Raw genomic sequence first — 71,478 nt, 5'->3', positions numbered from 1 at the left:
TGTATGCCAAAAAAAAGAAGAAGTATTGTCTACTCAGACTGGCAGCAGCTCTCCAGGGTCTCAGGCAGAGGTCTTTCACATCACCTACCTGTCTGGTCCCTTTAACTGGAGATGCCGGGAACTGAACCTGGGACCTTCTGCATGCCAAGCGGAGGTTCTACCACTGAGCCCGGCCCCTCTCCTCATTATGGGAGAAGAGATCACCAGGTGGAATGGATCAACAGGAGGGATGTGTGGCATTCATGCATTTAATAGGTGGCCGTGTAGGCAGGTGAGGGATCGGATCCCCTTATTGCCTTAATGTAAGCGTTACAGATACCTGCGCATTATAACTGTGCAGAGGGGAACACGTAAGTACCAAAAGGAGCCACTGGCGGAGAAACACAAAGCGCCCTCTGCAAGAACCTCATAATTACTTTAGTTAGATTACATGTCTCTCAGCCCACTGGAAAATTCAAGTACAAAGTTCTGTCAAATAAGAAAGTGCCGGCTCTGCCAGCGAGTCATTAGTTATCTCTGGTTCGACGCTACATAAATTATTGGTGGCAGGCCTCTGCTTTTAAGAATAATGATAAAATAGCCTGTCAGTTAGAATAAGCCTGAAATGGTGTCGGGAGGATGAGGAATGTGAAAATGCATTCCTTAAGCAAGCTTGGCAGGCCGGATTAGAGTGGCGGCTGTTGGAATACAGTGCAAAAGTGTGCGATTTATCAAAGGAAAAGCAATTTCCCCACCCCACCCGAGTCAAGCTATAGCAGTGAGCAGGGAATTACGTTGCTGGAACAGGATCCAACGAACTCCTTAGGGCCAAACTGACCAGTACGGAGGAGATTCAGGAAGAGATTTCTCATTCTTTTCCTTAAATGCAGCCAAAGGGGCTGTTTGGATTGAGGGCCTGGTGCTGGAGGACAGGTGATTTGGGGAGGGGCTGTGGCTCAGTGGTAGAGTCTCTGCTTGGCATGCAGAAGTTCAATCCTCGGTATCTCCAGTTAAAGGGACTAGGCAAGTAGGTGATGTGAAAGACCCTGGAGAACTGTCTGAGACCCTGGAGAACTGCTGCCGGTCTGAGTAGACAATATTGACTTTGATGGACCAAGGGTCTGATTCAGTATAAGGCAGCTTCATGTGTTCAACCCCTTGTTCCCGGGCCATTTCCCTGATCAAAACACTCTAGTCCCAGAGTTGCTAGGAAGAAGAAGAAGAGTTGGTTTTTATATGCTGACTTTCTCTACCACTTAAGAAAGAATCAAACTGGCTTACAATCACCTTCCCTTCCCCTCCCCACAACAGACACCCTGTGAGGTAGGTGAGGCTTAGAGGGTGTGAGTAGCCCAAGGTCACCCAGCTGGCCTCATGTGCAGGAATGGGGAAACAAATCCAGTTCACCAGATTAAGCCTCAGCTGGTCACCTGGAGGAGTGGGGAATCAAACCCTGTTCTCCAGATCAGAGTCCGCCGCTCCAAACCACCGCTCTTAACCACTACACCACGCTGGCTCCGGGATCCGCAGCAGGCAGTGAAGAGAAAATACAAGGACGATACAAACAGATGTCTTTTTTTCTCTCTATCGCATTTTGCAGCCCCACAGTTTAAACGCGGAAGCCCCACTTGCGTTTTCGTTTGAGACGGCAAGGGAGTGCACTTGGGATATCCTTGACTGAACCTCAGCGCTGGCGGAGTGGGGGGGGGGGCGGTCAACTTTCCAACCCTAGGGCTGCCAGCTCCTGGTCAGGAAACCTCTGGAGATTTGGGGGGTGGAGCCTGGGGAAGATAGTGGGAGGGACCTTAGTGGGGCTTTAATGCTATAGAGTCCACCCACCAAATCACCTGTTTTCTCCTGGCAAACATTCGTTCAGGGTCACAGTTGTCATCTGATGTTGACAGATTGACCTGTTTGTTGTCAGAGAAGGAGCCGTATATTTCCCAAGGAATGGCACTGTGTGGCCTGGCAGCCAAGAAAATCTGGGCAAAGGAAACCATGAAAGGTGGCAAAGCTGGTTAGAGCCAAATGGGCGTATTTCAATTTTTTTAAATTAATTTTAATTTTTGTATTCTTTTAATAATTCTGGTTTTGTATATTTTAACCTGTTACGATACAGTTTTAGATTGTAATGGCCTATGGAATACAATAAGCTTGACTAACTGACTGACCTGTTTTCTCCAGGGGGACTGATCTCTTGAACACATGAACACATGAAGCTGCCTTATACTGAATCAGACCCTTGGTCCATCCAAGTCAGTATTGTCTACTCTGACCGGCAGCGGCTCTCCAGGGTCTCAGGTGGAGGTCTTTCCCATCACCTACTTGCCTGGTCCCTTGAACTGGAGGTGCCGGGGATTGAACCTCGGACCTTCTGCATGCCAAGCAGAGGCTCTCCCACTGAGCCGCAGACCCTCCCCCAAACAAATGAAGTTGCCTTATACTGACTCAGACCCTTGGTCTATCAAGGTCAGTACTGTCTACTCAGACTGGCAGCGGCTCTCCAGGGTCTCAGGTAGAGGTCTTTCACATCACCTACTTGCCTGGTCCCTTGAACTGGAGATGCCGGGGATTGAACCTGGGACCTTCTGCATGCCAAGCAGAGGCTCTACCACTGAGCCACAGCCCCTCTCTGTCATCTGAACATTTAAGACGTTAGCCTAATGGACGAGAACAACAAAGTCAATTAACTGGAACCCAAAGCTCCCGCAAAACACAAGTCGCTTCACGCATCTTACAAGAGGCGGAAAGGGGGGGGTGCCATCTGAACTCTCACTGGCAGCCCGTGCCATCACTCTGGGGCCAAGACTGGGCCGGCACAGTCCCCACCTTCCTAGACGAAGGAAGAGAAAAGACGGAACTGACAAAAATGGTAATTGGTCTGTAGAAAGGCTCCTATAGGGGAAGAGGCAGACACCACCCCCCTACCGCGGTATGGTCCCAATCGAAGGCAGGCCTTCCGCTTGGCTTCTCTGAGCATTTAAAAACTCCGGTGGGATGTGATTGTGGAAAACGTCCTCTGTTTTGACCTTTATTGATACATATTGACAATTTTTTTGTTTGATTGATAAGTTCATTTATTGATGCTGTCAGGATATTTTACCATTGCCATCCTTAGCCACCTTGGGCGTTTTTGTGTGTGTGTTTTTTTAACCACAGAAAGGCAAGATGTATGTTTCCCCTCCCCATGCAAAACATATATTAAAACTAAGGGTTTTAATGGCAAATTGTGCTGTGCTGGTCTATGACTGTTTTTAATAAAGGTTGATTGATTGATTGAGGTCTGTCAAACATTTGCCAGCCGGTGATAAGTGGCTTCTGCACAGCTGGGAAAACATCCAAGGGGCACCGTGGGTTAAATGGATTCATGTTCCATCTCACATGGGGGCAAAAGCTTTGTGATGTGGCGGCTGAGCTTCTCGGCCCCCCTCCCGCATACCAGGCCGTAAGCCTGCTCCGTCACACAGCATGACAAGGCGCATTATAGTTGCGATGGGATGCTTTTTATGGAGCTGTCAATCACTGGTCTCTGTGAGAAATGGAACAAATCAACTTGGCTGGATCCTTCCCTGTAAGCGGTTATGCAAGAGATGTGAAAGCGCACGTTGCCAGAGGCTAGCTGAACAGGTTCTTTCCCCAAGAACAGTCCATAGTCTCTTTTCCCCTTTAAGAGCACTGGCGACCAAGATCAAATTAATTCATGCCATCGTATTCCCTATTACTATGTTTGGAGCCAGTGTGGTATAGTGGTTAAGAGCGGTGGTTTGGAGAGGTGGAGTCTGATCTGGAGAACACGGTTTGATTCCCCACTTCCCCACATGACCGGTGAAGGCTAATCTGGTGAACTGGATTTGTTTCCCTGCTCCTCCACACGAAGCCAGCTGGGTGACCTTGGGATAGTCACAGCTCTGTTAGAGCTCTCTCAGTCCCACCCACCTCCCAGGGTGTCTGTTGTGGGGAGGGGAAGGGAAGGCGATTGTAAGCCGGTTTGAGTCTCCCTTAAGCGGTAGCGAAAGTTGGCATATAAAAACCAACTCTTCTTCTTCTTCTATGGATGTGAAAGTTGGACAATGAAGAAAGCAGATTCCGTTGAAATGTGGTGTCAGAGGAGAGTGTTACGGATTCCGTGGACTGCCAAAAAACAAATCAGTGGGTTATAGATCAAATCAAGCCTGAACTGACCTCAGAATCTAAAATGACTACACTGAGGCTATTGTATTTTGGTCACATTATGAAAAGACAAGAGTCACTGCCAAAGACAATCATGCTAGGAAAAGTGGAAGGCAGCAGGAAAAGAGCAAGACCCAACAAGAGATGGATTGACGCGATAAAGAAAGCCACGGCCCTCAGTCTGCAAGACTTGAGCAAGGCTGTCAAAGATAGGACGTTTTGGAGGACATTGATTCATAGGGTGGCCGTGAGTCGGAAGCAACTTGGCGGCACTTAACATGCACACAGAATTCTTTGCTACCCCCTGACATGTCTGCTGGCCGAGGCCTGCATTCCAAACAAGCTCAGAGGCTAACACCTCGCTTGAAGTTCAGCCGTGGAAGTCCACGGCGCTGTAATTTTCAGACACACTCAATCCGCAATGTTGGAGAGGTGGTGAAAGGCCCACGGCAGCCATTAGGAGTTAAATATTGAACTATTTGTTAAAAGGCCTGTGCCCAAAGACAGACAGTCATAAGGAAGTGCATTTTCCCTTATTTCTGATTCACAGGCACAGGGGCGGGGAGGGGGAAGCATATTTATTTCACTTGGCTGTCGGGTCAAAATCCCGGCATGCTGCTTAAAAGATGAAACCAATTTGCAGGTACATGTAATAGCAAAGGAGTCACTCTCAAGCTTTTTCTCTTCCACCCCCCCCTTTTTTTGATCTTCTACAACTTCCAGCTATTCGACAAAGATTGAAGAGCACACTGAGGTTGCCCCAAAATGCCTCAGGCAGAGAGAGCAGCTTTCAGGCCAGCAGACATTATAATTTCCAGAGGCAAGCGCCAGTAAATCGAGACAGCCGCAGATGAAGCATGCATTTTCCAAAGAGGTGCCCATTGCCTGACAGTCCCCCACACTTGAGCTATCTAACCAGCGGGAGGGCGACGGCTCCGAATCTCTGATCTTGGCTGCTTGGGCGCAAAAGCCAGATCTGCTATCTTCCTCATGTGAATCGAAGCTGTGATTCTGTTTCCTCCCGCCCCCGACAGGAGTGATTTCGGTATGGTTCAGGGAAAGGCGTCTTAATTTCTTCATGTTTCCTAAGTGGCTGGTGGGTACCAACTAACAAGGGAAGACTTTGAGTCCCAGACAATCCCCAATAATCCCTGAGCGAATAATATTAGCAGTATTCTATCATGATACAAAGTTAAGTAGGAGAACTAGAGCGAGAAAACAAACCCTCAAAGCTCTCCCACCTCCCACCTCCAAGTCAACAAAGAGCCTGAGAAAATACAGTTTTCATCCAGCACCTATGAATAGGGCTGCCAAGTGCCAGCTGGCGGCGGGCAAACCCCCGCCAATCCATCTGGCTCCCCGCCGACCAGCTGAGGGTTGACGGGCAAAGTGTGCCTGCCTGCGGCAACACGTCACTTCCGGTTTATACCCGGAAGAGCCACATTGCAAGGGGCCATTTACCACTCCAACGCCCAGTTTGAGTGGTAAAGGTCCCTTGCGAAGCGGCGCTTTCGGATGCAAACCGGAAGAGACGCAATCGCGTTGGTGTTGCTGCGTGACCGCGATCTCACCCCGCCACAACTCCAAAAACCTCCCTCCGGAGGAGAGGGGGGACCTGGTAAGCCTACCTACGACAATTTCAGCACCCGGCGAGCTGCTGTGAGTTATGGCACTGAGGTGCCATAACAGAAAAGGCCCTGCTTGTGGTGTTCGTTCGCCTGACTTCTGCAGATGGGGCCCACAGAGGGGAACTTAACGGATGGTCAGGCTCGCAGGGGGGAGAAGAGCCCAAAACACCCAGTGGCCTGCATCCATGGGTCACCAGCCTTTCCAGATCAACGATCATTGATTTCCCCCACTGATTACTGAAAGCATCCCAGAAGAATTTAAGAGACTATTTTAATAAAATCCACCTTTGGTCCCTTGCTTTTGACCACATCCTACCCCACCGCTTCTCACAGCCCTTCTGCCTCTCATCTCTTGCGGCTGGACCCTTTTAAAAAAAAGAGAGCGCGGGTCAGAGAGTCAGAGATGGAAGCTACCCATCAATCACTGCGCACGTTTCTAATTGCTCAGTAACTTGATATTTTGTTTTCTCCTTCACTGGGGGGGGGGCGCAACAGATCAGATTGAAGTTTTCTGTTTCAAAATATAATTATTCCGCCCGTCTCATTCCCCATGTGTCACACGTGAGCCATCAGGCAGAGCTGACATTTCATCCGCCCACTTTGAGCGGCAGCTGCCCAAGTGAACAAGCGGCTTACCTAAAACGCCCCGGGATTTAACGGAGGGCTCCTCAACAGGGGCAGTCCGCAGGAGCCTGGTGGACGCTCCGCTGTCCTCCGCTGCCTCTTTTCTCCCACAGGTTAACAGAGGGTAAATCTGAATTGCATTGTGGGCAGGAGTGGACTGGGAAGCGGAAATGGCAAACCAAGATGAGCGGCCCTCCAGTGCCAGAAAGCCACTCAGCTCTGTGGTCCCAGCCATGGGCATCAGCTCATCCACTGGATCAACTGGAAGCAGAGCAGGAAAAGACCATTGGGGAGCTGACATGGAGGAGAGGGGTATTCATTAAGTGGTAGCATGGCTGAGTGGTCTAAGGCACTGGATGTAGGCTCCAGTCATTTCGATGGTGTGGGTTCAAATCCCACCACTGCCAGAATGTGTTTTGGGGAAAGGCTGTGGCTCAGAGGTAGAGCATCTGCTTGACTTGCAGAAGGTCCCTGGTTCAATCCCCAGCATCTCCAGTTAAAGGGACTAGGAGAGGAGGGGATGGGAAAGGCCTCTGCCTGAGACCCTGGAGAGCCGCTGCTGGTCTGAGTAGACAATACTGACTTCGATGGACCAAGGGTCTGATTCAGTAGAAGGCAGCTTCATGTGTTCATGGCTCCTAGTAAAAATGGATACTAGTTATGATGCATACCTATTCTCTCCAGGATCAAAGGAGCATGCCTATTACATTAGGTGCCGTGGAACACAGGCAGGATGGTGCTGCTGCAGTTGTCTTGTTTGGGGGCTTCCTAGAAGCCCCTGGCTGGCCATTGTGTGAACAGACTGCTGGACCTGATGAGCCTCGGTCTGATCCAGCAGGGCTGTTCTTATCTTCCTTCCTTCTCTCCAGGATCAGAGGAGACTGCCTGTTATATTAGGTGGAGCACAGGCAGGACAATGCAGATGCAGCCGTCTTGCTTGTGGGCTTCCTAGAGGCACCCGGCTGGCCACGGTGTGAACAGACTGCTGTACTTGATGGACCTTGGTGTGATCCAGCAGGGCTGTTCTTATCTTCCTTCCTTTCTTCCTTCCTTCTCTCCAGGATCAGAGGAGCATGCCTATTATCTTAGGTGCTGTGGAACACAGGCTGGATAAATGCTGCTGCAGTCATCTTGCTTGTGGGCTTCCTAGAAGCACCCAGCTGGCCACGGTGTGAACAGACTGCTGGACTTGAGGGGCCTGGGTCTGATCCACCAGGGCTTTTCTTATGTTCTAATGACATCAACCGTCACTGCTGACGACAGCTCTCAGCCAAGCAGCCTCTGAGGCTCAGGTAGAGTTGCTGGGTTTTAACTCTGTTCCCCACCTGGCCACCAGCAGCCCTCTAGGGCTGTACATTAGGTGTACATTAAGTGGCCAATCCACCCCGGTTGTGGGCAAATCTTGCGTCTAATACAGAGAAATAGACCAGAAGTGGACTTCTAACATAGGCTGGCATCCCCCCACAGGAGATGCGGGCACTAGGTGGAGCCTGTTACCAGCAACGTGGCCAGAATGAACTGCTGGGCAGAGACTAGGGGCAGCGGCCAAGGCTCTTTACCTCTCAAAGGGTCCAAAGTGGGATGGCGCTTGTGGGTCAGCGAGGCATTCTGCAGCAGTCCCCGTTGGCGGAGCATCCTGCTGTGCTGCGTGTCACATTAAGGAGCCTATCTGGCACCTACTGAGAAGCCAGCGTGGTGTAGTGGTTAAGAGCAGTGGTTTGGAGCGGTGGACTCTGATCTGGAGAACCGGGTTTCATTCCCCGCTCCTCCACATGAGCGGCGGACGCTAATCTGGTGAACTGGATTTGTTCCCCCCACTCCTACACATGAAGCCTGCTGGGTGACCTTGGGCTAGTCACAGCTCTCTCTGAACTCTCTCAGCCCCACCTACAGGGCATCTGTTGTGGGGAAAGGAAGGGAGGGAGATTGTCAGCCGGTTTGATTCTTCCTTAAGTGGTAGAGAAAGTCGGCATACAAAAAGCAACTCTTCTTCTTCTTCTTCTTCTTCTTCTTCTTCTTCTTCTTCTCAAAGACTCACAAATTTACGTTGACATAAGATCTTGCAGAAGAGAGCTGACAAAAGGGGCTCTAGCTTGTGAAGGTTTATGTGCCAATAAATCTGTTAAGACTTTATTTGTCTCCCTCTAACGAAGGCACAGAATAGAAAGCTCTTCCAGCAGTTCCCAACAGACAGTCCTTCAGTACTCTGGACAGATCCCATCATGGCCATTCCAGAGTAACCGGCTAAGTTTGCGCAAAGTTAAACAAAAGTCCAGGGGAACCTTAAAGACCAACAACATTTATGAGCTCATGTTGAAGTAAATGTTGCTCGTCTTGAAGAAGCCCCTGGGATTTTGTTTTATTGTGAAGATCCGCTCAGAGCATCTGAAGAAACGGGCTCTAATCCATGAAAATGTACACTGGGATAAAACCACGTTAGTCTTTAAGGTAGGAGCCTCGTGGCGCAGAATGGTAAGCTGCAGTACTGCAGTCCAAAGCTCTGCTCACAACCTGAGTTTGTTCCCAACGGAAGTCAGTTTCAGGTAGCCGGCTCAAGGTTGACTCAGCCTTCCATCCTTCCGAGGTCGGTCAAATGAGGACCCAGCTTGCCGGGGGTAAAGGGAAGATGACTGGGGAAGGCACTGGCAAACCACCCCATAAACACAGTCTGTCTTGGAAACATCAGGATGTGACATCACCCCATGGGTCAGGAATGACCCGGTGCTTGCACAGGGGACCTTTACCTTTTTTAGTCTTTAAGGTGCCGCAAGACTTTTGTTTCTTTTTGCTGCAGCCGATGAATACAGCAACCTCCCGGGAATTATTCTCTTGTAAGGTGAGCTGTATTAATCTCTTCCACCTATTCCCTGGTTCACGTGACTGGAACCTCATCTCCGCCACTTGTCTATCGAATTTGCATGCACCGCAACCACCTGCTCTCGACAGATTTAAATGCCAAGAAAGGAATTGTGTTCATGCTTAAAGATATATCAGGGGAAAGACTCCCATAAAAATGCCTTGTAAGAGGCTTTCAAAAATTCAAATACACCGCAGCTGCCACAGGGCATGAAATGTGCACTGCATAATAGTTAATGTTCACTGGAGCGCATGTATGCGCCTCCACATGCATGAGAGGCGAGATGCATCCTCCCACCTGAACGTTTACCTTGGAGAGACGCTGGAGAAAGGGATATACCCTTGAAGAACGACAACCCGAGTACCTTGCGCTGACAAAATGTTAACAAAAAGTGGGGACAGTTGAAGCATGGAATGTAGGAAGAATTTTCTAACAGAGCGGTTCCTCCGTGGAACAGGCTTCTTCGGGAGGTGGTGAGCTCTCCTTCCCTGGAGGTTTTTAAGCTGAGGCGAGATGGCCATCTGTCAGCCATGCTGATTCTATGACCTTAGGCAGATCATGAGAGGGAGGGCACCTTGGCCATCTTCTGGGCAAGGAGTAGGGGTCACTGTGTGTGTGTGGGGAAGGTAGTTGTGAATTTCCTGCCTTGTGCAGGGGGTTGGACTAGATGACCCTGGTGGTCCCTTCCAATTCTATGATTCTAGGAGTGGCATGGTGTCCCCCCCAAAAAACTACAGCGATAAGGCCCCAATGCCCCTGATGGCAGGCTGGGCATCTGGCCCTTTGCAGCTTCCCCAGCTGGAGTTTTGCTGCCCATATTATTGCCAGCCTTTGGCTGGTGCTTCTCTTGGCGTTTTCCAGGGGGGCTAATGTGTCGTTGCTAAGCAGTGGCACGGCTGCATGAGTCGGCTTGTGATTTGTGCCGACGAGGCCTTTGAAAGCGAGGCTCCCGAGCAGGACGGGTCGGAGGGTCCTCTCTCCCCCAACCCCGTGAGGCTTGTTTGAACTGAGTGAGGCAGCTGGGAAGGGGGCAGGCTCTGACCTGCTGTGCACCTGGCGCAACTCCTTGGAGACCAACCTGCTGAGAAGGGATGAGCTGAGCTGCACCTGGCGGCATGCAAGGCCTTCTGGGATATGCGGCCCAGTCTCTGTTCCCCTTTGCACCAGGGAGTTGTGAAGGGACTGAGGGCCCCCCCCCCAGCTCAGCAGGGGCCGTGGCTCAGCGGTAGAACATCTGCTTGGCATGCAGAAGGTCCCAGGTTCAATCCCTGGCATCTCCAGTTAAAGGGACCAGGAAAGTAGATGATGTGAAAGACCTCTGCCTGAGACCCTGGGGAGCCGCTGCTGGTCTGAGCAGACAATACTGACTTTGATGGACCAAGGGTCTGATTCAGTATCAGACAGCTTCATGTGTTCATGTGTTCACCACCACTACGAATCCGAAACTTTGTTGGGACAGGCAAGGTATATGCAACGAATTCCTCCCCCCCCCCCACAACACTAAACAGGTTCCATTTTGACCCTCCCTTTCCTACAAGGAGCTCAGGGAGGCGCACGTTGGTCTCCTTTCTCCACTTTAGCCTCACAACAACCTAGTGAGGTGGGCTAGGAAGGCTGAGAAAAAGTGAACGCACGAACACACGAAGCTGCCTTATATTGGTCCTGGTTAGTATTTGGATGGGAGACCACCAAGGAATTTCAGGGTTGCTGCACAGAGTCAGTGTGGTGTAATGGTGAAGTGTTTGGAGCGGTGGACTCTGATCTGGAGAGCCGGGTTTGATTCCCCACTCCTCCACATGAGCGGCGGAGGCTAATCTGGGAACTGGATCTGTTTCCCCACTCCTCCACACGAAGCCAGCTGGGCGACTTTGGGCCAGTCACACTCTCTCAGCCCCACCTACCTCCCAGGGTGTCTGTTGTAGGGAGGGGAAGTGAAGGTGATTGTAACCGGTTTGATTCTCTCTTAAGTGGTAGAGAAATCCGGCATATAAAAACCAACTCTTCTTCTTCTTCTTATCCAGCCCGCATGCCAGCCAAAGCAATCCAGCCAAAGCAAAACACAAACACACACACCCCACTCTCGATCTGGGCTGGCGAGGCCCAGCCCGACCAAATGCCATTTAAGTTATATCCGGCCCTCGCAACCACTGAGTTCGACACCCCTGTTCTAGAATTTAGTTTGTCGACTTAGGGATGTGGTTGTGGCTGCCTTGTCATCAGCCACCTGGGAGAACCAACCGAGGTGGACAGGCGAGGCGGAAACACCTTTGGAAGTCGAGTCAGCAAATGAAATTCCGCCCACGGCACTCTCCGGGTTCAGCCGAGGACAACGCTCGGCTCTCTTTCCTCCCCCTTGTCCAGCCCTTTTCTTTGAAAGGAGCTGCGTCTTCTCCGAAGCATTCTGGCACTTCAGCGCACCTCAGGGGTACAGCCTTCCCCGAAACTGTGCCTGAAGAGAGTCATTTCTCAAACGTCATTTCTCAAACTGCCCTGGCAAGCTGAGCTTTCGGTGAGTGAGCCGAGGATTAAAGTGGGTGGCCAGGCCAAAAACCGAGGAGCGGGAGCAATAAGCTGTACCGAAGAGGCTCCCATTTGGTGCCATTTTGATTTCATATGTCATCATCAGCTTTGGGTAGCCTCATTATCATTGCAGGGTTTTTTTTTGGGGGGGGGACCATTTTTACACCACACATCATGCCATCATTATATGTGCCACTTATACGCCTGGGCTTCTTTTTTTAATTGAAAACTGTGTTTGTTTTAAGCAGAAGAATTTAGCCACAAGGAAACAAAAGACTTTGGGGTCTGTTCCACGCCAGGGAGAAGAAAAAGAAGAGTTGGTTTTTGTATGCTGACTTTCTCTACCACTTAAAGGAGACTCAAACGGGATTACAATCGCCTTCCCTCCCCACAACAGACACCCTATGAGGTAGGTGGGGCTGAGAGAGTGTGACTGGCCCGAGGTCACCCAGCTGGCTTCGTGTGAAGGGGTGGAGAAACCAACCCAGTTCACCAGATTAGCATCCGCTGCTCATGTGGAGGAGGGGGGGAATCAAAACCGGTTCTCCAGATTAAAGTCCACCGCTCCAAACCACCGCTCTTAACCACTACACCCCGCTGGCTCTCAAGGGAGACATGGAATCAAAATCTGGATAATCCTCAACATGTTGCCCATGGGCATATGGTGCCCAACAACACCTTTCCTGGTGCCCTTCACATGTTTTTAGGAAATGGGTGGGGCTTTTGCCCAGCAAGTTATAAGATTGGCCACTGGAGATCTGATCGGCTGCGGAGATTTTAAAAAACATTGTTTCAGCAGATGCTGCCACAGCGGAAGGATCTCCGCTGAGTTATTAAAGCTCAGTGTGTATGCCCGCCACCATTGTAATCCTCACAACAATCCCAAGAGGTAGGTTAGGCCAAGGGAGCAAGGTCACCCAGTGATTTAAATCGCCAAAATCGGGATTTCAACCCTGGCCTTCCAGATCCCGATCTGACAGCCTTAGCCACTCTCTCCGTAACAAACTCACTATAAAGTTGGTGTGAAGGTAAAATTGAGTGTTCAAACTATCCAGGGTGGGATAAAATGTTTTAAGGAGCCTGTTCCCAGTTACCGTTCTTCACTACAGCCATAAAGCGATGACTCAGCAGCTTAGTCACAGCAGCAGAGCGAAGCTGCTTCCTACCCTCCCTCGCATTCAGCGTGAAAATGCTGGGAAATGCTTGGCGACTGAAAACGATCATCTCTAAACTTTCCCGGTGGCCAATCTCTGCTGCCCTTTTCCTTATTTTGCGCATCACCTGTTGCCTTTCAGAAGGGTTATTCTGGCAGCACCCGATGAAAAGAATATAAAAACAGTGACTTTTAAAACACAGGATCAAAACGCGTGTTAGTTTTGTGGGTGGTTGCACCCTCTGCATGCACACCTAGGATGCTGTTCTGCGGCAGCACACCTTACCTGTTCTCAGCATTTCAAAGTGCGCAAAGGCAGCTGTGGCCCTTCAAGTACAAGAAGACAGGTCCCCCGCACTATGAGAAATGGGGCTCAGAGAGTGTGACTAGCCCAAGGTCACCCATCTGGCTTCATGTGTAGGAGCGGGGAATCAAACCCGGTTCTCCAGATCAGACTCCACCGTTCCAAACCACCACTCTTAACCACTACACCATAACTACGCTACACCACGGGGAGACTTGGAAGAGGTCTACAAAATTATGCATGGTATGGAGAGAGTGGACAGGGAGAAGCCTTTCTCCCTCTCTCATAACACCAGAATGCGGGGTCATCTGCTGAAGCTGGAGGGTAAGCGATTCAAAACAGATAAAAAGAATGTATTTCTTCACACATCGCATAGTTAAATTGTGGAACTCCCTGCCCCAGGATGTGGTGATGGCTGCCAACTTGGAAGGCTTTAAGAGAGGAGTGGACATGTTCATGGAGGAGAGGGCTATTCATGTCTACTAGTCAAAATGGATACTAGTCATGATGAATACCTATTCTCTCCAGGATGAGAGGAGCATGCCTGTCACATTAGGTGCTTTGGAACACAGGCAGGACAATGCTGCTGCAGTCATCTTGTTTGGGGGCTTCCTAGAGGCACCTGGTTGGCCGCTGTGTGAACAACAAACTGCTGGACTTGATGGACCTTGGTCTGATCCAGCAGGGCCTTTCTTATGTTCTTATATCTGGCTTGCGTTAAGGCTGCGTCAACTGAGAGTGAGTGATTTCCAAAGTCTGGGTTTTTTTCTCCCTTCTTTTAATTGAAGAATTTAAATCAATTTTTGCCATTTCAGCAAATTTTCTCAGTTTTGTGCAGCCATTGTTCAGCTGATGGTATAGCCAGTTTGCGTCAGGGAGGCAATTAGAATCTTTGCCGCAGCGATTATGTTCCATGATAATGTCTGGCGCAATTCTCTTAACAGAACTGTCTTGGTATCCCAACAGAATGTTAATTTGGGCTAAAGGAAATATCGTAGCCGGTCATTAGTTTGATTATATATGCAAACCTATCCCAACAGACCCAGATTTTAGGACGGGGTGGGGGGGGGGAAAGCCAGGATGGGGCTACATCGAGGAGGAAAATCGGGTGAGTGGTTCCTCCTCCCTCTTGGAACAGTGAAAAAGGAGGTGGAATCCAGCCCTGTAGGTTTGTGAAGCTCAGTCATCCAAAAATATTTGTGATGGCATTCTGATCACCCGAGGGAAAGATCTGCTAGAATTTTGTTAAAAGTTGGCATCTCAGGTTAAAGGCTCTCTAGCGGCAACCTTGATCTGCTTGGGGCTCTGGAAAGCTGCGGTCCAGCAGAGATGGGGGCATACAGAGTTAGATGGAGAATAGGCAGGAGGGATAGAAATGTGCTAAACACAGGGCCATTTCCCCCTGTTGGCACACAAGGCAGTCCAGGGGGACATTTTTATCAGGGAAATGGCACAGAAGGAAGAGTTAACATCCGCTCCCCATTTCACCAGTATCTCAGTCTGAACCAGATCACCACCACCACACCCACCTCCGCCCTGGCGGCTTTTTATGGAGGAATGACACGTTGGGAGTTTCAGACCCCAGAACTCAGATATGTTCTGGCTCTTTAAAAAACAAAATAAAATCCTTGTTTCAGAGAGTATTTGGGGCAACTGATTTTGGGAGCGCTCTTAAGCAGGTCTACTCAGAAGTAGGCCCAATTTTATTCAGCGGAGCTTATTCCCAGGAAAAGGTCTTCCTCAGATTGCAGCCTTTGCGTTCTTGCTAACTTTCAGTGCAATCCTATGCAGAGTTAGACCAGTCTAAACCTGTTGAAATGAATGGGCTTAGACTGGAGTAATTCCCTTTAGGATTGCACTGTTTTCTTTCAGCAAATTACTTGTTGTTCCAGGTCTGTCAGTTTCGCTAATTTGGTTGGAATCAGCTATGGTTTGATTATGCTTTTATGGTGCTGCTATTAAATCAACCTTCTCCCCTTTTTATTGCTAGTCTGCTTTGCGGGCTCAATAGACCAAAAGAAGTAGAACAGAAATATCTTAAATCAGGGGTCAGGAACATCAGGCCCGGGGGCCATTTAAGGCCCGTGAAATAATTTGGTCTGGCCTTTCGTGGGGTTTGGCAGATCTCTAGCTCAGAAGGATCTAAGACTGGTGATCTGTCCTCTCCCGTGGACAGGAATAGCCTCTATTCAAGGCAGATGTGGATTTGTTTTGCTGAGAAAAGGAACCTTTTCCCCCCCTTGCAGAAAAGTAGTTAGCTATGGAGCTGCTAGGACTGCCCAAGAAACTGTGTTAACCCTTTCCCACTTGGGCTGTGGAGAAACGTATTCCCTCTGTACTTCAAGAGGGCTGGGGGCAGAAGTGGCGACAATGGAGGGGTTGTGCCCGCGGGGGGGGGGGCAGTTCTTAGCCAGTGTGTCCTCATTTCATCCCTGCGGGTGGAAGTAGCAGGAGCCGGCTGTAGAATCCAGCCCTGACCGTGTGGAGCAGGAGCAACTCCGATATGCGGCTGGACGGCTACACCCAGCTGGTGCAACAGACCATCCTGTGCCACCAGGTGGGTGAGTGCACCACTGGTTGGATGCCTGCCTGCTTGCCCGCACCGGGGGTGTGTGTGTCATCTGGGGCAGCTGCCTGCTTGGGGCTTGGTCAGCTAATTTTTAAGTTGATAATTTTGCATGGCCTGCGAATGATGTTATAAATATCCAAATGGCCCTTGGCGGAAAAAAGGTTCCCCACCCCTGTCTTAAATAATACATTGACCCTGAAGAAAGATCACAGTTTTAATGGGGATCTTTTTTGTCGTCCTTAAAAGCTGGAGAAGACTTTGGGGCCGCATCGGCTGCTTGGAGACAACTCTTGGCCCTGGCGATCCTCCCCCCCTCATCCCCTGGTCGGTTCTCCCTGTACCCAAAACAGCTCTGACGGGACGCTCTAATTACCAATTTACATGAAGAAGCACATTTAAAAGCCAACAGGACGTTATTAGGATAATGATTCCGAAGATGTTCCTGCAGTTGAACATCTGTCACTGCTAATTAGAAAGAAGTTAAGGGGGTGACCTCTTTAAAATGAAATCAATGTTTGTCGAACTTCCAAGGCTTGTGGGGGGGGGGGGTGCTGGACCTTGCAAAATACCTAAGTAGGCCATCCAAAATATGAGCAACATGGGTACAAATACTGTCCACTTAGGCATATATCAGTGCATAGGAGAGATTTAGAATACTACAGGTACCTGGCATGGCTCATCTTGTACGTAGGCATCTACAACTATGCCTTTTCTTCGTTGGTTTTAATTGTCATGCATTGTCACGTGTTTCCTTTGGCAGTTTTCCCATTTATGACATAGTAGCATCGTTTTAGCATTGTTTGTGCCCCCCCCCCCCCAAAGCCAACCCGGGTATCATTTCTCATGGCAACGTTTCTATCAAATGTTCTTAATATACGACTGGGGGGAAAGGATGGTTGTAGTTTCGTCACAAGCGTGGAGAGACCAACAAAGACACTTCCAGTTCTGAATCGAAGGGGAGTCGGCATAAAATTCAGTTATGTGCCTACCTGGGGTGTCCTCAAGTCAGCTTCCTTATAGTTAGGAAGGTCCAGATCCGGAGAAAAGCAGGAGTCCAGATCCGGAGAAAAGCAGGAGTCCTTATATCCCTCAAACATTAGATATATGCTGCTCAAGATCAATGAATCAAGGAGCTTCTAAGGGATAAAGGAAAGGAAAGGAGTTGCTCCACTCTAGAAAGGGCAGACACAACATTGTCATGACGTCTAATACTCTCTTCCCTGGCCTGGATAGCCCCAGGCTAGCCTGACTTCGTCAGATCTCAGAAGCTAAGCAGGGTCGGCCCTGGCTAGTATTTGGACGGGAGACCACCAAGGAAAAACAGAGTTGTGGCATGGAGGCAGGCAACGGCAAACCACCTCCAGACATCATAGAGTTGGAAGGGACCACCAGGGTCATCTAGTCCAACCCCCTGCAACAATGCAGGAAATTCACAACTACCTCCCCGCCCCACGTCTCTTGCCTTGAAATCCCTATGGGGTCACCATAAGTCGGCTGTGACTGGACAGCACACAAAAAAATTCGCCTCTGGAGGACTGGGCTGAAGGGTCACTGTTTGCCAGTCAGAAGCAGAACAGAACTGACCGGCCAGGTGCTTGCGACATCACAGAACGACCTTAGTCTTCCTAAACATATGGGTTTTAAAAAGCAAATTAGCTATTGTCTTTTTATTATTGACTAAATGGGTATCAAGCAGATCTAATAGACGGTCATTATGAAGGCCCTCACCTAGGCGACATTCCAACAGAATATGCATAAGCGAGTCTGGGATCCTGAACCACAGGGCCAGAGTCTCTCCTTATATGGAATGTGATTGAATCTGCCTACCTTCGATGGAAATAATAAAAACTGAACGTTAACTACTGTCCGATGTCAAGCCTGAAACAACGGCCTCGGTTGAATAGCTATTGTCGCATCATTTACATGTATCACTGTGTGAGAGTTCTTTCGAGAAGCGTGGTAAAAATTGCCACCCCAACAGAAGCGTAGCATTTAAAAGAGAGTAGACCAGTGCTCACTGCAACAAGGAACCCATTTGTCATTTGAAGGATGACAAGAAATGGGACTCACACTCAAGGGCAGGGAAAAAACAAATCACATTAGCTCCTGTTTTTATGTATGTTTCTGCCCACTCTTAGGTGATCAACCACGCAGCGAGAGCATTTAATCAGCTTCATCGAAGTGGTTTCTTAAAACAAATACGAATCTCTAGTATGTGTCGCAGGAGCACTAATGCAGATATTGTAAGCTGCTTTCAAAGCCAAACCACACTCCGTTGTTTACATAAAGGCACCTATATGGAAGAAGGTCACTTTTCTCCGTTCGACTGCCAGGAAATTTACTTCCAAGTATGAGAAAATAAAGGAGCTGGCATCATGTCGTAGTTAAGAACGGCGGGACTCTAATCTGGAGAACCGGGTTCGATTTCTCAACTCCTCCACATGAAGCCTGCTGGGTGACCTTGGGCCAGTCACAGTTCTCTCCGAACTCTCTTAGCCCAAGCAGAGGCAGGCAACGGCAAACCACCTCCGACCTTCTCTAGCCTTGAAAACCCTACGAGGTCGCCATAAGTCTGCTGTGACTTGACGGTGCTTTCCACCACCACCACCACATGAGAGAATAAGGAAGGGCCATGGATCAGTGATAAAGCCTCTGCTTGGCACGCAGAAGGTCCCAGGTTCAATCCCCGGCATCTCCAGTTCAAGGGACTAGGCAAGTAGGTGATGCGAAAGACCTCTGCCTGAGACCCTGGAGAGCCGCTGCCAGTCTGAGTAGACAATACAGACTTTGATGGACCAAGGGTCTGATTCAGTATAAGGCTTTGTTCGTGTGGTGTTCATGTGTTCATGTGATGTTTGCTTCTGAAAAGTCAGGTCCCTTTTCTCTTTTGCTTCCCTCCCATTCTCTTTCTCCTTCTTACATCCTGAAATCACCTTTGCTGATTTCCAGGTGTGCAAACGTCTTGCTCCCGGATATCGCGCACGCAGATTGCCGGGCTTCTAAAAATCGAAACAAAAATGAAAGCCTGCCTTTGCGCCGGTCGACTGACCCCAAACTGCACCAGTCAAATACACTTGGGTGCAGTTCTGCTCGATATATTATACATTTGACATAAATAGATTTTTTTAAAGAAACTCTGACTGTGAGGAGGCAGAACCTTTACCTGGAATTGCACCAGCATCGATCGCTCACTGAGCTTGTGATCCTTGAAGGAGGCACTCGACTTTGTGCACAAGAATCACGACGTGCAGCGCACAGAGTTACCAGCTTCAAGGAGTTCTCCCAGAATTACAATGGATCTGGTTCCAAGCAAGTAGCCGTGAACGTTGGCACCTCCTCCAAAGGAGGCACTCCTACCCTTAGGATCGCAGCCTCTGCCAAGACAACAGATAGCCTGTCTGGCTAGTCTTGTTCGTCCAGCTCTTTGGGCTGGGACAAGTCTTTGGCCATTTATGCATGGTAATTAGCAGTGCGTTCCAGGCTGAATTTCCCCGCACATTTTTTTTTTAATTTTTCACGCTGAACTGTCATTCCGGAAGTGACTGCGAAGCCGGCGCATACCTGCTACGCATTACTTAAGAGTCCGTTTAACGTGACCTTTGGTGTTTGCCCCAAAGAATCCCTCTGAAGGAACCATGCAAAATAAAAGTGGCACGTTAGCTATGCACATGCTAATGGCTATGCAAACAGGAACAAAGGAGCAGCCGAGTGTGTGTGTGTGTGGGGGTGGAGTTTCTCCTTTTGCATCGGGACCATGAATAGGAATTTTTAAAGGTCACATTTAAAAAAAAAGAGCTTTGAGCGAGCATCAATATTGACCCTGCATAAATGGCCTTTGCGAATTTCATCCTGCGCTGAAGCCCAGGAAAGGGAGAACCCCAGAGAAGTGAAAAGATACATGGCTAAGCAGAAAGGCAGCCCCAGCTGCTTAGTATTACAAGGGGAGTTTCACTGACCAATGACTGTCCTTTCTGTCTAAGCGCACAGGATCACAGGCAAATGTCCTTCTAAGGAGGTCCATGTCACAGAATGAGAGGAGTCATTAGCCCTTTATGCTTGGTAATTAGCAGCGCGTTCCAGGGTGAAGTGCCCCACATATATATATTTTTTTATTTCTTCACGCGGAACCATCATTCCAGACATCACTGCGAAGCTGGTGCATACCTGCTTTGCATTTCTTAAGAGCCCCTTTATAAGCGACCTTTTGTATTTGCTCCATCCCCACATCGAAGCATTCACTGAAGGAAGCGTGCAGAATCCCAGCCGCGGCTATTGCTAATGGCTATGCAAACGAAGGAACGAAGGAGCAGGCGAGTGGGTGGGTGTGTGGAATTTGTCTGACTTTCTCCTCTTGCATCAGGACCGTGAGTAGTCATTTTAAAGGTCGGATTAAAAAATCAGCATTGAGCGAGGAGCAGAATCGACCCTGCTTAAATGGCCAAAGTTTTAAAAGGAACGCATCAGTCGAGACACTTTTGTGCTGCTATGTCTCTCTCTCACTCTTTCTCTCTACTTTTTCCTTGAAGGTACCCTCACCATTTACTGGGGGTGTGGTGGCAATCACTCTTAAAAAACACATAGCAAGTCTGTAGTGTACTTATTACTGAATAATCACAGTAGCACAACTGAATTTGGGGACCGTGAGCGTACAGCGGTAAAAGGAAGCTGGTACAAGATTAGAGAGGTGGAAATCAGGCAGCTATCGGGACTTTCAAAAATGGAGAAGGAACATCTCCAAAAACACGGCTGAGAGTTACATACAAAAAAAGACATTTTTTCCCCAGCATGCCCAACAACACCCTCCCACCTTCTAGAAAGAAGTATTCTAAACCCAATCTGATATCTAGCAAGCGCACAGCCATTGACTAGACAGGCAATTTGCCAAGCCCAATGGCTTAAATTTACCGCTGGGCTTTAAAGCACGGTAATATGAAACAACTCCAATGTTTACAGCCTTTCGCAATACATTTAGAAACCAGATACTGAAATGCAGACCCTGTTTTGCTTTCTCTTGGTTTGACTTTTTTCTTAGCCTAAGAAAAGGGAGATGTCCGACAGGTTCTTCAAACCAGCAGGTAAATTTCAGAAAGCCCAGGTCGTTTTCAACCCCTTGTACCCAAGATCCTTTAACTAGGGATACCAGGGACTGGATTTGGGATTTCCCTCCCTTACCTACTTGTAAGTACACTCAAGTATATACATGCTACCTCGGGAAGAGGTGGACTCCCCTTTGCTGGAGGTTTTTAGGCAGAGCATGGAGAATAATCTGTTCGGGACAGCCTAGGATTGAGTCCAGTAGCACCTTTGGGAGTGGGTATGTTTAGCCTGAAAAGGAGAAGACTGAGAGGGGATATGATAACCATCTTCAAGGACTTCAAGGGCTGTCATATAGAGGAGGGTGTCGAGTTGTTTTCTGTTGCCCCAGAAGGTCGGGCCAGAACCAACGGGTTAAAATTATATCAGAAGAGTTTCCATCTACGTAGACATTTGGAAGAATTTTCTAACAGTTAGAGTAGTTCCTCCGTGGAACAGGCTTCCTCGGGAGGTGGTGAGCTCTCCTTCCCTGGAGGTTTTTAAGCAGAGACTAGATGGCCATCTGTCAGCAATGCTGATTCTATGACTTTAGGCAGATGATGAGAGGGAGGGCAGCTTGGCCATCTTCTGGGCACTGGGGTGTGTGTGGGGGAGGTAGTTGTGAATTTCCTGCATTTTGCAGGGGGTTGGACTAGATGACCTTGGTGGTCCCTTCCAACAAGGCCATTTATGATTCTATGCTATATTTGCATATCCCTGATGGGGTCCAAAGGTTATCCTAGATGTCCTCCAAGGTCCTTCCAGCTCCAACCTTCTATGACACAGCTAATTTATGGGCTGGGAAGAGCAACCATTGCAGGTCTGTGGTCATTTATGCATGGTAATTAGCAGCGCATTCTGAACTGAAGTGTCCCACATATCTTTTTTTTATTTGTTCACGCTGAACCGTCATTCCAGCCCTCACTGCGAAGGCGGTGCATACCTGCTTCGCATTTCTTAAGAGCCCCTTTAACGCGACCTTTTGTATTTGCTCCACCCCAGCACTGAAGCATTTACTGAAGGGACCATGAAAAATCATAGCCGTGGCTTAGCTATGCAAACGACCATTGCTAATGGCCATCCAAATGAAGGAGTAGGGGAGTGGAGTGTGTGGAATTTGTTTGACTTTCTCCTCTCGCATCGGGACCGTGAACAGTCATTTTAAAGGGCGGATTAAAAAAAACCGTTTTGAGCGAGCATCAAATGGCCTGCATGAATAGCCTGTGTGAATCAGCACCATAATTCCTATCAGAGCTCGCACTGCTTCCGGGCCGTTTGGCTTGAAAGCTGAACGGAGGAGAAAAAGACATGAACACACGAACACACGGAGGAGAAAAAGAGGGAAACTCACTTGCAGCCGGTTCAAGGGCAAGTCACTAAGTGAGTTTCAAGGACCCAAGCCCAGACGCTTGGGAGATAGCTTCTGAACATCTGGGCAGCGAGGCGCATCTGGCACGCAGGGCAGGAGGCGTCCCACATCTGGTCTGGCCAACTCCCAGCGGTTTCCCAAACGTGAGAACAGGTGGGCCCAGACAGCCTTTTGCAAACATAAAAAGGGGAGATGCGGGTTGTTTTCTTTTTTAAGGGAAATAAATCTGTCATCCCTCAGCAAGAGATACTTAGAAATACTGTAACTGCAGAGGTTGAGTTATTGTTTTGACACTGACTTTAGGGGGAGTCTGCAGCTCGGGGGTAGCATCTCTGCTTTATACGCAGAAGTTCTCCCGGTGTTCGGTCCCAAGTTACATTTTACACATTGCGCAGAGGCAGATTTGACACTGAGCCTCCTTCCCCAGCTTGCCCTCGTAGTAGGGTATAAAGCCATAGACGGCACCCTCCAAAGCTGCCATTTTCTCCAGGGGAACTGATCTCTCCATGTCTGGAGATCAGTTGTGATTTCAGGAGATCTCCAGGCACCACCTGGAGATTGGCAACGCCACCTCATAGCCTTGCACACGCACTTGTGTGCACACATGCACACACACACACATGCACACACACACCACCTACAAGAGAGCCAGGCTCCCATTTTTGGGTCCTCCCGAAGTTGGAGCCCGGTTCAGTATCTTGATGCCAGAGCTACGGAAGCATCGTGGCAATTAACATGCTCCGATAGGTGGAGAGGAAACAAAATCTGTTTTTTATTTGCTTCTCCGGAAGCAAAGCAAGACAGATTTATGGATCCTGCCGTGCAAATCTCTGGTCTTTATGTGACAGGGATAAATCATGCATGCAAATTGTGCCTCGAAGCAGTGAGATGGCCTACCAAAGTGATTGGGGGGAAAAGATCAGGTATTCCAAAGGTGAGCAAATGAAAGGGGGAGAAGAAGAAGAAGAAGAAGAAGAAGAGGAGGAGGAGGAGGAGGAGGAAGAGGAAGAGGAAGAGGAGGAGGAGCTGGTTTTATATGCCGACTTTTTCTACCATTTAAGGGAGACTCAAACTGTCTTACAATCGCCTTCCTTTCCCCTCCCCACAACAGACACCTTGTGAGGTAGATGAGGCTGAGAGAGCTCTAACAGAGCTGTGACTTGCCCAAGGTCACCCAGTTGGTTTCGTGTGTAGGAGTGGGGAAACAGATCCAGTTCACCAGATTAGCCTCCGCCGGCCATGTGGAGGAGTGGGGAATCAAACCCAGTTCTCCAGATCAGAGTCCACCGCTCTGAACCACCGCTCTTAACCACTACACTAAAAGTGGAGACGCTCCCTATCTGGGGCACTGTCTAGTCCAGGGCCAGCCATGTTCCCGCTCGCCCACTACCAGGATGCAGCCTGTGGCTTAGTTGATAGAGCATCTGCTTGGAACGCAGGAGATCCCAGGTTCAATCCCCGGCATCTCCAGTTAAAAGGACCAGGTAGAAGGTGATGTGAAAGACCTCCGACTGAGACCCTTGGAGAGGGGCTCTGGCTCAGTGGCAGAATGGTAACATTTGTAAAGTGGCGCATCGGCCTGGAAGGACGGTGCCGTCCATCACCTCTGCCGCCAGTCATGCTGGACCCCAGGTTGGCGCCCCACTGCTCCAAGACGCCACAGTGCCCCTCCGCTTGGTCGATCATTCTGAGCGCAGCGTGGAACCAAACCACGGGGAAGCAGCCCCCCGACTGAAGCTTTGCTGCTGACTGACAGCGCGGGGCGGGGGGGGTAGAATTTTTCTGTTAGGAAGTCATTCTGATGATCTCACACTTGATTGTCTTCCAAGAAAGGTAAGGGAAAAGATGATCGTTTCTGCAATAACCTTGAGGTTTATAATAGTTGTTTGCAACGCTATCTGGCTGAATGTCAGAGAGATTAAAGGCAGACGGCAAGCCTTTGTAACTCCGGTGGAGGAATACCATTTTTTCTTTCTCTCTCTCTTTTGCCCAGAAGGTCTATAGTGCAAAATACATCAAAGGCATCCATGGATATCTAGTAGACCCGGTAAGATTGCCAGCTCTGGGTTGGGAAATACCTGAAGATTTGGGGGCGGTGGAACCTGCAGAGGGTGGGGTTTGGGGAAGGGAGGGACCTCAGAGGGGCATAATGCCACACAGTCCACCTTCCTCCAAACACATGAAGCTGCCTTACACTGAATCAGACCCTCGGTCCATCAAAGTCTGTATTGCCTACTCAGACCGGCAGCAGCTCTCCAGGGTCTCAGGCAGAGGTCTTTCACATCACCTACTTGCCTGGTCCCTTGAACTGGTGATGCCAGGGATTGAACCTGGGACCTTCTGCACACCAAGCTGATGCTCTACCACTGAGTCATGGCCATTTTCTCCAGGGGAACTGATCTCTATCACCTGGAGGCCAGCTGTAATTCCGGGAAATTTCCAACCACCACTTGAAGGTTGGTAACCCTAAGTCCTGGCATGAGAGAAGGCCTTTTTCTACCCCTGGTCTTTTTTTTTGGGGGGGGGGTTGGTAGCCTGAGGAAGAATGTAGCTGGTACCAACAAAGGTACAGGATCACAGACAAATGGAACTCCTGTACCCCTTCTGAACATCTGGGCACTGAGGATTATGGATTGTGCCAGCTCTGGGTTGGGAAATACCTGAAGATTTGAGGGGGTGGAATGGCACTTTATGGTTTGTTTGGAGGTGTTTAGAGGAGACAGTGGACCGTGAGCAGAGCATCCTAGAGCCAGAAAGAGTGTGAATCAGAGGTGGAGAGGCCCGGTGAGAGCAGCCCACCTGGCAACGGCCTGCATACAGCAGAATTCGTCCCTGCCCCTGCCAGTCAACACAGCAGGGCAGTCCGCCCTCCAGGAGGTAGGCTGGTGGCACGCCTGACCCAGCAGGGCTAGGAGAAGGAGAAGCAACAGCTACCCTATGGAACGGCCCTGAGCCTGAATGTGCTGGCATCAGCTGGCTTGGGGGGGAGCAGGGCACCCATTTAAGGGAGGAAAGGGGTGAACCTGGAGCATCATCCAAACATTTGGTACTCCCCCACCCCAATCTACAATGTGCACTTGCTCTCTAAGAGTTTGCCAACTGAACGTGTCCAGAGGAGGGCACCAAAGATGGTGAGGGGTCTGGAGACCAAGTCCTATGAGGAAAGGCTGAAGGAGCTGGGTATGTTTAGCCAGAAAAGGAGAATACTGAGAGGGGATATGATAACCATCTTCAAGTACTTGAAGGGCTGTCATATAGAGGAGGGTGCCGAGTTGTTTTCTGTTGCCCCAGAAGGGCGGGCCAGAACCAACGAGTTTAAATTAAATCCAAAGAGTTTCCCTCTAGACATTAGGAAGCATTTTCTAACAGTTAGAGTGGTTCCTCAGCGGAAGAGGCTTCCTCGGGAGCAGCAGAGGCTAGATGGCCATCTGTCAGCAATGCTGATTCTATGACCTTAAGCAGATAATGAGAGGGAGGGCATCTTGGCCATCTTCTGGGCATGGAGTGGGGGGTCACGGAGGCTGTGGGGGTGGGAGGTAGTTGTGAATTTCCTGCATCGTGCAGGGGGTTGGACTAGATGACCCTGGTGGTCCCTTCCAACTCTATGATTCTATGATATATCTGCATAGGCAGGTCTCTTAAACAACTCACGGTGCTGGTAGGTTCAGATTCTGCAGCTGCAGTCTGCCAGCAACCCTGGGAAAATTAATGCACTGCCCTCCCTTCCTCTCGGTGCACTTCTTTTGCTGATAAAGCTGGTTTTTATTAGAGCAGCGATTCATTCTTGTGGTGCCGTTCTGATCTTCTGGAGGTCCCTTCAAACTCAACGTTTCTACGATTCTATCTATTATCCAGGCAGAGAAAATTCCATGAGTCTCCTTTTCCTTTTTTTTTCAGGGACTCAATAAGAAAGAAAGAGCACTCCCCACTGGTTTCTTCTGCCCTTTCTCCGAAAGGAACATTTGGCTTTCTAGAAAGGGACTCAAAAGGCACACCGGCCGGACATCATTTTTGACTAGTCGCCTGGATTCACAAGTCACATGGAGGATGCAAGACACTCTCAAAGAATAATTACAGAACCCCTTGGGCCTGAAATAGATTACAGCAACCCTAGCATCAGCCTAGCACAAGGTTGCCAATCTCCAGGTGGGGCCTGGAGATCTCCCACTTTTACAAGAGTTTCTGCCTCTGAACACAGAGCGAACATGGAGTGGACTTCAGAGGGAAATTCACAACTACCTCCCCAAAGACCCAGTGACCCCTGCTCTATGCCTAAAAAAGTAAAGGTAAAGGTCCCCTGTGCAAGCACCGGGTCATTCCTGAAACATGGGGTGACATCACATCCCGACGTTTACTAGGCAGACTATGTTTATGGGGTGGTTTGCCAGTGCCTTCCCCAGCCATCTTCCATTTACCCCCAGCAACCTGGGTCCTCATTTGACCGACCTTGGACGGATGGAAGGCGGAGTCAACCTTGAGCCGGCTACCTGAAACCGACTTCTGTCGGGATCAAACTCAGGTCATGAGCAGGGCTTGGACTGCAGCACTGCAGTTTACCAGTCTGCGCCACGGGGCTTGACTCTATACCTAGAGGAAGTCTAACAAAAAACAAAAAAACCCTCCAGGATCCATGGCCAATCTAGCCTGGAGGAAAATTCCTTCCTGACCCCAAAGTGGTGATCGATCAGAATTACCCTGGGCATGTGTCAGTCAGTCATGTACTTATTGTGCACGGCCATAGGCCTTGACAATCTGGACAATATTATGACAACTTAAAATATAAATCCCTTGAAAGTCATAAGATTAAAATACACCAATTCAGTTCCTTTCCTCATTTAGTGTCTTTCCTTTTCCTAATTTTCCTGGCCACTAGGCCATAAAGAGGAGCCCTGTGGCGCAGAGTGGTAAGCTGCAGTACTGCAGTCAAAGTTCTGCTCACAACCTGAGTTCAATCCCGATGGAAGTTGGTTTCAGGTAGCCGGCTCAAGGTCGAATCCGCCTTCCATCCTTCCGAGGTCGGTCAAATGTGGACCCAGCTTGCTGGGGGTAAAGGGAAGACGACTGGGGAAGGCACTGGCAAACCACCCTGTAAACAAAGCCTGCCGAGTAATCGTTGGGATGTGACGTCACCCCATGGGTCAGAAAAGAACCGGTGCTTGCACAGGGGACCTTGACTTTACTTACTAGGCCATAAAGTGCCATTTTCCGGGAAACAACAGGATCGATATCAGAAAGCAAGAAAATTAGTTTGTCGGCATCGGATAATGAGTGTAAAGCAGAAAGAATATTTACCAGGGACTTAGTCCGAGGTTTGATGCAAAGAGGGCAGGCCAGGATATAATGGGGTAGCTCTTGCACTGAGCTACCGCAGATACAGATAAGTTGAGCCCGGGGTTTTTTTTTTGAAAAATGACCGGCAAGAAGCTCCGTGGGCACAGTTTGAAATCACAGTGATGTGAGAGCTGTTATATCTACCAGATAAGAAGCCCTAAGATTATCTTTTTTAATCATTTTACACCACGTGGTTGATTTAGTTTGGACAGCTAGATGGACCCCGGGCATGCAAGAAAGGGCCACGAGAGCCGAGCGCTGCCTCGTCCCTTTCCTGCCCTCTCTCTCGTGATCCGGCCAAGACTGATCTCGATAGGCGAATGAGTCTGGATCTGTGTGAAGCAGCTTCCTGTACAGCTTCAAGCCTGCAGCATGTCCTCTGCATGTCTGATCCGTCCAGAAAAACAAGCTGCCAAATGGGATCGTGAACGGAGCGTGCTGCATCAGCCAAACAAGACAGCTCATTTTTCAAGGGGAAAGGGAAAAGCCACTGTTTTGGCCTGCTGCACGTGAGTTATGGGCATCTGCCTCCCTCTTGGGAGAAAATTACCGATTCCACCCCAGCTAAGTCCATATTTCAGGAGCTGAAGAGCTCCTAAAGCAAAGGCTCAGTTGCTGCTTTCATTTCACAGGGGAAGCCCGCTGAGGTTTTCGCTGCTGCTGTGGATTTATGACTTCATCCATGACCAGTTTTGAATCATCACTTTACACGTGGGCTTCGACAAGCAACCTGATAAGCAATAAATCCTTAAATGAGAAGTTCCCACAATAAAAATGATAATCACGGGCTTGTTTGGGGATGAATGTGAAAATCTCATCTTTCCTCGCCTTCCTGTACTGTACGAACTTGCTCTTTGAAGGCAAAGGGGGGAGGCGGAACGTTGCGTGATGCCGAAACATGCTGGCCTCGAGACCGTGAAAGGAGAGTCAACGTGGTGTAGAGGTTAGCATGCCGGCTTGGGACTTGGGAGACTCGGGGTTCAAACCAACGCTCTGCCATGGAAACCTAGTGGGTGACGGACCATGGGTGATGGTGAGCCATCTGCACTCTCTCAGCCTAGCCCCCTCTCACAGGGTTGTTGTGAGTCTAAAACGAAGAATATGCCGTTCTCTGCCCCTTTATCTTCACAACGACCCTGTGCGGTGGGCTATTCTATGAGATACCGACAGACGCAGAGTGATCAAATAGGAATATAAAAGCAGGCATGCTGGATCAGGCTAAAGGTGCTGCCAGGAAGCCTGCAAGTAGGGTCTGTGTTGTTCCCTCTCCCACACTGATATTCCTTCCTCTCCTTCCAAGCTCCCATGACCCACAGGTCTTGAGCAGTTAATAGGGAGTTGTTGTTTTTTTAATCTGTTTCTTTAAGGAAAATATGGCAGAGAGATACTTGGCTACTGTCGGTGTTCTACTTGGATCTCTATCCACCAGCAAAAAGGGGACTATTTTATCATCTGCTACGGTGGCAGGTAATTTCATTAAAATAGGAGTGATCCATTGATCACGTTGCAGTTTGAAGTGGAGACACTCCAGCATCATGTGAGAAAGCATATCAATTTTCTTCATATTATAGAAACATAGAGTTGGAAGGGACCACCAGGGTCATCTAGTCCAACCCCCTGCACAAGGCAAGAAATTCACAACTTCCTCCCCCCCATACATACACCCCAGTGACCCCCTACTCCATGCCCAGAAGATGGCCAAGATGCCCTCCCTCTCACGATCTGCCTAAGGTCATAGAATCATCATTGCTGACAGATGGCCATCTAGCCTCTGCTTAAAAACCTCCAAGGAAGGAGAGCTCACCACCTCCCGAGGAAGCCTGCTCCACTTTCATTACATGAGCAACACAGATATTCCAAGAGTGTGAACATGGAACGGACTTCGTAGCTGAATCTGGGTCTCTCCACTTCTTGCCTAGAACTCTAGCCACTACACCACACTTCCTCTCACCACACCCCACCTGCTGTTACCTGACTTAATGTGCGCATAATTTTTTTTTTTTTAAGTTGCATGTTGAGAACTGACAGGTCACCTTTTTAAAAGCGACATGGATCATATGCCTTGAACAGTAGTCCTGCATGCAGGAAAAGGGGGTGAATCTTTGCCTACCGTGATCAGGAAAGCTCCGTTTCTAAATGCCTGTGTCTCTGGTCGGCATTAAAGCAGAACAGCAGTAAAAAAGAAAAAGAAGTCAGTAGCCTTATTTCTAGGGAACTTGATGACAAAGGGATGCCTTTCTACGAGGGAAAGCCACCGATGGAAGCTTTTTTAATGTAATGGATAGTCTAGCTTTTATTCACTTAATAAAATCCTTTCATATTAGGTTGATATAAATATTAATACATTTATATCTGAGCAAAACATCGGCATAGATGCCTTTTACAGTATAATTATGGGACAGCTTATCGTTTTAATAGACTGGCAGCATGTTTACTCAGAACTCAGCCCTATTCAGTTCAGTGGGACTCACTTATTTGATCTAGACCCCCCTTTCTTCATTTGATCTAGACTCCACAGATTTCTCTTTTTGGGCGGTCCACGGTATTAGGGGAGGGGCCGTGGCTCAGTGGTAGAGCATCTGCTTGGCATGCAGAAGATCCCAGGCTCAATCCCCCGCATCTCCAGTTAAGGGGACTAGGCAAGTAGGTGATGCGAAAGACCCCTGCCTGAGACCCTGGAGAGCCGCTGCCAATCTGAGTACACAATACTGTCTTTGATGGACCAAGGGTCTGATTCAGTATAAGGCAGCTTCATGTGTTCAACCCAGTCTCACTCAGTTCAGTGGGGCTAACCTCACTGATTTCTCTTTTTGGGTGGTCTACGGTATTAGGGGAGGGGGCTGTGGCTCAGTGGTAGAGCATCTGCTTTGCATGCAGAAGGTCCCAGGTTCAATCCCTGGCATCTCCAGTTCAAGGGACTAAGCGAGTAGGTGATGTGAAAGACCTCCGCCTGAGACCCTGGAGAGCCGCTGCCGGTTTGAGTAGACAATACTGACCTGGATGGACTAAGGGTCTGATACAGTATAAGGCAGCTTCATGTGTTCATGGCTTCACTTATGTTCCGGGGAGGGGCTGTGGCTCAGTGGTGGAGCCTCTGCTTGGCATGCAGAAGGGTCCCAGGTTCAATCCCCGGCATCTCCAGTTAAAGGGACTAGGCAAGTAGGTGGTGTGAAGATTTCTTTATAAGACCTCTGCCTGAGACCCCGGCTGCGGCTCAGCGGCGTGCAGAAGGGTCCCAGGTTCAATCCCCGGCATCTCCAGTTAAAGGGACTAGGCAAGTAGATGGTGTGAAGACCTCTTCATAAGACCTCTGCCTGAGACCCTGGCTGCGGCTCAGCGGTAGAGCCTCTGCTGGGCATGCAGAAGCGTCCCAGGTTCAATCCCCGGCATCTCCAGTTCAAGGGACCAGGCAAATAGGTGATGTGAAAGACCTCAGCCCGAGACCCTGGAGAGCCGCTGCGGGTCTAAGTACACAATACTGACTTTGATGGACCAAGGGTCTGAATCTGTACAAGGCAGCTTCATATTAGTGGAGGGGTGGTGGCTCAGTGGTAGAGCCTCTGCTTGGCACGCAGAAGCATCCCAGGTTCAATCCCTGGCATCTCCAGTTAAAGGGACTAAGGAAGTAGGTGATGTGAAAGACCTGAGCCCGAGACCCTAGAGAGCCGCTGCGGGTCTAAGCACACAGTACTGACTTTGATGGACCAAGGGTCTGAATCTGTACAAGGCAGCTTCATATTAGTGGAGGGGTGGTGGCTCAGTGGTAGAGCCTCTGCTTGGCGCGCAGAAGCATCCCAGGTTCAACCCCCGGCATCTCCAGTTAAAGGGACTAAGGAAGTAGGTGATGTGAAAGACCTCAGCCCGAGACCCGGGAGAGCCGCTGCGGGTCTAAGTACACAATACTGACTTTGATGGACCAAGGGTCTGAATCTGTACAAGGCAGCTTCATATTAGTGGAGGGGTGGTGGCTCAGTGGTAGAGCATCTGCTTGGCGCGCAGAAGCATCCCAGGTTCAACCCCCGGCATCTCCAGTTAAAGGGACTAAGGAAGTAGGTGATGTGAAAGACCTCAGCCCGAGACCCGGGAGAGCCGCTGCGGGTCTAAGTACACAATACTGACTTTGATGGACCAAGGGTCTGAATCTGTACAAGGCAGCTTCATATTAGTGGAGGGGTGGTGGCTCAGTGGTAGAGCCTCTGCTTGGCACGCAGAAGCATCCCAGGTTCAATCCCTGGCATCTCCAGTTAAAGGGACTAAGGAAGTAGGTGATGTGAAAGACCTGAGCCCGAGACCCTAGAGAGCCGCTGCGGGTCTAAGCACACAGTACTGACTTTGATGGACCAAGGGTCTGAATCTGTACAAGGCAGCTTCATATTAGTGGAGGGGTGGTGGCTCAGTGGTAGAGCATCTGCTTGGCGCGCAGAAGCATCCCAGGTTCAACCCCCGGCATCTCCAGTTAAAGGGACTAGGCAAGTAGGTGGTGTGAAGACCTCTTCATAAGACCTCTGCCTGAGACCCTGGCTGCGGCTCAGCGGTAGAGCCTCTGCTTGGCATGCAGAAGGGTCCCAGGATCAATCCCCGGCATCTCCAGTTCAAGGGACCAGGCAAGTAGGTGATGTGAAAGACCTCAGCCCGAGACCCCGGAGAGCCGCTGCGGGTCTAAGTACACAATACTGACTCTGGTGGACCGAGGGTCTGGTTCAGTATGAGGCGTGTCCAGCTCTTCTCCGGCACCCCGTTGCCAAAGCGGGGGATGCGCGGCGCCCTTTAGGACCCCGGAGAAAGGCCGGGCGGCGACGTGCGCCTGGCGGGCGGGCGGGCAGGCGGCGACGCTCCCGCCGGGGAGCCGGGGAGCCGGAGCGCGGCTTAACCCTTGGCGCGCCGCGGCTGGCCGCAGGTCCCTCCTTCTCCTCTCCCCCCCGCCCAATAGATCTTAGGGCCATGTGCCGCCGCCTCCTCCGCCAGCCAGCGGCCGGGCTGGGCAGGGCGGGCTAGCTCTCCGTCGACCCGGGCGGCGGATGGTGCTCCGCGGAGCCGGCACCCGGGCGGCCGCTGCCTCTCCCAAGCGCTGCGGGGGGACCCAGCCAGGCGGGGTCCATGGAGCACGACCACATCCACATCCGCAACAGCTCCCCGCCCGGCTGCGGCTTAGGCTACGTCCCCATCGTCTACTACAGCTTGCTCCTCTGCCTGGGGCTGCCAGGTAAGGGGCGGCTGCTGCTTCCTCTCCCCCCCCCCCAATCCCCGGAGATCCACGGCCGGGCTGGGGAAGGGGGTGTGAGGCTCCGGGCTGGGCGGCCAAAGGGGAATGCCTGGGCTGCTTTCTCAAGTCTCCAAGCCCAAGGGCTTCAGACCTGCTGCATGCCAAGCAGAGGCTCCACCACTGAGCCGCAGACCCTCCCCCAAACGAACGAAGTTGCCTTATACTGAGTCAGACCCTTGGTCTATCAAGGTCAGTACTGTCTACTCAGACTGGCAGCGGCTTCAGCCTGGGTTTAACCCCAACTTGCTGCTTCTCTCTGGGGGGCTGGACAGAGCAGAGGAGGATCAGGCAAGTCCTGGACACTGCCTTCTACCGAATCAGACCCTTGGTCCATCCAAGTCAGGATTGTCTGCTCAGACCGGCAGCGGCTCTCCAGGGTCTCAGGCAGAGGGTCTTTCACATCACCTGCTTGCCTGGACTCCTTTAGCTGGAGATGCCGGGGGATTGAACCTGGAACCCTTCTGCATGCCAAGCAGAGGCTCTACCGCTGAGCCGCAGCCAGGGTCTCAGGCAGAGGTCTTATGAAGAGGTCTTCACACCACCTACTTGCCTAGTCCCTTTAACTGGAGATGCCGGGGGGTTGAACCTGGGACCTTCTGCATGCCAAGCAGAGGCTCCACCACTGAGCCGCAGACCCTCCCCCAAACAAACGAAGTTGCCTTATACTGAGTCAGACCCTTGGTCTATCAAGGTCAGTACTGTCTACTCAGACCGGCAGCGGCTCTCCAGGGTCTCAGGCTGAGGTCTTTCCCATCACCTCCTTGCCTAGTCCCTTGAACTGGGGATGCCGGGGATTGAACCTGGGACCTTCTGCATGCCAAGCAGAGGCTCTACAAACTGAGCCACAGGTCCTCTCCTTGGAGGAGCTGGGTTTTGAAAGGGGGGGAGGTGATGCAGGCATTGGGGGGCTTGCGCCCGACATTTCCGCATACCCCCGTTAGCTTCTGACCATGCAAAAGTGCCTTATCCTGTCCCCTTATCTGCCTGCTGGCTCTCCCAGGTCTCCCCCGACACCCACTGTCAGAGACCTTTTAAGCGGAGATGCCTGGGATCGAACTCAGGATCGAACTATGGAACTGCCGCGTGCCGAGGTGGACCAATGGCCCACGTAGCCGCTGTTGCCTGTGCTGATAGGCAGTGTGACTCTCCCGCTGGCCGCTGACCAACATCTTTGAGCCGGGAGAAGCCGGGGCGGCACTTGGGACCTTCTGCAAGCGAAGCATGTGCTCTCTGGCATTCTTCTGGAGAGCTGCACACAAAGAGCCAAGCAGTGGTCTACTCTAAGCAGCCGCAGCTACCGTGCTAAGAAGTCTCACTTAAGATCGAACAAGAGACGCCAGGCATCCTTCCGAAAGCAAACCAGGCATGCGGCCACAGAGCTGTAGTTCCTCCCCTGATCTGCTTGCCTGATAATTAGTACTTGGAGATTTAAATTACAACAGGGAGGAAACCGATGGGACGTGGCTTGTGGGTTTTTGTGTACTCTTCCCATCATAATTGCAGCAGCGCGCTGGACTCTCTCTGGAAGTCATATCCTCTGGCACAGAAACCTTGATGCGCGCACGCACGCACACATGCAGACAAGACATGACGTGTGCGTGCATGTGTGTATGTCTAAGGAAGCATTGCAGGGGTTTGTTACACTGAGGAAACAGGCTGGCAGAAGTCACCGACTTCAGAAAGTCGGATTAAGTGTCCTGGCTAAATCATGGTGCAACGGTTAAGAGCGGTGGTTTGGAGCGGTGGACTCTGATCTCGAGAGCCGGGTTTGAATCCCCACTCCTCCACGTGAGCGGCGGAGGCTAATCTGGTGAATGGGGTTTGTTCCCCCGCTCCTCCACCTGAAGCCAGCTGGGTGACCTTGGGCCAGTCACTGTTCTCTTGGAGCTCTCTCAGCCCCACCTACCTCAGAGGGCATCTGTTGTGGGGAGGGGAAGGGAAGGTGATTGTAAGCCGGTTTAATTCTGCCTTAAGTGGTAGAGAAAGTTGGCATATAAAAGCCAACTCTTCTTCTTCTTCTCCCAAAACGAGCCATGATAAGACAAAAAAGCAGAGGTATGTCCTAGCTAGGGCCGCTGTCAAGCGGATCAGCGGCTGGGGAAAGCTTACCCACAAGTTCAGCCTTTAAGCACTTGTAGCGGCTTCCTGGGATGTTTTTCAGCAAAGGAGCTGTCCGTGGTGCTGACGCGGCACTGTGCTCGAAAGAACACTCTGCCTCACGGCTCGCAGTTCAGATGTAGCCTGCTTACTGGCGAGAGGAGCAGCTGGCAGGTAAATGGTTCTTGGCAGAGAGGGCCGGGGTGGGATGGAACAGCTCAGGTAATACTGCAGTTGAAAACAGAGAGATGCGAACCTACGAGACAACTGTTGGATGTGACTGCAAAGTCGCATTTTTCCTCAGCTGCACGGCCTTTCTGTATGGCGTGAAAGCAAATGTCTTGGAGATCAAACTCTCTCCAGGGCATTGCGTCCCGGTTTTAAGAAACTGAGTTTGCTAATGTCTCATGTAAAAGAACAGGGTGCCTTTCCGGGTGATCGCAAAGTACCTTCTTTCCCCACCAAACAGATCTGCTTCATTATACAATCAACTGAATAACTGGACCCACTCTCCCCCTAATGCCCCCCCCAAAAAACCATATATCTGAGATTAGGAAGAAGAGTGTCTAGGTTAGGAGTCCCTTACACTTAGCCTTACCTGCCTCACAGGGTCGTTGTGAGAATAAAATGGAGGAGGTGAAAACGATGCATACTGTTGCCAGTTCCTTGGGGGAAAGGTGGGGTTAAAATTGCATGGATATATACAGGACTTCCAAGCAGGACTTGATCCCAAACACATCCCTGTAGAAAAACTGGTCTCTGTATCATACTGCCAGCCTAAGGACACTGTCCTGGGAATAAGCCCCAGAGGATAACATGGATCTTGCTTCTAAGTAGACCTGTTAAGGAATACCCCCTACATCTGCAATCATATGCACACTTACTTCAGGGGAAGTCCCACTCAGTTCAGGATAAGTCTTCTGAATAAGATCATTAAACAGATCCTGAAATGATTTGAGTTAAAAGGTTTCTGCTAATCAACGGGATCTCTGATGTGCATTTTTTAAAGAAACAAAAATAATGCCCTAGGATCGCTGTCTTTTTGATACCCATTGGTATACCTGTCTTCAAAATCCACTTTGATGAGACAAAACCAGAATGGGGTTTTGTGGCATCTCAGAAACTTGCAAATTTGTGGCGAAGCTTTTGTGGATGAGAACTTTTTCATTATGGGCATGAAGTGTTTCCCCCAATGGTAGGTTACACAAATGTGGGCATGGGGGTGGTGGTAATGTGGCCAGGAAGCTCAAAAGGCAAAGAAACACAAGAGGTCTATCCCACTACTTTTCAGGGCATACAAAATAAGCACAGAGAGCGTTCAAAGCAGCACCCACAGCCAACAAACACAACCTTACTAGAGATCATTACTAGAGATTTTAGCTTGGAAAGAAGGCGGCTGAGGGGAGCCATGATAGAGATCTATAAAATTATGCTTGGTTTGGAGAGAGTGGACAGGGAGAAGTTTTTCTCCCTCTCCCATAATACTAGAACACGGGGTCATCTGCTGAAGCTGGAGGGCGAGAGATTCAAAACAGATAAAAGGAAGTATTTCTTCATACAATTAATAGTTACATTGTGGAACTCCCTGCCCCAAAATGTGGTGATGGCTGCCAGCTTGGAAGGCTTTAAGAGGGGAGCGGACATGTTCATGGAGGAGAGGGCTATCCATGGCTACTAGTCAAAATGGATACTTGTCATGATGCATACCTATTCTCTCCAGGATCAGAGGAGCAGGCCTATTATATGAGGTGCCGTGGAACTCAGGCAGGATAATGCTGCTGCAGTCGTCTTGCTTGTGGGCTTCCTAGAGGCACCGGGTTGGCCGCTGTGTGAACAGACTGCTGGACTTGATGGGCCTTGGTCTGATCCAGCAGGGCTGTTCTTATGTTCTTATCCTAAAATAATTTAATACTCACAGTGTAATAAGAATTCATTTCCTTTATTGAGGCCCAATGTGATAGAATTAAACTTCTTGCCAAATTCTGATTCAGCGGTTAATTTCATACTGAAATCTCTCTTTTGTTGAAGAATAATGACTTTTTAAGGTCAGCACCAGAACATTCAGGGAGACTGAAATGTTCTCCCTCTGGTTTCTAGATGTACACAAATGTAATATTTAAAAGGCCAACGTTTGCCCTTTTTTGATCTGTTTGTCAGCTGACAACATAAACCATTCAGAAAGTGGGAAGGATCAGAACAGACCAAGACTCCTTCATTAGTAGACCAGAACCTTCAAACCCCTCCCTCTGATTTTCAGTAATGAAAGGAGACAGACACAGGGGTATCTTGACAAAACCGTTCACCTGTGTCCACTACTAAACTCAGTTTACCTGCAAAACGTCACAGGAGTTCCAGAAAACTACTTTCTGTCTCTGCTGATCTTGTGAGCACATGACCTTAATCAGATCTGCACCGTTTAAAAAATGACAGCAAAAGCTGTAAAAGTCGGGGGGGGGGGGCATCTGTTGATATCAGTAGGATTAGATTACCCTATATTATGGTTCCACTTAACCACTACATAAGCTGACTTCCAATAAGAATTTGACAAGCAAAGTTCCAGCCATTTACAGTGTTTGCAACATATTGACTTTTGAGCACCAAGACTGTGGTTCCTGGAAAGACTTGGCTGCAATAGTAAAGGGAACTGCAGTGAAAGAAGAAGAAGAGTTGGTTTTTATATGTCGACTCTCTCTACCACTGAAACGCTTCAGGTGTTTAGCTTGGAAAGAAGGCCGTTAAGGGGAGACATGAGAGAGGTCTATAAATTTATGCATGGTGTGGAGAGAATGGACAGGGAGAGGTTTTCTCCCTCTCGCATAATACTAGAACTTAAGGGAGACTCAAACCGGCTCACAATCACCTTTCCCTCCCCACAACACCCTGTGAGGTAGGTGGGGCTGAGAGAGCTCTAACAGAGATGTAACTTGCCCAAGGTCACCCAGCTGGCTTCGTGTGTAGGAGTGGGGAAACAAATCCAGTTCACCAGATTAGCCTCTGCCGCTCATGTGGAGGAGTGGGGAATCAAACCCGGTTCTCCAGATCAGAGTCCATGGCTCCAAACCACCGCTCTTAATCACTATACCATGCTGGCTCAAAGAGTTTTGCCTTTATATTGCATCTCTAGACATGCAAATATCTCTATCATCTAATAGTCATGCCCCCCCATGGGGATCAACATATCTGCAAGGGGGGCATTCATGCATAAGGAATGGGCTTCTGCAAACCTGGGGTTAAAAAAAAGGGGGGGAAGAGAAAAAGAGAGATGGGGTTATATACAATCAAAGAAGTTTAAAGGCAGGTCTCAGTTGCCACTTTGGGTGGTCTAGGCAACTGAGGACAGGGGAGAAAGAAGGGGCAGGGAGGATTACCTCTCCCCCATGCATGGTTGTATTCCTCTCTTGTCCACTGGACAAGAGGGATAGGGTTGATTCAGAGCCTTTCCTCATTAATTCCTCACAGTTATTTCCCAGCCTTCCTCCAAAGCGGTCATAGCGACTTTCATGGATGAAGGGATTCAGTTCACCCCTCACAACAACCCTGTGAGGTAGGCTAGGTGGAGAGTGAGTGAGTTGCCCCAGGGTCACTGGGCGAGCTTCACAGCCTAACCAGGGCTTCTGTAACCTGGATCTTCCAAGTCCACCCACTAACCACTGTAACACATGGGTATGGGACCAGAATACAACTGGATCCTTCCAAACTTTAGATTCTTATTGTAGGAAAGACCTTTATGGTCAAAAAGGATCGCTGGGATTTCATTGTAAAAAGTAGCTCATGGGACAGGATAACCTTTTCAGGGAGTTACTGGATGTATTTTATTACCAGGGGAGCATGGCTGTGCCCAAGATGTTTTGATTCTGTTCACGTGCTCTGGTCTCCATCTCACTGAAGCTAATGAAAATATAAACCCAGGGAGACTTAGCTAAGCACTGTAATAACACCCATAGAGCACCCACATGAGAACACAACATCTCTGAAGGAAGGCAGATGCACATCTGTCCATGTCCTTCTGAAACCTCACCTGCATTCCCTTCACATCCCTGCCAAACTGCCCCACGACCTGGAAGAAACGTCATCTACTTTCTCCTCTCCATGGCACAGGGAATTTGAGAAAAGCGGTATGATTCAGTTGGATTATCTGAACTTCAAGTTTATTATTCGCTTGTGAGAAACAACCCACAAAGTTGTTTTTGGGGGGCATCTCTCTTTTCCTCGTGCCATAAAAATGAAGACATTTTTCAATGTCATCTGGGGCTCAACTGCACACAAATGGAATCAAAATAGCATATAAACGGTGTCACAAATGGCATCGAGTTGTGTTAAAACAGGGTCAAATAAAAGAAATATCAACTGCAGCAACTAAAATGAGGGCAAACCAAAGTCAATGATTTTTTTAAAAACAAGAAAATGAATAATGGCACTCGAGCGTCAAACTGAAAGCCCACCTCTGCCTCTAGAAAGACTGTGCGACCTATCACATTGGAATTGTAAATCTTCCAACACATCAGGCTGGACTGCATAGAATTATAGAGTTGGAAGGGACCACCAGGGTCATCTAGTCCAACCCCCTGCACAATGCAGGAAATTAACAACTACCTCCCCCCACATCCCCAGTGACCCCAACCCTCCCCCCACCATGCAGGATCCCACAATCAAAGCACTCCCGACTGATGGCCATCTAGCCTCTGCTTAAAGACCTCCAAAGACGGGGACTCCACCACCCTCTGAGGCAGCACATTCCACCGTCGAACAGCCCTCACCGTCAGAAAGTTCTTCCTAATGTTTAGGTGCAATCGCTTTTCTATTAGTTTAAATCCATTACTCCGTGTCCTAGTCTCTGGAGCAACAGAGAACAAGCTAGTTCCCTCATCAACATGACATCCCTTCAAATATTTAAACATGGCTATTATGTCACCCCTCAACCTTCTCTTCTCCAAACTAAACAAACCCAACTCCCTAAGTCTCTCCTCATAGGGCATGGATTCCGGACCTTTGACCATTCTGGTCGCCCTCCTCTGGACACGCTCCAACTTGTCAACATCCTTCTTAAATTGTGGAGCCCAAAACTGGACACAGTATTCCAAGTGAGGTCTGACCAATGTGTGACTGAACACTCTACCGCATCCAAAACTCCCTGCCTGTAGAAAGCTAGCAAACCATGGCAAGAGTTTAACTTTTAGAAAGGAAGAAGAGTTTATAGCTGGGTGACCTTGCTGAGAGAGAAAAACGTGCGAAAGAGAGAAGAATTTAGATAACTGGGTTTTCATGGAGCACACCAACTAATGGACCAACATCCACAACTCATGCATGATTATCTGAAGCTGCATTCTCCAGAATTGTGCCACTGGTCCCATCCAGCTCTGTATTCTTCACCCTGATGGGCAGTAGCTTTCCAGTAGAGAAAGGTACTTCCTAGACCCTTCTCTTCTAAAACTGGAATGGCCAGGAATTGAACCTGGGACCTCCAGCATGCAGGGCAGGTGCTCAGACACTAAGCCCCGACTCCCCAGAGTCCTTTTCATTCAGTTCCCCCACCTGTTCTGTTTCTCAGTAGAGGATTTCATTATATCAAGGGTGGGTGGGTGGGGGGTAACCAAAGCATCTTTCTAACAAGGCCCTGCATGAAATCAGGTGGGTTTAAAACAACACTCTTTTATGAGAGGAATCTGTAGTAAATTGATCTTGGCAAGCCAAAGAGGGGTGTGGGCAGCTGGGTCCTTACACCCTTTTTTAAGGGCAAAGTAATATTTTTAATTAACGATGCAGAATTCTCACCCCTCCCAAATACAATCAACTGGAGAGAGGCATACTTGAGCTTAGAAATGCCTCGGTTCCACTCAAGATGGTTTGACGCTGCAAATGATACTCCATTGGCGATGGGAGCTCTAATTGCTCATTTTGGAACTGAGCAAGGGGGGGGGAATTCCAGGATGCCGGTATGGTTAATTATGCCATTGTTACATTCTGAAGCTCTCGTCTCCTCTCTTCCCCATCTTGGATCTGTTGCCAAGGATTAAACGGAAAGGTTAAGGGGAGGGGGACTCTAAATTGAATTCATTCTGCAGGTTCAATATGATTAGAAATTAGCCTCCCGTGGAGCGTGTGGCTCTAACAAGGTACAGTTTGGGCCTGCCTCTTGGGTAAGCAGGCACGGCAGCCGCGAAAAGCTTCCAACACGTTTGACTCAAGTCCACCTTAAGAATCCGAGCACAGCAAGTTCATAGAAAGCATGGAGGTGTACCAGGCGCTCCCTGTCATTTCTTGTCTTCCTGAAAAGAGGGAGATCTCATGCAAGGGCCGGGAAGGAAGCTTCAAGGACAGCCCCTGTGATGCTAAAGCAGATGTGTCCCCTTGGGCCGCAGGCAGTTGCTCCAGACGAAAAATTTCCAGCATCGTCTCCCCCACCCACCGAGAGGCTAAATTCACGTGGGTCGGGAGCCAGGGCACAGGCAGGTTGGTCAAATAAAACCAGAAGGATCCCTGCTGTAAACACCAGAGGCTTCCTTGCATGCCTCTGCCCTGGCCTCGCTTCACCGGTGTCATCTGAGGACAACGTTCCCCTTTCCATCCGAGGCGACTGTACGTGTACAGTATGCTGAGTGCATAAAGAAACGCCAAGGTTTCATTTGGGTAGTACGATAAGACAGCAGCGGCCCCGTGTTATAGAGTTGCTGGCGCGGAGCAGCAGAGATCCCTCTAGAGGGCAGCTTTTCAGGCCCAGGGGCCCTGAGCACATAAGAAGAGTTGGTTTTATATGCTGACTTTCTCTACCACTTAAGGGGGAATCAAACCAGCTTACAATCACCTTCCCTTCCCCTCCCCACAACACCCTGTGAGGTTAGGTGGGGCTGAGAGAGCTGTGACTTTCTCAAGGTCACCCAGCTGGCTTCGTGTGTAGGAGCAGGGAAACAAATCCAGTTCACCAGATTAGCCTCCGCCACTCATGTGGAGGAGTGGGGAATCAAACCCGCATCTCCAGATCAGACTCCACCGCTCCAAACCACCGCTCTTAACCACTACACCATGTTGGCTCTTAACCACTACACCACAGGCATTTCGCTTCCCACCACCAAAGCCTTCTGTCAAATTGAGCGATCCTATGCAGGCTTAGGCCAGCCTATGGACATCGGTCTCTATGGGCTTAGACTGGCAAAGACTGTAAAGTTAGCAGGAATGGCACAGGCTTGAAGACGAGGATTCCGGTGGCCTGAGAGAGCTCCGTTGGGGACTTTGGGCAACCTTAAAAAAATAAAATCTGTAGCTCCATAATTTTTACACGTTGCGTTCATGATCTGGGACAAGTTGCTGGAAAGGAGAGAGATTATTTGGTTTGATTAATTGTTTAGATTCTTACAGAGCCAGCGTGGGGTAGTGGTTATGAGCGGTGGTTTGGAGCAGTGGATTCTGATCTGGAGAACAAGGTTTGATTCCCCACTCCTCCACATGAGCAGTGGAGGCTAATCTGGTGAACTGGATTTGTTTCCCCACTCCTCCACACAAAGCCAGCTGGGTGACCTTGGGCAAGTCATGCTCTCTCAGCCTCATCTACCTCACAGGGTGTCTGTTGTGGGGAGGGGAAGGGAAGGTGATTGTAAGCCGGTTTGAGCCTTCCTTAAGTGGTCGAGAAAGTCAGCATTTAAAAAAACAACTCTTCTTCTTCTTCTTCTTCTGCTGGGTGTTGTAACGGATGCTTGCAAAGATACAATGCTGATTTAGAATCATAGAATCACAGAGTTGGAAGGGACCTCCAGGGTCATCTAGTCCACCCCCCTGCAGCGTGCAGGAAATTCACAACTACCTTCACAACTACTGCAGACCAACATGGCTACCCTTTTGAGACTATGACTGGGTAGGCCGAAATTCAAGGCCCCACCCTGCCATGAAACTCACTGGCTGACCTTGGATTAGACATATGGGCTTTGCCTAACAACCTTGATCCAGGCTCCCCAGATCCTAGTCTGATTCTCTAATCACCATACTACACTGGCAGCCTTCTATTCATGTCAGCTTGCTAGCATGTGAAGGCCTTTGATGCCCCACAAATGAACACAAATGAAGCTACCTTATACTGAATTAGACCCTTGGTCCATCAAAGTCAGTGTTGTCTGCTCAGACTGGCAGCGGCTCTCCAGGGTCTCAGGCAGAGGTCTTTCGCATCACCTACTCGCCTAGTCCCTTTAACTGGAGATGCCGGGGATTCAATCTGAGCCCTTCTGCATGCCAAGCAGATGCTCTGCCACTGAGCCACGGCCCCTCCCCAAAGATGATTCCACAACCAATGAGGCTAAACCCCACTAACACCCTCATCTTGCATTTCTTACATGTTAAGTACAGATTGCCAGCACGAAAAAAAGTGTGCTGTTGGCTAAGATGTTGAGAGAGGAGCAGTGTTTAAAGCCTATGTGCTTAGAACTACTGTCTACTGATGAAAGAAAACAACATTAAAATTGCTTACAAAGCTCCATACAGGTGGCAGGAAGGAGCATGCATTAAAGACACTTAGCCCTGGTCAATACCGCCCATCTGGCAAAGGTGTCTGTTAAGCTGCGGCTGTTTAAAATAACAATTTCCAGGGAATGGAAGGTTTGTGGCGGAGGCAGAGGGACCGGTGGCGCATCAAAAGCATCCTGAAACTCAACCGTGCAAGTTTCAGCACAGAAGCGTCGTCAAGGTCGGAGCAATGATGCATCAGCTGGCAAAAGGAGACACACAAAGGAAGGGCGGCAGTCTGCGCAATAACAAAACCCAAAGGCGATCCCCCCCCCGCGGAGGGGCGTGTCTGAAAGGGGATGTATTCGGCACACGCCAGCCCAATGTGGTGGGTATAGACAGCCCCAATTCTCTTGAACATAGGAGTCGGTGAAGGTGGCCCCAACCACATCAGCAAAGGGAGAGCCCAGAACACTAGGGTGGGGAAAATCAAGGCAATTGGTACAGGCAAAGAGGTAACAAGACAAATAAGCAACAACAGGAGAGCAGAACCAATCAAAATTGAATCAAAATAGCCACTTTATATACAATCCTCAAGCAGCAAAGGCAGCTGCCCTAGGCCCTATGCTGGAGGGGGGGCATCTTCTGAAAGATGAATATGGGGGGGGGAGGTAGTTGTGAATTTCCTGCATTGTGCAGGGGGTTGGACTTGATGGCCCTGGTGGTCCCTTCCAACTCTATGATTCTATGAATAAATATTGGGGGTGGAGGAAAGGCCCTTTGCAAAGAAGATCCCTTGCTAACTGTGTCTGATGAGGGTTGCTCACTGATCCGTGGCTCAGTGGTAGAGCGTCTGCTCAGCATGCAGAAGGTCCCAGGTTCAGTCCCCGGCATCTCCAGTTAAAGGGACTAGGCAAGTAAGGTGATGTGAATAGACCTCCGCCTGAGACCCTGGAGAGACGCTGCCGGTCTGAGTGGACAGTACGGACTTTGATGGGCCAAGGGTCTGATTCAGTGGAAGGGAGCTTCATGTGTTCAAGCACCCTGAATTGCAAAAACCCAAGAACTACTTGAGAGAGCCAACCAGCTGGGCAATCCCCAGCGATTGATTTAAAGAGGCATACTGCCTCTGGTACTGGGACGTGCTCTCACAAAGGGAATGGCACAGTTGCAGAAGGGACAGCCAGGTGGACCAAGAGATGCTTTTTAATGGTAAACTGATCAAAAATGTCAACAATGGACATCAGCAGAGAAAGGGAAAACATTAAACATGAGCTCTACAGCCTTGATATTCATATGCCATTGTTGAATGCCAAAGCTATTTCCTTACAACACTCGCTAAGGAGCATTAAAAAAAGGTTTAGTGGGGGGAAGACTCATGACATCCTAAATACAGGTTTATTGGGCATAAACCTTTGTGGGTGCAGGAAGAAGAGTTGGTTTTTACATGCCAACTTTCTCTACCACTTAAGGGAGACTCAAACCGGCTTACAATCACCTTCCCTTCCCCTCCCCACAACAGACACCCTGGGAGGGAGGTGGGGCTGAGACAGCTCTTAATAGAACTGTAACTTGCCCAAGGTCACCCAGCTGGCTTCGTGTGGAGGAGTGGGGGAAAAAACCCAGTTCACCCGATTAGCCTCCGCCGCTCACGTGGAAGAGTGTGGAATCAAACCCGGTTCTCCAGATCAGGCTCCAACGCTCCAAACCACTGCTCCTAACCACTACACCATGCTGGCTCAGATCACCAATGGCATGACGTGGGATCCTCCATTAGCAGACAATGGGCTTCAGTCCACACAAAAAAGTTCTACCCTAATAAAATCAGCAAAGCATTTAAGGTACCCTGGGACTCCTCCCATTTGTTTCTTTCCTGCAATGGCTGTGTGTGTAAAGTGCTGTCAAGTCGCAGCCGACTTATGGCAACCCCATAGGATTTTCAAGGCAAGAGACTAACAGTGATGGTTTGCCATTGCTTTCCTCTGCACAGCGACCCTGGTATTCCTCGGTGGTCTCCTATCCAAGTACTAGCCAGGACCGACCCTGCTTAGCTTCTGAGATCTGACGGGATCAGGCTAGCCTGGGCCATCCATGTCAGGCCCAGTAACGGCTACCTGTCTGCAATGTATAGAAATACCTCCTTCTTTCTCTCTCTACAAAGGACTGATTCTGTGACTTTAAGCACATGACGAGAGGGAGGCCATCTTGGCCATCTTCTGGGCACGGAGTAGGGGTAACTGGAGATGTGCGGGGGAGGTAGCTGTGAATTTCCTGCATAGTGCAGGGGGTTGGACTAGATGACCCTGGTGGTCCATTCCAACTCTATGATTCTATGACTGTGAACCTGAGCGATTGTATCATTCTCTTGAAATGTGCGTGGCAGATGCTTGTATTGCTAAAATTATGCCAGTTCTCTCCCCTGACACTCAAAGGGTTCTTTTCTAAGAAGTCAAGGGGAAGCAGCATTTACAAATCTAAGGGTATCAGAGCCTAAGCTGGCAATAAGTGGCCAATGGTGCGCATTCACGGGGTGCATTTGAGGACACCCTTCCGTATGCTTCCCTCATTTCCCTTGGTTCTTATTTGGAGGAATCCTCATAATTATTCTTGATTGGCCTTGAAAAGGCAATCAGCACGATCAGAAGTTTAACATTAAACAGGGCGCATTAGCTCCGCAAGAGAAGTAATTACTGTACGCATGCAAAAAATGTCAATACTTGGCAACTGAGGCTGCCAGAAAACCTCGGTTGCTTTTTGTTCGTGAACTAATAGAACCAGCGGCGAGCTTGGAGATGGTAGTCTTGGGTGAGGCAGAGCCAGCCCCTCTTTGTAGAGACTTGGGAATAAAAACAGTGCCTGGTTTGCGAATGGGATTTGGGTTGTGGGTCAGCCATAGGGCACCTGTTTGCATTCAGAAGGTCCAGGTTTAATCTCCAGTTTAAATGGATCGGATCCCGGGGAGCTGCTGCCAGTCAGAGTAGGCAATACTGACCTTGACGGACACATGGTCTAACTCGTTAGAAGGCAGCTTCATGTGGGCAAAAATATATATTGTGGAGAGCCAGCATGGTGTAGTGGCTAAGAGCAGTGGTTTGGAGTGGTGGATTCTGATCTGGGGAACCGGGTTCGATTCCCCACTCCTCCACATGAGCGGTGGAGGCTAATCTGGTGAACTGGATTTGTTTCCCCACTCTTACACATGAAGCCAGCTGGGTGACCTTGGGCTAGTCACAGCTCTCTCAGCCTCACCTACCTCACAGGGTGTCCGTTGTGGGGAGGGGAAGGGAAGGTGACTGTAAGCTGGTTTGATTCTGCCTTAAGTGGTAGAGAAAGCCGGCATATAAAAAACAACTCTTCTTCTTCCTTAGCTGAGTGGTAGAGTGCCTGCTTTGTGTAAGACTCCAAGCTGAATCACTAGCATCTCCAATAGAAAAGAGCAAGAGTCCAGTAGCATGCTAAAGACTAACAACGTTTCTGGCAAGGTATGAGCTTTCGTGAGTCACAGCTGACTTCTTCAGTGAGCTGGGACTCACGAAAGCTCATACCCTGCCAGAAATCTTGCCAATCCTTAAGGTGCTACTGGACTCTTGCTCTTTTCTGTTGCTACAGATGGACTAATACAGCTACCCATTGCGATCTAGCATCTCCAGTAAGGGGATCTCCGATAAGACAGGCTCCTCCTCTGGCGGAGCGACTGCCAGTCAAGAGCAGACAGTAAGGGGCTGGACAGCAGAGGGTCAAGCAGATGCAAAGGGGATGGTGTGGTGGTGGTGGTTCACAGAGCAGAGACCAGCACTTTTTGCAACGGAGCTACCAGGTTACCCTGTAAAGGCTAAAATGCAACCAGGGCGCACATTTTAAACAGTTTGCCTATTCAGATGATGACCGCTGCCTCCAGAGAAGCTCACAGACCTCTTCTCTCTCTTTCTTGATCTAGCAAACATTTTGACAGTCATCATCCTGTCGCAGTTGGTGGCCCGCCGGCAGAAGTCCTCCTACAACTACCTTTTAGCTCTGGCGGCTGCGGACTTGCTGGTGCTTTTCTTTATTGCCTTTGTGGACTTTCTGTTGGAGGACTTCATCTTGAAAGAGCAGATGCCAGAGGTCCTGGACAAAATCGTAAACGTCTTGGAGTTCTCGTCCATTCACACCTCTATTTGGATTACCGTGCCCCTCACCATCGACCGGTACATCGCCGTCTGCCATCCTCTGAAGTACCACATGGTTTCTTACCCAGCCCGCACTCGGAAAATCATTGTAGGTGTTTATATCATTTGCTTTCTGACCAGTATCCCTTATTACTGGTGGCCCAAGATTTGGATCGAAGGCTACAAAAGCACGCTGGTCCATCACATCTTCATCTGGGTCCACTGCTTCACCATCTACTTCGTGCCCTGCTCCATTTTTTTCATCTTGAACTCCATCATAGTGTACAAGCTTCGGCAGAAGTGTCATTTCCGTCTGAGAGGCTACTCCACCGGGAAGACGACCGCCATCTTGTTCGCCATCACCTCCATCTTTGCCATCCTCTGGGCACCGAGGATTATCATGATCTTGTATCACCTCTACGTCTCGCCCAGAGACAACAAGTGGTCGGTCCACATTGTCTCCGACGTTGCCAACATGCTCGCGCTGCTGAACACGGCCATCAATTTCTTCCTGTACTGCTTCATTAGCAAGCGGTTCCGCACCATGGCCGCCGCGACCCTCAAAGCCTTCTTCAAATGTCAGAAGCAACCGGTCCAGTTCTATACAAACCACAACTTTTCCATAACCAGCAGTCCCTGGATATCCCCCGCCAACTCGCACTGTATCAAAATGCTGGTTTACCAATACGATAAAAACGGAAAGCCTATAAAAATATCACCATGATTGTCACGTGAAAGATTTAATCTCTTAGATGCCGAGTTCTTTTCAGGCTGTTCCATTGATGGGACATGGGTGTCCAAACGGTCCCTGCAAAGCGTGGCTGTTGGATTTCACTTGTCTGAGAACTGGAAAGGTATTTAGGCTGGAACTGTTGGGAGGAGCCGTTGCTGTGGAGGAGAAGGGACGAGAAGGCAGAGCTCTTTCACCCCTTGTAGGGCATCCTGAATTTGCTTTGGAGGAGAGGCCTTCCGTATCGACTGTTTGAAGATGTGCAAAATTCTGGGCGAAAGGCTACCGTTAGAGTGTCCCTGAAACTATTACTGAACTGATGCGACACACGCATTGAACATTTTATATATTTATCAAGCAAATTTACATTATATGCCTTTCTGGGGGGGGAAGTGTTTTTAATTTTGATCCTGGCATGGAAACCCTACTGCACGCATTATCTGCTGCTGGAGAAAGGAAGCAAATCAGCCGCCAGGCATTTATTCTGTGGCATAAACTCTTCTCTTTTTTTGCCGTCTCAATGGAAGGAGGGTCCAACATCAGAAGCCAACCTGTGGGCCTTATCATGGGAAGTAGTGCAAAAGCTGCAGCTATCCATATGACTGTGAACACTTTTTGAAGATGCAACGTCAAGACCATTTTTCCGGAGGAGAAGGAGGCTTGTTCCCCCCCCCCCGAGCCGAGAACAAAGATAACCTATTTGGGCATCTGTTTCAACGAGGCCCTTTTCAGTCCAGCGTCCCATCTTCCAAGGTGCTTTGTTACTCTAGAGACATGGAATTAGTTTGTGATTTATATGGGAATCTATAAGTCCCCCTGAAGCCTAAGAAAAATAAGAACTAGCTGGGTCTTTCTTGGTCTAGCTTTTAATTATACACTTTTGAAAAACCCATGAATGTAAGAAGAATGGGTTGGAAGGGTTGTGAATGTATCTGATTTCCCAGACGTACCATTTGAACATTCATTATTAAGAGTAGAATCTGTTCATGGAAGTAATATACTGGAGACTTTTCTGTTCCCAAGAGTTGTGTCATTGGGGCGGTATGTTTAAAACTATTGTAAGCGGGCAAGTATTCAAAATACCCAGCTTTATAACCCAAGAGAAGCAATACTGCACAGTTCAGAAAATGTCAAGGAGGAAGGAGAACAAGGGATATTTTCATCTGTTCCCTCTTGGCTGTTGAAACAGTGTGTGATGGGCAGTTAATACTGGCCTTAAAGAATCTGAATATAATTCTCCATATCATATGCGCCGTCACATGCATGGGATTCTGGCAAAACTGTAAGCATCTGAGAGCATTGTTTCTTCACATATTCCAGTTGTCTAGGGTGTCATGAGCCCAGATCTGCAATGGGCAGACCTCCGTAGGGCTGACGCTGTGCTTTCAGGGGCTGTTATGGGAATGGCAATGGAATTATGAGGGCTGGATGGCCCTTGGCACCAGGTGTAACCAGGTCACAAAATTAATTTTACAACCCCTCCGCATCGATATATAGACTGATGGCAAACGGAGGGGGCAGATATACTGCAGCTCTTAATTGAATGAGTGTCCCCTTTCAAAGAGAGAGCCACAATAACTGGTATGAGGGCCAAATGACACATCATGTTGATATCCCACAACTGGAACACCAGATGTGGTCCTGAGCAGACATAAGGGGGCTGGTATGTAAAAAGAGTGGCATTACTGGAGATGGGAGGGGTTACATCTCCTCCTGTCCCTGTTTCTCTCAGTCAAACCCCCCCCCCATTGCTTTAAGCCCTGAGAGGGGGGGAAAGACAGGTACACATGTTGTGCCTGTCTTTTTCCCTACTGGGGCTTAATGAAACAGGAGGGGTTCAATGGAGAAATGTCATAGAGGGCAATGCTAACCCTCCCTTCCCCAGTGCTCTGGCCCCAATTAATAGTGATGCCATCAGCGCTGGACTTTGGGGTGAAAGCCCAGGGACCAGTCCACCTGTCTCAACAGAGTGGGCCACAAAAGCGGGCTGTAGCAAGAGAAGCTCCATCCAGAGAACTTCCATCTTTGTTCTTCTACTTCCCCGCCTGTGCATTCTGGGAAATGTAGTTCCTAGAACGCCTGACATTAATGACGAAGGGTGTAGGGTATAAAGTCCAGAGTCTACTATCAGCTAACTGCATAGCTGACAATCCAGATCAATAGTCCCCCCTGCCACTGCTTTTCAGGACCAAATATCTAGAGTTTCAGTCCCAATCATGCTCTCTGAAACCTCTCTTGCTCAGCCGACTTGGCCTCCCTTATCTCACCACCTTGATGACCAGCACATTTTTATAGGAAGCTCACTGTGTCAGAGAATTTTGGAGCAGCCGATATCATTTCAACAAGGTGCTGTGAACTAGAGACTCTTAAAAACCCATCCAAGATATTTGGTCAGGACACACGTTTGCCTACAATTCAAGAATTGAGTGCCCCCCCCGCCCGTAATTTACATCTTTAAAAATCATGTCAATAAAAAAAGTCAGAAAGAAATGTCAATTCTTAATCGCCGTCAAAACAATCACCTCCAAATGAGAGCACAAAAAGATGCTTTACTACATGTTTGATTTATATTGATATCTTCTCTCTGTCCCTGTTCTCACGAATGTATTCATCCTCCGCATTTTATACCTCTATATTGAGAACTGACTTTTAACCAAAGCTGGCATGTCCGTCATTCTGTGGTCTTCAGGATGGGGTCGCCAACTGAAGAGATCTCCCACCCAGAGAGTTTGCTTGAAACAATGCTTGGTGAAGATGTTACATAACTGTATAAGTGCAATAGACATATATTTGTTTCTGAAAATGCATCTGGTACTGAATTTTTTTAAAAAAACCAAACATTTATATTTAACATTTCACTCTTCTATATGAATAACTACACCTAAGCAACTGAATGTTTAGATTTTTTTTTAGGGAGGGGAATCTATTTAAACTTTGTATGCGGGAAGCAATTGCTGTTTCCTTGTCCTACTAAGGACCTTATACTGAATCAGTCCGTTTAATGCAGGATTTGTTAACCCTAAACGGCTGTGGGCAGTGCGCAAACAGGAGAGCTAGGGAAAGTCACTTAAATGTCTGCTTTGGGACTTTTTTTTGCCGTCAAGTCACAGCTGACTTATGGAGACCCCTGGTGGGGTTTTCAAGACAAGAAACGTTCAGAGGTGGTTTGCCATTGCCTGCCTCCGTGCCATGCCCCTGGTATTCCTTGGAGGTCTCCCATCCAAATACTAGCCAGAGTCAACTCTGCTTAGCTTCTGACATCTGACGAGATCAGGCTAGCCTGGGCTAACCAGTTCAGGGCTGGGACATTACACTGGGGGTCTCTATTCCAGGGCGGGGCTTGAAGGTTTCATTATCCTATTTGTTTTCTTCCATTGACTGGAGGAGGCCTTGGCCTCCTTAGGCAGTGGCTGGTGTGAGATCCCAAGACCCGTTTAATGGGAGATGCCGGGGACGGAACCTATCATCTTCAATTTCCAATGCATGGCTGTGAAGAGCTTGGTCTTATTTTCGCTTCTGGGCGGCATTTTTAATTTCAGGACGACAGATACCGAAGGGACTGAGCCATGCTGGTCTGTGGAAAAATTCCAAACCCATTGGGTGTGTAATACCTTTCCATTGGGAGTGTAATACCTGACCCATGAGGTGACATCACATCCCGACATTTACTAGGCAGACTATGTTTCTGGGGTGGTTTGCCAGTGCCTTCCCCAGCCGTCTACACTTTACCCCCAGCAAGCTGGATACTCATTTTACCGACCTCGGAAGGATATTTTCCTGGTGCACATCAGAAAAAGAAGTCATTTGTGCAAAACCACATCAAGGTTAATTTTTTGCACTATTTTTTAGCAATGTGTCTGTGCACGTAGAGGGGGGTGAAGGATACCAGCACAGTGAAGAAGCTAGCAGCGTACTGAGCATGCTCCAATGCCAGAATTAATTTCTAAAATCATCCAGTTGTACTGGAATTAGATACCAGCGAAACAAAGCAACATTCTGGAATGACAACGGGACGGAACTGGGGAACCCGCATTTGGCCTAGTCCAGCTTTTATTTCAAATGCCTCCAGACACACGAGAAAGAGGACATATATTATTCCAGGCCTTATGACAAATGATTTGTACATGTCTTCAATTAAAAAAAAAAAGTCCAATCAGTATGAACAATGCTTTTTTTAAAACAACGACACAATATCGAGTACGTACAAATGTAATTTACTGCCTATTCAAACTGTAACGATTGATATTTTCATAAGTAGAGACTATATTGTGTTTGGCAGTACTTGTTTGTATTCTAATAAATTCTCCACCGGTGGAGGCTGTCTCATTACTGTGTCATTTTTCAGAGGTGCAGCCGGGCTTATTTGACAGATGGTTATCGCCCTCCATCTGCAGACTCTTTCGAGGCTGATGAGATTGCACAGGACTCGAACGGCTTCCCCAAACGAAAGGTGGTTTTGGAAGAGACAAAAGGAAGCTCTCCTCCATGTAGATTACAATTCGTTTATGGAATGCTTTTTTGGGGAAAGACCTATTCTATAAATCAAGTTTTATTTCGATACAATATCAGCTCTGAATAAAAATCAAAGTTAGGTTAAAATAATGAAATACAATAATAACAGTTGATGGTTCTGGAAGGTATGGTTTGAAGAAGAGGAGGAAAGATCTTCTATGGGGAAAGGTTTTTCATCAGTGGTTTACGAATCCTGTTAGACCAGAGGCAAAATTTGGCTACTTGAGTGGTTATCTCCCGAGAGGAGTCTGCTAAGAGAAGGGAAACTTTGGCTTCTTCCGATCTCCCAGGAAAGGATGACAATATGGGGAGAATGTACTGCGATCTTATGTCGTTGTAGAAGGTACATTGCAGGAGAACATGTTCTATTACTTCCACTTTCTCTGTTTTGCATGGGCATAGTCGTTGATGAAAGGGAGTGCGGAGATACCTGCCTTCCAGGAGAGCTGGAGGTAAGGTCTGAATTAAATATTTATCCAATGCAATCAAAAAGATATACGTAATAGGGGCGACACAAGCATGTCTACCCAAACTATAAAAACCCTGTGAAATTAGCAGCTCTATCTCACGTTTTGCTTTGTTCCATTCTCTGCATAACCCTTGACCATAATAAGTCTAATCCGGAAGTACCTCTATTTTGTTGCTATCCACCAGCCATGAATTTGGGGGCTTTCCCCCTGCTTCCAGTTCCCAGAAAAGACCAGTCTGGCTGTGGTAATCGTATGTAAAGCTACTGCTTAAATAATTTTTTGCATGACAGCTACACAATTTAACAGTAAGATCTCTGTCTGATAGACAGTCAGACTGCCCCATCCAATCTAATTTCCCACTGCTTGATTCCAATAATCTATTGCCCATTTACACGTATGCTAGGGTTGGCAGGTCCCTCTTTGCCATCGGCAGGAGATTTTTGGGGCGGAGCCAAAGTGGCCATTTTCTCCAGGTGAACTGATCTCTATCGTCTGGAGATCAGTTGTAATAGCGGGAGATCTCCTGCTACATACACTGGAAGCGACCTTTTACTGAGACAGACTCTTGTTCTATCACTGTCAGTCTTCCCTTCCCTTCCCTTCCCAGGGTCTCAAGAGGATGTCTTTCACATCACCTACCACCTAAAGCAGTGCGCCATCTTTGTGTGTATCTATGATCAAACTGATCAAATTGTCAATGCTGTTGTCAAGGAATGATAAGAGGTTCTCTTTCTTGGAGAGGGAGGGTAGGGAATGACAGAAGTTTGAGCATTCTCCTAAAACTACAGTTCCCATGGTTCTTTGGAATGGGCAGCCATGGCACACCTTTCCATCAAAGAGGTCAAGTGGCCCTTACGCCTGGATTCAGCGCAACATGTAGACATATTATAAGCTGTAGCTACATCTTATAACCATCCTACCTTTTCCTCTGCAGATGCATGCAGAGCTTTGCAAACCCATTAGCTGTTGACTTGTCAAAATGATTTATGGCTTCACTACTTCAATGTACTTAGAGACATTCATTGCTGACTTTTTTTCTTTTTAATACTCAATTTTTTTTCAAAAAAAGGGAAAGAAACAGCGCACACTCTAAAGCCCACCAAACCGAAGCAACGGAAAGCTGGCTCGGCACTCCCAGATTGTTAAATAATCATCATGCTATTACCTCTCCGAGGCTGGGATTTGATTGCTCAGCCGCCATGACAGCCTGCAATTAATCTGAGAGCTCGCTGCACTCTCCAGACACAACAAAGGAGAGGCTGAAGTGCTCCATCCCCTTGAAACGCTAAAGACAATGGGGAGGAATCAACAATGAGGCTGCCAGAGCAGATCAGGGCAGGAAAGCGCACACTTAGAAGCAAGAAGGCAGGATTTAAGGGCAGCCTCCAATTAGGTAAAGCCTAATGCCCTGGAAAAAAATATATCTCCCTCGATAAGCAATTTGGAGCATGGATTTGGGTGGTGATAGGAGAATGACTATCATTCCAAGGGCTTTGCTCTCACCTAGAATCATAGAATCATAGAGTTGGAAGGGACCACCAGGGTCATCTAGTCCAACCCCCTGCACAATGCAGGAAATTCACAACTACCTCCCCCCCACACCCCCAGTGACCCCTACTCCATGCCCAGAAGATGGCCAAGATGCCCTCCCTCTCATGAACCGCCTAAGGTCATAGAATCAGACCTCTCAAGGACAACTCAAATATTAAAGGCTGCTTGTGGGTGATGCCGTGAGTTCCTTCCCCATGCAGACAGGAATTGCTGTTCAAGCAACTCTTTATGTGCTCTGCTTTAGGAATATATAGGAAGCTGCCCTGTTCCTAGCTTCAAAATATGATATACATATGAATGCGGGAAGCTGTGCCCCCCCCCCACAGCCATTTAACTCAGGATTGTCTGTTCCAACTGGCTGAGGCTCTCCAGCGAAAGGGTCTCTCCCAACACCTTCTACACAACCAGCGTTCACCAAACAGTATGGGGAGGGGGAGTTCAGATCTCCTTATGCATATAAATCATGTGGTCTATTTGTGAGCCCATGATCTACAGAAGCACGGTGGTATAGAGGTTAGACTGTTGTACTAGGATTGGTTGTCCTCTGAGCTTATACACAAAACCCGAAATGTGCTGAGTTCAAGAAACTGAGCCAACAGCGAGCAGACTAGCACTTAGCATTAATTCAACAGGTGTTGGCCGTAGTGGTTAAGAGTGGTGGACTCTAATCTGGAGAACTGGGCTTGATTCCCCGCTCCACATGGGCAGTGGACTTAAATCTGGAGAACTTGGTTTGTTTCCCCGCTCCTCCCCATGAGCGGTGGACTCTAATCTGGGGAACTGGGTTTGATTCCCCACACCCCCACCTGAAGCCAGCTGGGTGACCTTGGGCCGGTCCCAGAACTCTCTCAGCCCCACCTACCTCACTAGGTGTCTGTTGTGGGGAAGGGAAAGGAAGGTGATTGTAAGCTGCTTTGAGACTCAAATTTCAAATACCTTTATTGGCATATTCTCTACCTTTATTTGAGACTCCTTAAAGGTAGAGAAAAGTGGCGTATAAAACCCAACTCTTCTTCTTATAAAATGATCCATATGTCTCATGAATTTTTAATCTCCTCCATCCTCTAAGGAGCTCAGGGTGGCAAACATGGCTCACCTTTCCTCTTATCACCCTCTCAACAAACCTATGAAGCAGGCTAGGCTGTGAGACACTGTGATTGACCTAAGGACAACCAGCAGGCTTCAAGGCAGGATGTGGATTCAGGAGAAAGGCCATAAAGTGCACTGGAGCTCCCACACCTTGCATGTGGAAGGTCCCAGGTCCAGTCCCTGAAATTTCCGATTAAACATTATCTCTGGTTGCAGGAGACAGGAGCCGACCGGCAGAGAAGACACAACTTGGCTAGCTGGACTGATGGTTTGTGCCTGTACAGAGCAGCCTCCGATGAGTCTCATGAACACATGAACACACAAAGCTGCCTTATACTGAATCAGATCCTTTGTCCATCAAAGTTTGTATTTTCTACTCAGACCGGCAGCGGCTCTCCAGGGTCTCAGGAAGAGGTCTTTCACATCGCCTAGTCCCTTTAACTGGAGATGCCAGGGATTGAACCTGGGACCTTCTGCATGCCAAGCATCTTCCACTGAGTCACGGCCCCTCCCATAGTCGCTCCCCAAGGTTCGCTTGGAGGCAGAGCCCACGCTTACATTTCCATTCCAGACCACCTCCAGGAGTCACAAAAATCACAAAATCACACACAAGGTTGGAAGAGACCACAAGGGCCATCCAGTCCAACCCCCTGCTAGGCAGGATCCCACAATCAAAGTGCTCCTGACAGATGGCCATCCAACCTCTGCTTAAAGACAGGGACTCCACCACCCTCCAAAGCAGTGCATTCCACCGTCGAACCGCCCTCACCGTCAGAAAGTTCTTCCTAATGTTTAGGTGGAATCGCTTTTCTATTAGTTTAAATCCATTACTCTGTATCCTAGTCTCTGAAGCAACCGAGAACAAGCTAGTTCCCTCCTTAACATGGCATCCCTTCAAATATTTAAACATGGCTATCATGTCACCCCTCAACCTTCTCTTCTCCAGACTAAACCAACCCAGCTCCTTAAGTCTCTCCTCATAGATTCCAGACCTTTGACCATTCTGGTCGCCCTCCTCTGGGCACGCTCCAACTTGTCAACAATCTTCTTAAATTGTGGAGCCCAAAACTGGACACAGTCTTCCAAGTGAGGTCTGACCAATGCAGAATACAGTGGTAGTGTTACTTGTCTTGATCTAGACACAATACTACTATTGATGCAGCCCAGAATTGAATTAGCCTTCTTAGCCGCCATATCACACTGTTGACTCAGTAGGCCCGTGTTCTGGCCCGGGCAGAGGACAGCTTCATGTTCTCCCCTCCGAGAGCCGCAGGCGCCCCCCCACCCCCTCGACACCTCCAGCGTTCCAAAGAACATCGGCCAGGGCTCCATAACGATGCGCCCACCCCTGGCGCTCATGCACAACCTGGGGGCTTTGCACCTGGCTTCATCTGCCGCCACCAGGAAGCGACGCCCCCGCACGTCCCCGCTGCAGGGCTCTCTCGCTCTCCCTCTTGCACAAAAAGGCAGCACGCTGGAGCCACCAACAAAGCCATCTCTGTTCGGTAGCTATAGCAATGAACGCCTGAATCCAAAAAAATCAATAAGTGTAATTATAATGAATATAAAACCGCTGGGGTTTATCCAGACAGTCCTGAGATGATGATGCCCGCGACCAGCCGCCACTGTTCTTTTCGCTGGCTGGCACTCAAAAAAAGTATGTGCTGGGGGCGGAAATGCCCCGTTTTGCTCAGTTATGTTATCTGTCTTTTCTGGGAAGGAAGGGAGGAAGAGGACTTTGGGGACAGGGGGCCACTCCTAGTTAGGTAAGTCTCCTTAACAAAAGAAAAGGTGACAGTTTAGGATAGCACTGTAACTACTGATGCCATCTTGATTTCATTTACTAAAGGGGTTTCATGAGCCGATTTCCAATACCCTTGCTTAAAGTGGCCGGCAGAAGCTGAATCTACAATGTGTGTGTGAAGTGCCGTCAAGTTGCTTCCGACTCATGGCGACCCTATGAATCAAAGTCCTCCAAAATGTCCGGCCTTTGACAGCCTTGCTCCGATCTTGCAAACTGAGGGCTGTGGCTCCTTTTATTGAGTCCATCCATCTCTTGTTGGGTCTTCCTCTTTTCCTGCTGCCCTCAACTATTCCTAGCATGACTGTTTTTTCCGGTGACTCTTGCCTTCTCATAATGTGACCAAAATACGATAGCCTCAGTTTAGTCATTTTAGCTTCTAGGGTCAGTTCAGGCTTGATTTGATCTATAACCCACTGATTTGTTTTCTGGGCAGTCCACGATATCCATAACACTCTCCTCCAACACCACATTCCAATGGAATCTACTTTCTTCCTGTCAGCTTTCTTCAATGTCCAGCTTTCACACCCATACATAGTAATAGGGAATACGATGGCATGAATTAACTTAATCTTGCTGGCCACTGACACACCCTTACACTTCAGAATCTTTTCTAGCTCCTTCATGGCTGCCCTTCCCAGTCTCAATCTCCTTCTGATTTCTTGGCTGCAGCCAAGAATCTACAATACTAATAATAATTTTTCATTTTTTTTTTAATGGTAAACTGTATTTGTTTACTTGCAGTTTATTTAGGCTATAACACACACACACCGGGCATAAATATTTCCACAATTCTCCCACATTGGGAGCCCCAGATCTACATAGCTCATCTTCTCATAGGATGTTGTAACAGATTAACTGGCTTGGTGAAATCTAAGGACAGGCAGTTTTACAGGACTGTGAATGGCTTGCCTGAACTGGGACCCTTGAATACATGAACACATGAAGCTGCCTTATACTGAATCAGACCCTTGGTCCATCCAAGTCTGTATTGTCTACCCAGACCGGCAGCGGCTCTCCAGGGTCTCAGGCAGGGGTCTTTCACATCACCTACTTGCCTAGTCCCTTTAACTGGAGATGCCGGGGATTGAACCTGGGACCTTCTGAATGCCAAGGAGATGCTCTGCCACTGAGCCATGGCCCTCCCCTTGTATGAGCAGAACAGCATTAAGTAAATAGATTCCATACACATTGCATAGGATGCATGCCATTAACTTCCACGTGCCTGTAGGAAGTGAACCGTACAGTATCTGTGAATGAGCACAGTCATAGCCATGCGGCTTTCAAGAAACAGGCTGTTCGCTACCAAGGTTCTGGGGATCAGCCCAGACATCTGGAGACCTCCTAATCCTACCACAGCCAGTTCCATCCAGATAGGCAACCATGGCAGGATACCAGCAAGACAAAGCTGTTGGGCTTTTCCCAGCAGGCAGGCCGACTAACCCACGATGCGTAGATGCATGGAGAGGGGAACAGTTCACTTGAGCAGCCTACGCCTGACTGTCTGACTGTCGTCAGTTATGGCTCTAACTGGGAGCAGCTAGATCGGTTCAGAAAGGAATTATGCCTCCTGACGGGGTTTACGCTATTCATCTTCATTGATCCATCAGAAGTTGGAAACAATGCTCATCTACTGGCTGGGCTGTTTCCTCTTGGGGCATGGATCTCGTTTTCTTCTGTGGTGTGCAATGCAATATTTATTGTTTATTTATTTAATGGCCTCGTATCCCACGCTCTCCATAAACTATTCTCACAGGGGCCAAGTAAGAACGGGAAAAAAAGATATGAAACAAGAGGTGTAGGACAATATTGGGGGGGGGCATTAAAGGCAAGTTAATCCATGGTTAACAGCACTTAAGAGTCTAAATCTATAAGAGAGCAGGTTAAATCCATCAACAGATCAGCTGATATTTTTTTTAAACCTCCATGGGAGAGGAAACAATTATCCAAACGTGCAGAAGAATAAAAAGTGATTTTTTTGGCCTAATGCCAGGTGTTGGGTAAACCACTGTGTGGAAGACGTTCCAGAGCAATGGTGCCACAACAGGAAAGATCATGTCTCTAGTGAGACACTTTAGATGCTACTCACTTTGATTACCTCTGGCCACAAGAGAATACTGAGCAGGGTGTCTGCCAAAGGTTGCAACTGATGGGCTGGACTGTAATGTCAGCACACCTGTGCCCTGGAACCCCGGCCTTCCGTCTTGAGCACGCGAAGCGAGCTTATACTGAGTCAAACCACTGGTCTATCAAAGTCACTCTTGTCTACTCTGACCAGCCGTGGCTCTCCAAGGTCTCAGGAAATGGCCTTTCACATCCCCTGTTCTCTGCTCCTTTTCATTGGAGATGCCGGGGACTGAACCTGGGACCTTCTGCATGGAAAGCAGATGCTCTACCACTGAGCCACAGCCCTATTGTCTATCCTTCTACCCGCCTAGTGCATTTTCATCCTGCCTTTTCTCCAAGGTGCTCACGGCAACATACAGGGGCTCTTCTCTCCCCCCCCCCTTTGATCCTCACAAATACACGGAGAGGGAAGGGAGAGACCATGATTGGTCCAAGCTCACCCAGCGACCTTCATGGCAGAATGGAGATTTCCAATGGAGACCCCAGAACTATGCACGGTATTCCAAGGGCGGCCACAGCACAGATCTATACCAAAGGTAAAATGCCATGCTAACCTATGGGGTGATGTCACATCAAGACATTTACTAGGCAGACTATGTTTACGGGGTGGTAAACCATCACCTTCCTCAGCCGTCTACACTTTACCCCCCCAGCAAGCTAGCTTTCCTAATAATCCCTTGTACGGCATTCGTCCTCTCTCGCGGCTGCTCGGCACTCAATTGAGAGAAGGGAAAACAAAACGCAGAGGAAAGCAAACACTGGAAATGCCAGGCTAAAGCACAAGGAAGGGCAGATTCTCTGTACAGCACCTGGTACCCACCCCCGGTCTTAATTGGCATCCCTTCTCAAAAATCAAAACACCATCCATCCGGGCAGGGACGTGCTGACATCCCTATGGCTTGTCTCAGTGGTGTTTGTTTATTCTCTCTCTCGCTGTGTTCTCTACCTCATAGTGCTTCTTAACTTATTAGTTTTAATCAGATTACTAAAATATAAAAAACCAGACCACATCTGAACGGCTGCAAAAACCAATCACAAGGAAGGGCATAAAATTTCGCAATTGAATGAGTGATAGGTCTACTATTACCTTCTAATAAAAGAGGTCATGTCTCCGCATGATCTATGTTTTGGAGCCAAGGAAAAATTAAAAGATTTCCAGCCTCAGTAAAATAGTTGTATTCAGAGGTCACGTGATAGAGACTACCCACACCGCAGTCGCACACTCTATCAGAGTAGGGTATCTTAGGATACCTCCCTTGCAAGACTCTAGATGGTAAGGCATTTAGGTGTGCCAACATAAGTAAAGGTAAAGGTCCCCTGTGCAAGCACTGGGTCATTCCTGACCCATGCGCTGATGTCACATCCCGACGTTTACTAGGCAGACTTTGTTTGCGGGGTGGTTTGCCAGTGCCTTCCCCAGTCATCTTCCCTTTACCCACAGCAAGCTGGGTCCTCGTTTTACCGACCTTGGAAGGATGGAAGGCGGAGTCAACCTTGAGCTGGCTACCTGAAACCAACTTCCGTTGGGATGGAACTCAGGTTGTGAACAGAGCTTGGACTGCAGTACTGCAGCTTACCACTCTGCGCCACAGGGCTCTTACCAACATAAAGGCATACCTATATCAAGGGACAGTCAAATACGAACAGTAGTCAGGAAGCTAGCCAGATGACATTTTGTTTATGATGAGCGGCTAAATTTTGCATTCACAACAAATCTTATTTTCCTCCCCTGCACCTTCATTCACCTCTGTTTTATGATTACTTTATTGCAGTATTCCTGTGCTAACAATGTTTTCCAAAATTCCAAAGACAGACAGCCGAGTGGCAATCTGCACCCCGTCCTGACCTAATTTCGAGAAGGCACTGCCCGGCTTCAGCATACCAGATGCAAATTCACAGTGGTTAAAATGCTGCCTGGATGTCTAGCCAAAGCTCTTTCTGGCTGAGGGCCGGGTTTTCCGAGTACTCAGATCCCCTGACTCCACAGAAAGGCCTTCAGATATACGCGGACATCTCTGTCACGTTTTATCCTGCTCTTCCTCCTAACAGCTCAGAGCAGTGCACGCCATCCTTTGGCAAACCACCTTTTTCATGCTGCCATATGATGAAGCCCTTACAGGGCTGTTGGAAGGATGGCTGCCATATCCGTGAAGGGCCTCAAGTGCTGCAGCAGGGCCAACTATTAGATGATGGGACGGCACTTATGATCGTATCACCAGACACCATTCAAAGGCAATCCCTGGGGCGAGGGGACGGATCCAGTCTTGCTGGAGAGCCAGTGTGGTGTAGTGGTTAAGAGTGGTGGTTTGGAGCGCTGGACCGTAATCTGGAGAACCGGGTTTGATTCCCCCACTCTTCCTCAAGAACGGGGGACTTTAATCTGGAGAACCGGGTTTGATTCCCCACTCCTCCACATGAGCAGCGGACTCTAATCTGGAAAACCGGGTTTGATTCCCCACTCCTCCACATGAGCGGCGGACTCTTGGGCTAGTCACAGTTCTCTCCGAACTCTCTCAGCCTCACCTACCTCATAGGGTGTTTGCTGTGGGGAGGGGAAGGTGATTGCAAGCCAGTTTGATTCTTCCTTAAGTGGTAGAAAAAGTCGGCATATAAAAACTCTTCTTCTTCTTCTCAAATAGCATACACATTTAAGTGAATTAATGTAATTGGCTCCCAAAGGATTAATGACTGATCCTGTAAGGAGGGATTTATCCTCGGCTTCCCCCTTCACTGCTAGAAATCAAGGGAAGAAACTGAACCCTATAGGGGAGGGCAGCAATAATTACATTTCCTCAAGAGCACATCTGGCGAACGGCCGTTCCTGCTTCACAACCTACGTGACCGCAACGGTGTCGTTCTCGCAGCGACAACGTCTGTCCCGCATTCATCTTGAGCATTAAAAACCTATCCATCTCTGCTAAATGTGCTGTCACTGATTAGGAATTTAATTACGGCTACACACACTGGAGCCTTTTAATTTCTCCCTTCTCTAAAATGAATCAGCGAGGGGTCTGTTTGGTTTATCTTCTCACGGGCACGAGCAGCAATAAAGGGAGGGCGGGGGGAGACACCGATTCACAGCTATGCAGTGTGTCCTCCAAATAAACTGGACCCAAAAGGCCTCAGAGAAGAACTCTGTCCAGCGTGCTGCATGAATACGAAGCAACCAGGGACTTAATTCTGTCCAGGCAGGTGTCAGGAACAGCCGTGCAGCAATGGGATCAACAGCCAACGTGCTGGGATGTAAATCCCTCTGGAAAGGGGATTGCTATCACTGCCAGAGGCCAATCTCCCTCCTGCCAAGTGGCTGTTTGCTGCCTTCTTTCCTCGATTAAAATAGTCCCCGGCCCACCATGCCATCCACGATCCCCACACAATTGATTGCAACAAGTGACCAAACGCTACCAGAAGAATAGCAACGGCAAAGGACGGCACAACCCAAACCCTAACATAAGAAGAAAACATATACAAAATCAGCTGCAAGGAGTCTTACAAGCTACAGGACAGCCAAAGCCCAAATGCTCTCCGGAAAAGATTCCTTTATTCTGACTTTCAAATACCTGCAGGGGGAGATACACCTCTTCTAGGGGACAGTTCTATTGTCTTTTGTTTTATTTATCTAGTGAATTTCGAGACTGCTTTTCCATTCACAGTCACGCCCCTCTCAACTCAATTCTTTGGCATTCCTCCCACTTTGATCACTCCACTATACTTTTGTGTGTGTAAAGTGCCTTCAAGTCGCAGCCGACTTATGGCAACCCCTTTTTGCGGTTTTCATGGCAAGAGACTAACAGAGGTGGTTTGCCAGTGCCTTCCTCTGCACAGCAACCCTGGTATTCCTCGGTGGTCTCCCATCCAAACACTAACCAGGGCTGACCCTGCTTAGCTTCTGAGATCTGACGAGATCAGGCTAGCCTGGGCCATCCAGGTCTTTTACAACCTGACAATCCTTCCGAAGAGCCTTTACGATCGCCCGTTTAAATGCTGCACCCTCCACAGTATTAAACAGAAGATATAGAAATCTACCATATTCTGACAGACTTTGTCCCTGCAATTCAAAGAAAATTGACACATTTATCTCATAAGATGATGGAATGCCCCCTCTTTAAACGCCACCGAGATAAATGGATCGCCCCCATATTGGTGAGAATTCCTGCCCCCATAACAGGAGACAAAATAATCCCCTTATTGCTGATGGATAGAGATCCAAATATAATATTGGCCGTGGCCAAATATCTCTCCATCATATTTCCCTCAGAGAAATAACTGCTCAGGACCTATGGGCCATAGGAGCAAGGAAGGAAAGGAAGGAAAGTCATGCCCCTCTGATAGCTTCCAAATAAACAATGCATAAAAAATGCAATTGCAGACTATGACCAACGTAGCAGTTCAAACCCCAGGCTTCATGCTACAGTATCCTCAGAGGGCTTCCAGGACTAATGCATCTTCTGGAGTCACCAGAAGGGTGGCAACACGCCGTCTGATTGCACCTTCTGGAAAACTGCGGTGGAAATGGTCACTCCCCCCACCAAAGGTACAGGTCCAAAGTTTGAGGGTGCTATTAGCTCTGCCTATGGAGACACTGGTTCATGCCTATGTTCATTAGTTCATGCCTATGGTTCATTAGCTCTGCCTATGGAGACACTGGTTCATGCATGCACATGAACACATAGAACCATAGAGTTGGAAGGGACCACCAGGGTCATCTAGTCCAACCCCCTGCACAAGTCAGGAAATTCACAACGACCTCACCCCCACATCCCCAGTGACCCCTACTCCATGCCCAGAAGATGGCCAGGGTGCCCTCCCTCTCATGAACTGCCTAAGGTCATAGAATCAGCATTGCTGACAGATGGCCATCTAGCCTCTGCTTAAAAACCTCCAGGGAAGGAGAGCTCACCACCTCCCAAGGAAGCCTGTTCCACTGAGGAACTGCTCTGTTAGAAAATTCTTCCTAATGTCTAGATGGAAACTCTTTTGATTTAATTTAAGTATGAAGCTGCCATATTGCAAGGCAGATCATTGGTCTACCCAGGCCCATATTGTCTACTATTCTTTGCAGCGGTTCTCTAGGGTCACAGGCTGAGGTCTTCCCCATCATCAATGACCTGATCCCTTTGACTGGAGATGTGGGGGGTGGAACCGGAGATCTCCTGCATGCATAGCAGGGGCTCTGCCTCTGAGCAACAGTCCCTCCCACTCTCAACAGGGAGAGCACCGCAAATCAGCCTGTAGTGGGGGCTTGCCCTTGAAAAAGCACAACTTTCAAGGCCTTCAGCACACAGTTTATTGCATGGTGTGAAGAACAAGTTGCACATTCCACAAGATACTAGTGCAATTAATAACTTGAGTGCCAGACTCAAAATGGAACAGGAGTCTTTGGGAAGATAATGGTGTCCTTCTGCAGCCTAGGTTGACCCTTGGCTGCTCAGTCTGAGTTAGACCCCCTCTGCACAGACTGTCAGCCAATGCTGATGGGAGCTGTGTGCATTGGTCTATTAGGGCTATCTGCTCTGGTTCTCACTCCGCTGCTCAGAGATAGCCAGCACTGGTCCTACAGCAACCCTAGTGCTGAGGAGGGTGGGGGTTGCTGATGTCCCACCATGCCACTGCTCTTCCAGTCCGGAAGGGTGTCACGCTAATCAACGTTACGGAAAGGCAGCGGATAGCCAAAGCCTGTGGCTACTACTGCTGTGGGCCAGCCTATATAGGCCCTGTGCCCACTGCCTCATCTATGAGAGCCAGCGTGGTGTAGTGGTTAAGAGCGGTGGTTTGGAGCGGTGGAGTCTGATCTGGAGAACCGGGTTTGATTCCCCCACTCCTCTACATGAGCGGCGGAGGCTAATCTGGTGAACTGGATTTATTTCTCCGCTCCTAAACACGAAGCCTGCTGGGTGACCTTTGCTAGACACAGCTCTGTTAGAGCTCTCTCAGCCCCACCTACCTCACAGGGTGTCTGTTGTGGGGAGGGGAAGGTGATTGTAAGCCAGTTTGAGTCTCCCTTAACTGGTAGAGAAAGTTGGCATATAAAAACCAATTCTTCTTCTTCTTCTACGACCTATGGGCACTACACAATTGCTGGGTTTTAGGGTTGCCAGGTCCCTCTTTGCCACCGGCGGAAGATTTTTGGGGCAAAGCCTGAGGAGGGCAGGAGTTTGGGGAGGGGAAGGACTTCAGTGCCATAGAGTCCAACTGCCAAAGCAGCCATTTTCTCCAGGTGAACTGATCTCTATCGGCTAGAGATCAGTTGTAATAGCAGGAGATCTCCAGCTAGTACCTGGAGGTTGGCAACCCTAGCTGGGTTGAGATTATTCTTCCTCTGCAATAGTGTCTAGAAAACGGAAGACCACTATGAGGAAACATAAGTGGACAATATTTCTACCTCTACCTCTATCTAATTAGTCTGTGTGGGAAAGGAAAATTTCCACTCATTAAACCACAGCCCTAGCACCGACTGACAATAATTCTAATTAGCACTGTCCCTTCCCTGATCTCTTCGAAAGGCTGGGAGAGAAATCAAAGATAAACAATACATAAAATGAGCAATTCATTTGATAGCAATTTTTTAAAAAACCATGTGTTTTGCTTCGGTGCTTGTTTACAAAGGTGTAAGAGAGAGAGAGAGAGAGAGAGAGAGAGAGAGAGAGAGAGAGAGAGAGAGAGAGAGAGAGAGAGAGAGATCAAATGGCAGTCTGGGGACTTTGATCTTCAGGGCTCCCCCCCCCCCCGAAAAGGAGCAGGAGACAGAGAGCGGGTTGGCGTTGGGACCAGGATGTAAACTCGGAGCTGCGGCGTTGATGGGATGCAGGCCCACCAAACAGAGTGTGTGTCCCCCCCACCCCGCCTGACTTCAGGAGGAATCAAAGCAGTTTCCAACGTCATCAAGAACCGATTCTCATTTTACTTTTTTGTGCTGGGTGGCAGACGCACAACACGTTTCGATCGAGTGCAAAGGGCGTGCATAAATGTATCCATTCAATGATTTCCCCTTAAAAAAAAAAAAAACCAGCAGCCTAATCCCCGAGGACTGGGCAATAATGTAATGACGGAGCTCCAGGGAATTAGTAAAGGGTTTATCTTTCCTAAAGGCAGCTAATCAGGGGAGATGGGGCAGAAGCTCACAGCTGTTCTGTGCTTCAACGGTTAGCTGAGCAGGTTTGTGATGGCATGGGGGTGTGTGTTACACTTTTATCTCAACCTTCCTCCCAGGAGCTCAGGGCGGTGAACATCTTTCTCCCCCCCCTTTTGTCTTCTTAATAACCCTGTGAGGTAGACCAAAGAACAGTAACTGGCCCAAAGAACGGGGATTTGAAACAGGGTTGCCAGCCTCCAGGTAAGACGTCTTAGCTAGCCGTCCGCTGATACAAGGAAGGTACACACCTTTGTCCTAAAAATGAACTTTCAAGCATATGGAAGAATCTGAAGCTTGACAAAGCCATCATGAAATGGGAATATCTACCGGAAGCCCAATGTGTCTTATGAATTCTGTTGCTTCTGACTTGCTAAACGCATCGCGTTTTATGTAATTTGTTTGTTTTTGACTTAAACATATGTCTACGCTCTTGTTTCATGTGAACTGCGGTTGTACTTTGTTACTCTCTAACAATATAGATTATTAGCATATCCAAATTTTGGAGTTTATGTGCCAGATAGTTTGGCCTTTCGGTCTTGTGCTGTCGTTTCTTGAGTTCAACCTCCAGGTACTAGCTGGAGATCTCCTGCTATTACAACTGATCTCCAGCCGACAGAGATCAGTTCACATGGAGAAAATGGCCGCTTTGGCTATTGGACTCTATGGCAACCCATATCTCCAGCCGATAGAGATAAGTTCACGTGGAGACAATGGCCACTTTGGCAATTGGACTCTATGGCATTGAAGTCCCCTTCCCAAACCCCGCCCTCCTCAGGCTCCTCCCCCAAAACCTCCCACCGGTTGCGAAGAGGGACCTGGCAACCCTAATTTGAACCTCAGTCTCATTTGCACCACACTGACCCTTCATGTGACTAACATACTTACACGCCACCCCTTTTCTCATAATAGTCAGCCAAAGAGAGGAAATTCAGCGAAAACGAAAACTAAAAACACTTCATTTAACTCAGCACAGGCTAGACTATAGAAGTTCAATAGTATAGATCTCTACCCGAGAGACACTACTGTCTGCAGAAGGAAATTAGGAATTATGATGCTTAGACACACCCCAAAAGACATCCCCTGCTGCTAAAGTGCCAAGATTCAAGGATGTTTTTGAAAGGAGGAGGAAAGAAAAGGAGATCAGTGTCTGCTTAGTTGTACAAAGATGTCTGTCAGATCTGGAAATCACCAAAGATGTGATCTTCTGGAAATCAGAAGCACACAGCATGTAACTAACACTGAGCATTGTTCCTCTGAGTATTGTGCAGGGTGAACAACGACAAAAAGGTAGGCATTCGGAGAAACTTCTCAACTGCAAAACCGGTTTGAAAATGGAACCCATTACTGGGGTATTTCATGCGGTCTTTTATCTATTTTTATCATTGTTATTTTATTTACACTGTAAGCTCCCTTGAGTTCTGCAAAGCAGAAAGAAGGCTAATAAATGTTTTAAATGAATAAATAAGCTGGACAGTTGTCTTTCAGGAATGCTCTATTTAGACTCCCTGTACAGAACGGGGGGTGGGGGTGGGTAGAATCATAGAGTTGGAAGGGACCACCAGGGTCATCTTGTCCAACCCCCTGCACAATGCAGGAAATTCACAACTACCTCCCCAACAACAAGGTTGAAAGAGACCTTAGTTGAGGTAGAGGTTAGGTGAGGTAGACCCCCTTCCAACTCTTGGATTCTCTGATAAGTCATCTGTGGTGGAACATTAATTAGGATTTGGAGGGGCAAATCCACCCTTTACCTCTGCCCTTTGTGCTGAAAAGATATCTTGCCTCTGTGGGCTTCTTTGACCCTCCACATCATAGAATCAAAGAGTTGGAAGGGGCCATACAGGCCATCTAGTCCAGCCCCCTACTCAATGCAGGATTAGTCTAGGTAAAAGGTAAAAGTCCCCTGTGCAAGCACCGGGTCATTCCTGACCCATGGGGCGACATCACATCCCGACGTTTTCTAGGCAGACTTTGTTTTGCGGAGTGGTTTGCCAGTGCCTTCCCCAGTCATCTTCTCTTTACCCCCAGCAAGCTGGGTTCTCATTTTACCGACCTCGGAAGGATGGAAGGCTGAGTCAACCTCGAACCGGCTACCTGAAACCAACTTCCTTTGGGATCAAACTCAGGTCGTGAGCCCAGCTTTTGACTGCAGTACTGCAGCTTACTGCTCTGCGCCACGGGGCTCTAGTCTAGAGCATCCCTTAAAGAATCCTAGCCTCTGGCAAAACACTCATCACATACAATCAAATCCCACATGGATGTTTTCTGATCGGTGTCTAGGTCAGAAGTAGGTACAGTTAGGAAACCTTGTTCCTCCAAAGTCTAGAAAAGAATGGGGGGCATTTTGTTTCCGCAAAAAAAAAAAAAATGGGGGGAGGAAGCCTGCAAATTTATATGGGTAAAGATGATGATGAATAAATACCACGTGGTCTCCACTATGGAATCCAACATCTTGGGCAAAGCCCTCAGAACTCTCACTTTCAGTTACTTATGTCAAACAAGTCTGTCGTCCTCATGGGTGCAACAAAAGGGTAGAGGGGAAATGGAACTGCTGAGTTGAAATTAATTTGAGCCGTGGGCATCGTTGCTCAGTCCCAGTACCTGTTTCCGAGGGCTGGGATTCAGCTATAAAAGACACAGATTGGTGGTGAAAAAAGGGCATCTCTGAACATGAGCAGAGTGTTTTCACTTCAACCCTGAGGCACCACACCCAGCCTCCCCACGTATGGGATTAGGAAGAGGGGCTTATGACGAAAAGACTGTCTCTCACACACATAAACCCAGCGTGGTGTAGTGGTTAAGAGTGGTAGTTTGGAGAGGTGGACTCTGATCTGGAGAACCAGGTTTGATTCCCCACTCCTCCACATGAGTGGTGGGGGCTAATCTGGTGAACTGGGTTGGTTTCCCCACTCCAACACATGAAGCCTGCTGGGCGACCTTGGGCTAGTCACAGCTCTCTCAGCCTCACCTACCTCACAGGGTGTCTGTTGTAGGGAGGGGAAGGGAAGGTGACTGTAAGCCAGTTTGAGTCTATCTTAAGTGGTAGAGAAAGTCGGCATATAAAAACCACCTCCTCCTCCTCCTCCTCCTCCTCCTCCTCCTCTTCTTCTTCTTCTTCTTCTTCTTCTTCGTTTTCAATATTTTTTATCCAAGATCATTGTTTATTAATATGTACAGAACCCAACCTCTCACTATCTCCCTCTTCTTTAATTTCTTCTTTCATTTCCTGTCTTCCTTTATTTCCTGCCATTCGGCACCTGCAAGCCCAGCTGCGGCGGCTGCTTTCCTTCAGTCCCAGCCAGTGGCCCTGCTGCAGTGCCTGCCGTTGTGACTAATTTACGGCTTAGCGCGTTCCCTCTAATGGACTTAAGCGAAGAGGCCTGCTCTTTCTTTGCACCTCCATCTTCCCACCCCCTGGCTGGCGGCAGAGTCGCCCGCCAACTCCACCGCCACCCAATTGATTTGGCCTGATTCTGCTGTCACCATGGATTCTTAGCCGTGGGGCTGAGGGACCTGCCATCCTTAAAGCAGGGCACGGCAAGGGGCTTCTCGCCTCCTCGATGGTTTAGCTTGGCTATAGATCTTTTGCCAAGATCGCCCACTGTGCTGCCGGGTCTCCTGGTTTTCCTATTGCTTACCTCCCACCGGCTGCCTCCAGAATGGCACACATTAGCCTGAAAATGTCTTCATTTCTGTGACTACCGTGGCGGCCTGCTTTCCTTTCTCGACCCATCTGACATTTAAACGGATTCCCAAATCAGCAGTGTTTATGGGGGTAGACTAGGAGGGCTCTTCTCCCTTGGGATTTAAGTTTAGCCAGTTTCTAAAGAAATATAAAAGAAGAAGAAGAGTTGGTTTTTATATGCCGACTTTCTCTGCCACTTAAGGGAGACTCAAACTGGCTTACAATCACCTTCCTTTCCCCTCCCCACAACAGACACCCTGTGACGTAGGTGGGGCTGAGAGAGCTCTAAGAGAGCTGTGACTAGCCTAAGGTCACCCAGCTGGCTTTGTGTGGAGGAGTGGGGAAACAAATCCAGTCCACCAGATTAGCCTCCGCTGCTCATGGGGAGGAGTGGGGAATCAAACCTGGTTCTCCAGATCAGACTCCTCCGCTCCAAACCACTGCTCTTAACCACTACACCATGCTGGCTCTCAATAAGCTGAGCCTGCATTTAGTCCTGAAAAAGAACTGATCTTTGCTTTTTTCTTTAAAAAGAAGCTCTTTGTAAGCTCAATACACAAACTATGCGCTGATTTCCCTCTTGTTTTTTTTTTAATGACACCAGTCACCTGCGTAGTGGCCCAGTGGGCCCCCCGATCTCCTCCCTACACCTGCTAGCTCAGATCCCTTAGCTGGAGATGCTGCAGACTGAACCTGGGACCTTCTGCAAGTAAAGCAGATGTTCTCCCACTAAGCCCTCCCCTATTGACTGGAATTGATATGCTGGAGTACTCCCAGCAAAATCTGCTCCTCTAACTCCAGTGAAGGAGCTGGGTATGTTTAGCCTAAACAGAAGAGGACTGAGAGGTGATATGATAACCATCTTCAAG

The 71,478-nt window shown here is 48.7% G+C and overlaps 1 protein-coding gene and 2 non-coding genes across 3 annotated transcripts; 2 read left to right on the top strand and 1 right to left on the bottom strand.

Annotated features, from left to right (window-relative positions):
• Window positions 1–30,412: 30,412 nt before the first annotated feature.
• Window positions 30,413–30,485, top strand: TRNAA-UGC (transfer RNA alanine (anticodon UGC)). Its single transcript has one exon. It is a non-coding gene; the product is annotated as a tRNA-Ala (tRNA).
• A 2,189-nt stretch (window positions 30,486–32,674) lies between these two features.
• Window positions 32,675–48,236, top strand: GPR139 (G protein-coupled receptor 139). Its single transcript, XM_056866434.1, has 2 exons — window positions 32,675–32,780; window positions 47,302–48,236. The coding sequence occupies exons 1-2, from the start codon at window positions 32,675–32,677 to the stop codon at window positions 48,234–48,236; spliced, it is 1,041 nt and encodes a 346-aa protein (XP_056722412.1).
• Window positions 48,237–60,006: 11,770 nt separating this feature from the next.
• Window positions 60,007–60,075, bottom strand: TRNAG-UCC (transfer RNA glycine (anticodon UCC)). The gene has a single exon. It is a non-coding gene; the product is annotated as a tRNA-Gly (tRNA).
• Between the last annotated feature and the right edge of the window lie 11,403 nt (window positions 60,076–71,478).

This window comes from Euleptes europaea, chromosome 21 (assembly GCF_029931775.1).
Source record: "Euleptes europaea isolate rEulEur1 chromosome 21, rEulEur1.hap1, whole genome shotgun sequence".
Classification (NCBI taxonomy): Eukaryota; Metazoa; Chordata; class Lepidosauria; order Squamata; family Sphaerodactylidae; genus Euleptes; species Euleptes europaea.
The sequence above is the reverse complement of the archived record's forward strand: the minus strand, read 5'-3'. Positions and strand labels throughout refer to the sequence as shown.

Excerpts from the sequence above, each read along its gene's own strand:
- GPR139 (XM_056866434.1), top strand. The coding sequence starts at position 32,675 with ATGGAGCACGACCACATCCACATCCGCAACAGCTCCCCGCCCGGCTGC. Across the intron at positions 32,781-47,301 it reads CCTCTGCCTGGGGCTGCCAG|CAAACATTTTGACAGTCATC; the intron begins GTAAGGGGCGGC and ends TTCTTGATCTAG.